The 67,484-nt window shown below is 34.0% G+C and overlaps 3 protein-coding genes and 1 non-coding gene across 4 annotated transcripts; 1 reads left to right on the forward strand and 3 right to left on the reverse strand.

Annotated features, from left to right (window-relative positions):
- The first annotated feature begins 13,912 nt into the window (after positions 1-13,912).
- LOC120074836 lies at positions 13,913-14,084 on the forward strand. Its single transcript, XR_005481115.1, has one exon. It is a non-coding gene; the product is annotated as a small nucleolar RNA snoR138 (small nucleolar RNA).
- Positions 14,085-15,442: 1,358 nt separating this feature from the next.
- Positions 15,443-17,039, reverse strand: LOC120073914. Its single transcript, XM_039026829.1, has 2 exons — positions 16,072-17,039; positions 15,443-15,931 (listed from the first exon to the last, which is right to left on the reverse strand). Exons 1-2 carry the CDS (start codon positions 16,819-16,821, stop codon positions 15,815-15,817), a joined length of 867 nt encoding a protein of 288 aa, XP_038882757.1. The 5' UTR covers positions 16,822-17,039; the 3' UTR covers positions 15,443-15,814.
- Positions 17,040-24,957: 7,918 nt separating this feature from the next.
- On the reverse strand, positions 24,958-33,872 carry LOC120073403 (5'-adenylylsulfate reductase-like 5). The gene is made up of 4 exons (XM_039026246.1): positions 33,113-33,872; positions 26,109-26,290; positions 25,690-25,814; positions 24,958-25,613 (listed from the first exon to the last, which is right to left on the reverse strand). Exons 1-4 carry the CDS (start codon positions 33,278-33,280, stop codon positions 25,192-25,194), a joined length of 897 nt encoding a protein of 298 aa, XP_038882174.1. The 5' UTR covers positions 33,281-33,872; the 3' UTR covers positions 24,958-25,191.
- A 15,456-nt stretch (positions 33,873-49,328) lies between these two features.
- LOC120074231 (superoxide dismutase [Cu-Zn] 2) lies at positions 49,329-54,287 on the reverse strand. The gene is made up of 7 exons (XM_039027284.1): positions 54,072-54,287; positions 53,811-53,912; positions 53,636-53,731; positions 52,902-52,933; positions 52,617-52,692; positions 52,289-52,342; positions 49,329-49,621 (listed from the first exon to the last, which is right to left on the reverse strand). The coding sequence occupies exons 1-7, from the start codon at positions 54,151-54,153 to the stop codon at positions 49,593-49,595; spliced, it is 471 nt and encodes a 156-aa protein (XP_038883212.1). The 5' UTR covers positions 54,154-54,287; the 3' UTR covers positions 49,329-49,592.
- Between the last annotated feature and the right edge of the window lie 13,197 nt (positions 54,288-67,484).

The following is a 67,484-nucleotide window of genomic DNA, read 5'->3' on the forward strand; positions in this document are numbered from 1 at the left end:
AGATGACATAACAAACCATACATAAAGACCAGATTTTTTTTTTTTGAAAGTCATTTTCCACTCATCTCCCACATGCATTCGAATTTGATGATAACCACTTTTAAGATCAATTTTTGAAAACAAGTTTGCCCCATGTAATTCATCTAGCATGTCATCCAATCTAGGAATAGGATGTCGATAGTTTATCTTATTTTGTTGATGGCTCAAAAATCAACACGCATCCTCCATGTTCCATCTTTCTTGGGTACTAAAATGACTGGAACCGAACAAGGACTCATGCTTTCTCGAACATAACCTTTATCCATGAGTTCTTCCACTTGCCTTTGAATTTTCTTGGCCTCGATTGGATTGGTCCTGTAGGCCGCTATATTTGGAAGCATTGCCCAGGGTGTGAAGTCAATTTTGTGCTCAATTCCTTTTAAAGGAGGTAGACCTGTAGGTGCATCTTCATGTAGAAACATGTCATTAAATTCCTGCAAAAGAGATTTCGAAGCACTAGGCAAATCATCATCAGAGTTAGGTTCAGTTACTAAACGCATTCCTTTACACATAAGTACAAAGTTTGGTGCTTCGAATGGCAACATATTCCTTTCTTCCCCTTTTCTCATAACCAAACTCACACTCTTTCTTTTTTTCCTCAAAATCACTCTTTTTTCTCTCTTGGTTTTCACTCACCTTTTGCCCCTCACTTTTCTCTTTTTTTCTACCCTTCACCTTTAACCTACTTTCTTCTCTCCTCTCTTGATTTTTAAGGGTTTTTTGGGAGCCCAACATGACATGGTATGTTCTCACATCCTATATCATCTCAGTGTTTGGAGGTTCATTATTCTATCTCACCGATTTTAATTGTTTGTGGGTCCATTTTCAGAATGTATTTCGTATCTCACCGTCATTTTCCTTCCACGTATCATATATCATCTCGGTGCTTGAACATACTCGATCATACTTAATCGTTCATACTTGATCACGCTTGAACATACTCGATCATACTTGAACATACTTAATCATGCTTGAACATACTCAATCGTTCATACTCGATCATGGTTGATCATACTCGATCATACTCAATCATACTCGCGCATTTTACACATTTTCAATATTATGCATTATTAATTACCTCATTTATTAAACTGTTCACCAACTTTAGTAATGACTGTTTTGATTGTTTGTTGACTTTATTAATGACTGTTCTGATTATTTGCTAATTTTATTCCACCACTCATTCAACCACTTCATTAATGACTCAACCAATTTATTAATTAGATTTAAGTTCATTCATGATGTAAACTTAATATTCAGAGGCTGGTCACACTTTTTTTTTAATATTTATTGGAGTTGTTATTAATGTTCAACAACCACCCCTCTCCCTTCACTTTTCCTATATAACAACATTGGTCCTTCTCTATTTGCTGAGAGCCTTCACTGTCCAAGATTTATTTTGTCAACCGGTGAGTTGTTTAACCTTCTTTATTTTTGGTTTCTCCTTTTCTACTTTCTAATGTTTGATTATGTTATTTTCATATTATTAAGTTTTTAACTTTTGGTTGTTTGGTGGGTGGTAGGGTGCCTCATTGTGTTTTGATCCAGCAACCCATGGACTCCATCCATATTGTACTTCATAGAAGTAACATAGGTACTTCTCTATTCGAACTAGTTCTCTTCCTACATTAGAAGTATTTCTAGATTTTTTTCTAACTTTTTTTTATTGTTTTGTTATGTTGCCCAAACTAATATGGAATATTCATTTAGTTTGAGGTTGGTGTGTTACTTTTTCTTGTATTTCCCTATATTCCATTTCAGTTGTATTTTTTGGTGTTATTAATCTTGGTGTGTTACTTATACAATGGATATATTACACTGACTGTTTGATATTTTTTAGCATTATTAATTCTTTAATTTTTTTTATGAGTATTTGCATTGTCTTTATATATTTATAATGTTTACATGTTTCTTAATATTTAAGTTACCTAAGTTACCTTGCAAAAGTGTGAGATTTTTATTTTTTGAAGATTGAACAATAAAAATATAGGTTAATTAATTAATAAATATAAATATATTACTTAGACTTAATAAATTTCAGTAATTAATATAATCATTTTTTAATTATTTAAATATAAATTATCAAGGTAGTCATTTTTAATTATTTTAATATAAAATTAATCTGTATACCATATCTTCAGATTGGAAAGAATAAAAAAATGCAATCAATGTCTTATACCAAATAGGATGGATACGATAATTGGATTATAAGATTTTTTTTTAAAAAAAAATACTGTTCATACAGGCAAATTATTATAGAGTATAAAAACTGAACCAGATAGCACTGATATAACAACTCTGCACATCCAAACACAGTCATATCAACTCAGATATAACAACTATGCACACCCAAACCCAGACATCAGAATTCCTCACATCCTATATCATCTCAGCGCCCCAAACCGCCCCTCAAATTCTTTTCTTTTCTTTTCTTTTCTGATTTCACTTGATTGCATTGTACTTCATATGGAGATAATGGAAGCAAAGTGAACTTCTTCCCATTCAAAGTAAATGTGTACTTGTTCAACAAACCATCATATGTGACTTCTCTATCATATTGCCAAGGTCGGACCAATGACATATCACCCTCATACATAGGTACTACATCGCAAAGAACCCCATCCTTAATTCTCCTTTGTTTGTTAATCATTTAAGTTTATATAGTTTTGGATGTGGACGAGTAGTGAGTTGAAGTCTTTTTACAAGAAAACTACTTATTACTTTTGTGCAACTTTCACTATCAATCACCAAGCTACATGAGGTTCCTTCAATCAAGCACCTTGTGTGAAACAAGTTCTCCCTTTGATCTTCAGCTTTCTCCTCCTTGATATGTACATTAAGTGCTCTTCTTGCAACTAAGGATATAGAGTTACATTCTTCAATGTATTCATCATTAAAGGCTTCAGATTCTTCCTCAAGTTGGCCACCTTGTTCATCACATTCATCTTCCGAATCAATAATTTCATTTCTTATGACCATGACTTTTTTATTGACACAATCTTTGCTTATGTGCCTAAATCCTTTGCACTTCCAACATTGAATAGAACTAGCTTTCTCTCTTTCCTCCTTTGAAGCTTCATTCTTTTTAGTATAGGTGCTCCCAGCTTCCACTCTTTTAGGAGCCACAAACTTCCCTTTTGCTTCACCCCTATTCACAAAACCATCCTTGTACCAAACATAAGAATTTGTAGAATTATACCTCTTGTTATATTCCTTTTCTTCTCTCAATTGTTCTTTAATTTTGATTGCATAATGATACATATCTTCCAAGTATAGTTGTAGGTATCTATCAACGAGATAAGCAATTTCTCGATTTAAACCTCCAAGGAATCTAGACATGGTGTCTTCTTCTTGTTCTCGAATATTTGCTCTTTCCATCAAAGTTTCCATCTCTTGATAATATTCAGCTACACTTTTTGTTCCTTGACTCAAAACTTGCAATTTAGTTCTCAAATCTCTTTCATAATGTTTTGGAATATACCTCTTTCTCATGGCTTCTTTAAGTTCTTCCCAAGTTTCAATGGATCCTCCCCTTTCCCCATTCTTTCAGATTTGAGATGTCAATACCAATTTCATACATGGTTAGTGAATTCGGCAATGGCAAGTCTCATCTTCTTATTCTCACTAAATGTGTTGCAATCAAACACATGTTCTATCTTCCTTTCCCATTCCAAGTATGCCTCTGCATTCAACGTTCCACAAAATGGTGGAATTTTGAGCTTGACTCCATTATCACTATCTTCATGGATTCTTTCTCCTCATTTAGGGTGCATATTATTTATTCCTCTTCCTCTCAGGTTTCCTCTTCCACCAATTTATCTTTCTTGTTCAACTAAGTAATACTCCATCTTCTTATAAGACTCTTTGTTGTTGTGCCCTCCTTTCTTGCCTATCTTTCCTCATCATTTCCATCATGCCTTGAATGGCTTGAAGAATAGCCATATTAGTATCTTGTACTTGTGGTACTCCTTCACCTTGTGACATTTTAAAGTTAGTAATAAAAAGACCTTACCACACTTTTCACCAATTTCACTTAAGAACACTCGTGTTTATCACTAAAGGGTAGGCTTTTGGTATTAGGTCAAAGATGTAAGGGTTGGCTTATATTTTTGGTGTAATCTCACTAAAAGATTGATAAAAAAAAATCAATTCAAAATGATCAACTCTTGCAAACTAAGACTAGAGTAACTAAAATTAGGCTAAAAAAATAAATCTAGAATTTCTTTTTTCTTTTTTTCAAATGAATGAAAAGAAACTTTCACGTGCCTTGGATCTTTGATTTCTTTTCTTCTTTTTTTTTTTTTTTTTTACTGTTTTTTCTTTTTTTTTTCTTGCTGAATTTTTTTTCCTTGATGATCCAAGAGCTGATTTGAAGAAGTTTTCAAGACAAGTTGTAGTATATCTTGTAGTACAAGATGTAAGCAATTGCTTTGGAGAAAAAAATTGAAATAAAAATAAATTGGAATAAAGTAAAGATAACACCTCTAAAGTCGGCCAAGAACGATGAACAAATGCTCTGATACCAAATGATAAGCACCTGCGATGCTTGTTGGATGTAAAGCTAGAGGTCCTTCTAGGATCCTTGCAAACACTCACAAAGAAAACTAACTTAGATCAAAATTAGAATCTATGATGGCCCTCTTAGATCCTAAGACAACTCACTCCAGAATTAGCTTGATGAAGATAAATCCAATTAATTGATTTAAACATCAAATCTAAAGCAAGATTTGAAAGAAAAAGACAACACCAAAGGGTTGAATAAGCACAAGCTTTTTTGCGATGGATAATCTTAGTTTTGAAAAGCATTACAAGTCATTTTATAGGTCAAATGATCATGGATAGACCAAGAAACTCAAAAGTCATTCAAATACAATTAATTGCAAATTGTAAAAAATACCACCTAGAAACGTGAAACTTAATTGCATATTAAATTTTAAGTCAAAATGCAAAACTAGAAATGTAGAAAGTCTTCAAATTGCCTTAAATATATCCTTTAGAAGGTGACAAAGTAGATGTGTACGTTTGACAGGTTTGACATCACATTTCTCCATGCAGTGCACATTTGACAGCATGTTCTTCACAAAATTTGCACACTTTTTTTTATCACCATGTCATCTTCCAAACTATAGGACTTTTCCTGTGCCATCTTCATGCCATTCTCTTCTTGACCCATTGAATAAAATTAAATGAAACTTTGGTCTCAAAATTATTTGTCGATTCTTGTGAATTTGCTAGTTTTTGAAGATATAGTGTGAATACCTCTCTTGAATCATCATTGCCTTGCTTCTTGTAATTGGTCCTTTAGGTACATGCAATAGTTTGATGGTTGAATTCACATCAAGAAGGTTGAGAGAGGAGAGTAGAGAGTATTCTGAGATGAGGGAATGAATGAGACAATTTGAAAGGCTAAAGGCCTTCACCTTTTATAGGTACAGAGAGCCAACGGGAAAAGACGCAAACAACTCTCGGTCACAGATCATGCAGGCCACAAAAAGCGTGGAGCCACTAAACGTGCGGCTGAAGGCTTGACTGCACTCATCGCGACATGTGGAGCGTTGAAAATAATAATTATTAATAATTTTTTTTCAAAAAATAATCACACACGCGCCTCGCCACGTTCGAACGTTTGTCCATCTGTCTGGTTGGTGGTGACGGCGACAGCGCGTGTAGGATTTCCATCATACCCATATTGGTCTATCTTGTCACTCCCTCTAAATATGGGTACCCCTAGAGGCCCAAACCCAAGGTCCAAGATAGGAGTATACGAAGGAGAATTCACTTCCCAACTTAACCGATGTGGGATTCTCAAAAGCCATTTTTTTATTAAAAAAAAAAATCAATTTTCACCAACAATCCCCCACTTGAACCTTTCGTAGTGTAGATGATTCAGAATATACTAGAGTAACCCTAGGGTTTGAACGCTATCTCTAACAACATCTCACATAGAGTATCATTAGGGTGTAGTTTGAAAGTCCGTGCTTTAAGGCCTAGCATGTGTATCCCGGTTTAGTAAACGTTCTAAAGAGTTTGCCTAAAAACTCCATAGGAAGTGGCCCCCACTTCCACATTCACAAAGGTGGGTCTTTCAAGAGTACTCCTATAGCTAGGTACCTTGCTTGACATCAAGTTAGATCTCATTAAGAACTGAGTTCAACTTCTCTTTCGCTTTAGGATATCATGCTCAGATTTCAAGTTATAGAAAGGGAACTCTGTGTTCGTTTTAGCATGATTCACTATATATAACTTATGATCAGTTATTACCCGATGAACCTATTTCGTGGGATCTCTAGTCTATAGGTTAAGTTTTAGCATGAATCATCCGAGAGGGAGTTCCAATCAGCATCCCTATCTTTCCAGGATAGCAGGAAACTTCTGATAATGTAATCTTAGGTTCTGGGTTTTTTTCAAGTACCTCATAGCCCTTTTTATATCATTCCAATGCTCTATACTAGGTCTGCTTGTAAACCTACAAAGTATCCACAGCATAAGCTATTTTAGGCCTAGTGCAGTTAGCAACGGATCTAAAACTGCCTATGATGCTCGCATACTCAGATTGATTAACACTGTCACCAGTATTCTTGAACAACTTAACACTAGAGTCATAAGGAATACATGTTGGTTTACATTCAAAATAGTTATATTTCTTTATAATCTTTTCTACATAGTGAGATTGGTCCAAAGAAATTCCCTTTTAAAATCTAGTCACTTTTATGCCTAAGATTACACTCGCTTCTCCTAAGTCTTTCATGTCGAAGTTTGCACTCAATGTAGATTTCACATCATTAATGACGTGCAAGTTCGATTCAAAAATTAACAAATCATCTACATACATACACAAGATGGTGCAAAGATTATTTTCAAATTTATAGTAGATGTATTTGTCACTTTCATTAACCTTGAAACCTTTAAATGGGATTAGGATATCAAACTTTTCATGTCATTGCTTAGGAGCTTGTTTTAGACCATAGAGAGATTTATCTAGTTTACAAACCTTATTTTCTTGACCATGGACTACAAAAACCTCAAGTTGTTCCATGTAAATCTCTTTTTCAAGTTCAGTGTTTAGGAAGGTGATCTTTACATCCATCTAATATACTACGAGGTTATAAAAGGCAACGAGAGAAAACAAAACATAGATTGAGATAATTATAGTGATGGGTGAAAAGGTGTCAAAGAAGCCTATGTTTTCTCTTTGTCTAAAGTTCTTTGCCACTAACATGGCTTTAAACTTGTCAACTGTTTCATCAGGTTTAAATTTCTTCCTTAAAATCCATTTGCACCCTATTGCCTTGCAACCTAGAGGTAGGTACACTAAGTGTTAAGTCCTACTTGACTCAAGAGAGTCTATCTCATCATTAATGGCTTCTTGCCATAAGTTGGCATCTATAGAGGACAAGGAAATCTTTAGGTCTTTAGGAACTTCTTCTATATTATAGGTCTGGAAGTCATCCCCAAAATCCTTAGCGGTTCTAGTTTTTTTGCTTCTTCTAGGTTATGGGTCGACTTTCTCTGTAGAGGTAGGGTTTCTAACAAGGGTTAAACTAAAGGAAATCGACACTCGAGATTTCCGTGAGAAGCGAAACAAGACTATTCCAAATTACAATCATGAATCAACAATACATTTACAGTCGACTTCAAAACAAACAGTTATACAATTATATAAAGAAATTACAGCATGAATAAACTCAAATGCATAGAAAGACGAACTTTACGCACATCAGCAGAAACGTCTCCATGCTCCAATGTGCACTCTGATCGAACAACAGCAATCACGAGCAATCAATCTACACGACCGCAACACCACACGAACACTTTGCGCTCGTCCTCAATGATCTCCTTGGTCACGAACTCCTTTGCAATAGTGAACCACCTCCACAACATCACAAACGGCCTCTAGAAAACCTCGACGATGTCGAGTTGAGTTTGACACCACTAACAAGACGATCTTGGTATTCTCGATGAGAAAATCTAGAGGGTGAGCTCTATTCGAACTTGGTATGAGGCAGACCAACGGAGGAAACAACGATCGCGTACACGACTGGGCAAGTGGGAGAAGTCGGAGACCTATCGTATAGGTCGATGCCCAATCGTTTAGATAAAACTATGTGATTGTCTAGTAAAGGCTATGCAATCGTTTAGCTTGGTCTGTGCCTACAGACTCTACACGATCGTTTATCTTGGGCTAGCGATCGTCTAGCAAAGCTATGCAATCGTTTAGTAAACATTGCACGATTGTTAAGCTCACACCTGCACGATCGTTTAGTTCGCCCAGCCGTCGTTTAGTAAATCTATATTTACTTGACGACTTCGTGATTTTCTTTTCGCTGAAGAGAAAACTCAAAATCTTTTCAAACTTTTGTAAAGCAAAAAAACTTCTTTTCAAAATAGGAAACCACTTTCTATACTTACGGTTACCATTATCTAATAACCACCCACTACTTTGGTTATTTAAAAGAAAAAATATTAATTATCTAATAATTATTATGATTATGAACATAAATGATAACCAACTTATCATGTTATATATATAACTTATAGTTTTAATATTTCATCTTATGAAACATATAAACCATAGTTCTTTTCCTATTCCATGGTACTTAATGTAAATCTCATTTACATCAATCCTCCATTAGATGTATCTTATACATCATACCGATTATATCATATATAATCAAAATACCTCTTGTCAATTTGAACATTTCAAATCAACACCAAGAACTGATCCTCAACAGAATCCAAGCTACTAAGGGGACCTCATGGACTTGTAGATCCGAAGCTCCAACGGTACGTGAATAACTGACTAAACTCCTTTGTCACGAGATCCACCATCAGTTAACTGACAGACACTCCACTAAAGATCGACAGTTGAACTCTCCTCACTACAGATATATTATGTGTCCATCTCAACCAATCAGTAGTGTGACAACCCTTCACAGATCACTCGTAAGTACAGCTAGGCCAATAACCGTTATGCCCCTGTAGTTACATCTGTCTCTTTAAGTACCACTGATCCCTTTAATGAACATAAGTCATAGTCTTACTATGACTGAGTCTTCTCTTCCAAAGAGAAGTTGTGGCCACTATGTTCAAGCCCCAAAATCAGTCCTTAAAGGAGCAATCTCTCTACTTATCCCTACTTCGGGAAAGGAGTGAATTCCATCTTGTGGATTGAGTTCCCAACTCCCAGATCATACAAGTCCACAAAAAGGTAGGCATGTTAAGTTGGCAATTTTGCCGCTCTCACCCATACTAATCAAAGAACCACCCTCAAATGTAGAAGTTCACAAAATACTCAGAATTGAGGTCATGTCACCTATGGTCGTTTAGGTGAGATGCAAGTCTCTAGTATCAACAGCGTTATATACAGAGTCTAGTCATTTCGTGGTCTAGATCTTATACAAACTCTTCATATAGGACACTCCCGCTCCACGTCTTCACATGAATGGTCAGGATCAACCATCTGTAGTAGTTTACAACACTTGCAAAGCTCTACAAAGCGGGTCGTATCCGTAGTGTCACCAAGATCAGGTATCCCACCTTAATCCTTATACTACAGACCAATTTAGGTTATCACTTAAGGCATGATCCACTTGTATATCACATATACATGCTTAAGTTCAAATAAGATAACTAAGGAGGTTTGTTTATTCGATATGAGTAAATGCCAGAATTAAATAACAGTTATTTTATTCATTGAACAATGTGTATCTTTACAAAACAACGAGACTCTAGGAGAATTAGGACACCAATCCCAACATAGACTACTGGATCCCGAGCCTCCACTATTTCTCGATATAAAAAGAAATCTATTCTCAAAGAAGTCAGCATCATTTAACTTAATGATCACTTGGTTTACTAGATCATAGAACCTATAGATTTTACTATTTATGGCATGACCTATAAAGAAGTATTCATAGGCTCTACTGGCTAGCTTTCTTTTTTTAAGGTCTAGAATCCTTACAAAGGCTAGACAACCCCATATTCTAAAATATGATAAGTTTGGTTTCTTATTTTTAAGGACTTCGTAAGGTAAAGTTGTGTTTTTAGACTTTGGTATTATATTGAGGACATAACAAACGGTAAGAATGATTTCACCCCACCAATAAGACGTGGCTCCTGAACTAAGTAAAATAGCAACTACCAACTCAGCTAAAGTTTTATTTTTCCTTTCAACTTTTTTGTTCATTTTAAGAGAGTAAGGTGCAGTCTTTTCGTGTATTATTCTATGAGAGTTAAAGAACTCATTAAAGTTGTCTGAGTCGTATTCAATTCTCCTATTACTACGAAGTCTTTTAACCTTTCTATTAAACTGATTTTCTACTTTAATTTCAAACAATTTGAAGGCATCAAAAGCATCACTTTTGTTTTTCAGCAAATATATAAAAGTAAAATCAAAGCAATCATCAATAAAAATAATAAAATATCTTTTACTGTTCCTAGTCAAGATGCCATCAAATTCACATAAATCAAAATGAATTATCTCTAAAGGCTCAAAAATCCCAAGTATAGAATTATGTGGAGTTTTAGTAATTTTAACCTGACTACAATACTCGTATTTATCAAATTCATTCATGGATAACTTAGGTATCATTTCCAGCCTAATCATGATTAATTTCTTATTAACATGACAAAGTCTAGCATGACAAACATTCGTAGATCACAACATATACACCTAAGATTTCATTTTATTAATGTCTAAATTTAATCTGAACATTCGCTCAATTGCATACCCTTTGCCTACGAATACATTGTTTTTAATAAGGGTATATAAATCTGCTCCTATGATTTAAGTAAATCCGACCTTGTTGAGGAGATAGCCTGAGACCAAGTTCTTTCTTATTTCCAGAGTGTGCAGGACATTCTTCAATGTGAGGGTCTTCTTGGAGATAAACTTCAGCTCCACCTCGTCGGTCCTAACAAATTTCGTAGAGTGGTGATCTCCCAACAAAATATTATTATCCTTTATTTCAATTTAAATTTTAAATAGACTAAGGTTGTGACAGACATGGTACGTGGCGTCATTGTCTATCCACCACCCCTCAGAACCACCAATCACATTTACTTATGTGATCATGACAAGTAACGATTCCTTTGTTAGGTTCGCCTGACCAGCAGGACGACACTTGTTTCCACAATTCCTAGCCATGCATCCAGGTTTATTACAGTTAAAGCAAAGGAACTGTACCATTTCTCTCGATGGGGTTTCTGTTTCTTTTGTTGGTTATGGTTGTCGGAACCATGGTTCTGACCTTTTATTTTTGTCCCTTTGGACTTTTGGTCAGACTTTATCACGACAGAGGCAGATCTCCCAGGTATGATGTTCACCTCCTCCCTCTAATTCTGCTTCTGGGCTTCCTCCTCAATCCTTAGCCAGGTGATAAGACTCTTCAAGGAAAACTCCTTGGTTTTATGCCTCAAGGTATTCTTAAAATCTTTCCACAAAGGGGGCAAATTGTTAATAATAACAACGACTTAGAATTGTTCGTTTAGAGGCATACCTTCAGTTATTATTTCAAGAGTTCCACAGATTTGTCATCCGTTATCTAAAACTTGAGGTAACAACTCACAGCATGTTTTTTTGACCCGACCTCCTCAGTGTCGTATTTCTTTTGCAGGGCATCCCAGACTTCCTTTGTTGTCTTCATTGTACTATACTAGTCATAAAGGTCATCAATCAAACCATTTAATATAAAATTTTTACATAAAAAATCTTTCTCTTCCCAATCAGTAGCTTCTTTTGTTTATTGTTTAGTTGGATCTTCTATCGGGATGGTTGGCTTATCTGTGGTACAAGCATCAACAACTTTCTTGACAGTTAGAAAAAATAACATCTTCTGCTTCCACTGTTTGAAGTTCGCTCCTTTGAACCAAAATGAACGATTGGGGTCGAATGTCATAATGTCATTGTTGTTTGTGAGGGCCATTACAAAATTGGCAGATCAAATATCTTAAAAATGTTAGAACCGACCACCATTTGATAGTGAAACTCGACAGTAGCGAACAGTCAGGAACTGGCGGTCATCATAAATGTGGAACCTGCAAAACAAAAACTCGTTACAGGCTGAGTCACGGATCTTGCTCTCTTTAAGACGTTTTATGGCTCTGCCTATGTGTGCAAGCAGGTCAACAGTATTGCCACGTCATCCTTAAGATAAAACAACCCCAAAGAAAGGTCTTGATCGAAAATGTACCGTCACCAACCGAAAACTCACACCGTTCAGACTGATTTGCTCGAAAAATGTAAAATTGGAAAATATGGTTGAGAGAGAAGAGTAGAGGTATTCTGAGATAAGGGAATAAATGAGATGATTTTAGTGGCTGGGGGCTTGTGCCTTTTATAGGTGCAAAGAGCCAATAGGAAAAGACGCAAAAACTATGGGCCACAGAACATGTAGAGCCATAAATTGCGTGGAGCCATTGAATGTGCGCGTTGAAGGCTTGACTGCACTCATTGCGATGCTCCAAAAATAATTATAATAATATTTTTTCTCAAAAAATAATCACACACATGTGCCTCATCTCGTCACGTCCGACCGGACGGACGGTGGCAACATGCGTGTGGGATTTCCACTGTACCCATATTGGTGGGTCTCTTTACTCCCACTAAAATATGGGTACTCTTGGGATCCAAACCCAAGGTCTAAGATGGGAGTATATAAAGCATTCACTTCCCAACTTAACCGATATAGAATTCTCAAAATCCATTTTTTTTAAAAAAAAAACACTCAATTCTCACCAACAGATATTGATGGAGGCAGAAATTTGAGGTATAGGCCCTAAACAGGAGGCCAGCGATGATTCGTGCCAGCTTTGGTACGTTCTTTCATCTGTTAGGTTTGATGGATTGAGTCGCAGAGGAGGCAGGAGGTTCGGGCAAAGGTGGTAAAAAGGGCATCCCAATTCAGCTGCAGATGCTCGATCTGGCCGTTTCTGGCATTTTCTTCCATTATCTCCTCTATCATTACCACTGTGAATTGGTACTTCCAATAACTCGCAGACATCCGAATAAACACATCCGTTTAACATCCTCCAGAACCAATTGCACCTATTTGACTTAAAACTTTATTGTCTTTAGAATGAACGTCTAGACTCGAAAAGGTGCATCCCTTCAACAAAAGGGTAATATAAGATTTTACTAAGAATCTAAGGGAAAAATGGGTATCTAAAAACTCTTATCTATATTGCCCCTTTTATAAATAATATATATATATATTATGGACTTTTCATAGAGTATTATTGGGTAATTACTCAAACTAACTTAAAATTTTTATTATTATTTTTTTCTTTTATAAAAATGACATGCTTCCTAAATTGTGGTTTTCCTCCAGAATGAAATTTTCTTCTTACCTTTAGGTTACAAAAACATCAAATGTTGACAAAATTCATCTGTCCTCTATCATCTCTATCTTTTTTTTCTTCTTCTCTCACCTCTATCTTTCTTCTTAGAGGAGAGAGAAAGAGAAGTAGAAGAAGAGAGAAAAAGAATTTTTTATTTTTCAGGTTAGTTTGAGTAATTTCCTAATGCTATTCAAAAAAGAAGGGCGATACTGTAATTTTACTGGTACGAACTTACGGATATAAGCCCAGCCCATTTAAGACGGGGCCCGATTCGGAAAAGCCCAAAACATAAACCCTACATAGAAACCCTAAATCAAATGTCGCTATTAAATTGTTCCCGCCTCCTTTCTTCAATCGTAGTGGACTCACTTAAAAAATTTCAAGCAATGAACCAATTTTCTCTGTTTTTCTCTCACTCTTTGTATTTTCATTGCAATTTCTTCAAGATCTTTCTTGTAATGTTGCTAATTCTTTTCGTTTGTTAGATTCGGGGGAAAAATTGAATCTGGAAATGGTTTTGACTTTTGATTCCTGCCTAGCCTTTCGAATAACCAGAAGGTGAACAGATTATTCTTCAACACCGTTTGGTTCAGACAAAGGCTTACATCAATTGATCGGTTTATTGAATATTATTCCATCGCCGAATCCGTTTGAGGGAGTCGAACGCTTTTTTCTTTCGTTCCCCTCCTAGATAGATTCGGACATTTCTCTTCCTACCCCAACATCTTTTGTATTCTATTCGCTTTTTAGCTCTTTTGATAAGGAATCTGAACTGGGTTTTGTTAACTTTCTCGAATATTGGGTGTTCTTTCTTTTTAGGTGAATCAGGGTGTGCTGGATGTAGATTTAGATTCTGTTGCGAGTGTTTAACACTGAATAATGATTAAACGAAGCTTTGTTGATTAGCGAAAATGATTTTCTGCTTGATCTAGGAATTTGATCATCTTTGGTAATCTGATTGTGAAAAATGGGGTTGATTACGTAAATGGGTTGCATTGTTTGATGTTCAAGGCAATGTATTGCGTAAATAATACAAATGGGGCGAAGCTACGGTGTTTTGTCAAGTTGTCAAGCCATGGTTTGATATTTTGTGAATAGTTCAAATCCCACCATTGATCTTTCACTTTCTGAAGTGGGTCATGACTCATGAATCTCTTTCCTTTTCATTAGGCTCTATATTTCTTCCCTTCTTAAGTTTTTCTCTACTGAATTATTTGATTTGATCAATTTCGTATTATTGTTTACTGTTCAAATCTAGAAAAAGGAATATAAAGAGAATTCTCTTGTAGATTTTGCTTGCTCCATTATTTAGTGGGTCACTCGCTCAATTCCATTTCATTATTTTGCTTGAACTTAGCTTCATCTTTGATGGTTTTGCCTTGTATGTAAGCGATTTTAATTAGCTTATAGGCCCTATATTTACCCCTAAATTTCATGTCGATTTGGTAATGATTTGTCTTTCGAATTTTTGTTTTTGAAAACTTAAGCTCATAAACTTTGCTTCCACCTTAAAATTTTTTCATTGTTATCTTTCTTTTACCAATGATTTAAAAAATTAAGTCTAATTTTGAAAATAAAAGAAAATAATTTTTTTTTGAAATTTAACTAAAAATTCAGCCATTGCATGAAAAATGGGGGGGAATAGACTTAATTTTCAAAAAAATTATTCAATCATTTAATAAAAATCATGATAGACCTTATTTATTCAAATCATGAAATTTTGGAGTAAATAGGTTTATTTTTCGAAAATAAAAAATAAAAAACAAAAAACAATATGGTTGGGGTTTAGTTTAGTAAATTTGATTTTCTTTCGCAAGGCAAGGACCTTTATGTTTAATCGAATCTCTGGTCCTGTAATTTATTTCTTTTTGGTTCTTAAAGATGGAAATTGCTCTTTGGATTGAGGTGTTTCCAGTCAGTCAGGAATCAAAGAAAAAGGATTTAGAAGGGTTTGAAGGTAAATTAGGATTCAAGTCATTCTTTAATGCTAAAGACCTATTAGTTGGTTACATTAATTGGAGTAGGACAAAAGCTATAATGTAGAGATCATGTCAGAGTAATTGTATACAGATTGAAATAGTGTTTTAACCATTAAATATTGAGGCTTCAACAAGTTTTGCTAAAATAATCTCTTTCATTTCCACTGTATATTGTGTAAATATTGTACTTCTCCAGACTGACCACTATGGAAGACCCAACAAAACCAAACAAGCCTTTTAAAATTCATGGTTGAACAACACTCAGTATTGGCATAAAATCCATCAAATATAATCCAAGCAGGATTCTTGAACCTATTTTTGTTCTTAAAGCTATAATTCTATGTACAGACATGGTAAACTTTGAATAAAGTGGTAGAACTGGGATTTGGCACATCCACCTCAATTCATTCTCTAGTGTTAGAGTTTGTCTTCAAGGCAGAGCCAACTTTTAGCTTTCCTTAGAGCCCATCATAGTGTCCACCAACGGTTATGTGAGCTCTTGTCTGTGGAAGTCCTCTTGCTGCTGAGATCGCTTCATTTAATCTACTAGCTTGCTGAACTGCTTCCTTTAATTTCTGCAACCAAATGCTATGAAATAAGCTTTGCTGCAGTTTATGGGTTATATGGACCGAACATTTTCACTTATTCCTAAAAAAATTTTGCTTAGTCATTACTGCTTTAGGGAAATATTACATAAAAGTTTTGAATTGCTGACCTTATCATGGGTATAGATCTGGATTCTCAGCTTTTGTTGGTTGCCTCCATAAAACAGAATACAAATAGTGGCAGCTGCAACACCAAAGGAGCAAATGGCTCCAATCCCATTTAAACTCCACTTTAATATGTTTAACCCACCCATGGATCCATCCCAATTCATCTCATCTTTGTTTGCACCACTCTCTTTGTTGCTTTTCTGGTTCATCAAATTCATTCTGGGTGAGTTTGCAATGTTCTCCTTTGCCTCACCCCCATCATCAAACTGATAATGCCCTACATCAATTTGAGGCTTTGTTCCTATGTTACTTGATCTGGGTGAGTCTATTTTCATGTCGACGAATTCATTTTCCTTCATTTTCTTGAAGAAAACTTGAGTAACAGTGTCTTGATCTGCTTCCACAGCTCCTTTCTGATCCTTCTCACTCAGGGCTGATGGCATAGCACTGATCGCCATGGACTCCTTATCTTTTTCTTTCAGTGCCAGTGAATCATCATCTGGGATTTTGACAATTGGTGAGTCCAATTGAAGATGAACAGGAATCGGTTGTTTAACCAATCTTGAAGAAGACCTTGGTGGTTGGCTGATGTGCTTGGAAGAATCCATTGATGGACACAGGAAGTAGTTCATATCAAACACAATCTTTGCATCAGAAGCTGAACTTCTCTTAGCTGAAACAATCTTCTTCTGATCATCTTTGTAATCAAGCAACCCATCATCAGAGAGGATTTCCCATTCATGGAGGTCCATTTTTTCTTGCTTTCTGGAGGAACTAGGAAGAAATAGAGGATGATGAATGATGAGAAAGAAAAGAAAGTCACAACAGAGGGACTTTATATGAAAGAAGACTCAAAATTTACAACTTTTTTTTAATGGGGTTTGCTGAAGTGCTTTGGCCAAAAGCCCTCTGGAGTCTGGTGTCTTGTAGCTCTTGGACAGGGGGCTGCTAAAAGCAAAAGGATTTGAAGTTGTTTTGAGTACTTATCCTTTTTATTTCTCTCAAACAGTAATGACAAAAGGGTGTCGATAGGGTCTGTAGGGACCCACCAAGAACTCAAATGATAAACCCTCTTGGAATCTATCTTTTTTCTTTGTGCTTCATTTATTGAATTTATTTTTCATCCAGTTCAGGGTGAAGAAAATCCTTTCTCAAGATGCTTTGTTTGGAGGGAAAAACTGAAAATCTTGAGATAAAAAGTTGAGAGGGTATGAATGATGATGATTTATTGATGATTTGTTGACTATGGTAGGTGATTTTTTTTGGGTGATTCTAACAAGTCACAGCCTCACAGGAATGGAACCAAAAAAACTATTAAAAAAGTGTGTCGGTTGCTTGCTGGGATTGTCTAGAAACGATAAGGAAAGGATAAGTGTATTTGTTTTTCCATTCTTTTTTTCTCTTTTAGAAGGAAGAGGAAAGTTAAAGGTTATATGTAAATGCAGCTGTCCATAGCTAAGAATCTTCTCATTGATATAACCTAGATAGGGTGGTCTTTTTCCTTTCCCTTTAATTAATGGAACTAGTAAGCCTAGTTTCATAATTTAATGATCTTTGTAGGTTAAGTTATAAGGTTTGGTCCTTGAATTTTGGAGTTTGTGCATAATTTGGATCATAGATGTTATATAATTTTATGATAAATTGCAAAAATCATTAATAATGTTGAATTTTTTTTTTTTTTTTTTGGATTTTTCAATAAATGTCTTTATGATTGATAACTCGTCTTCTACAAACATTTGATATCTAACTTACATTACAATATACTTTTATAACTTATCGCATATTGGGCCTTCAAACTTAAGTGTTAAAATGGGACCATTAGATTTACATAATTGTAGATATTGCCACAATTGTATCATTTGGGGTCTAATTTCTATAATTATTGTAAGTTTTAAGGGTTTAGTTTTTAACACTTGTATATGTTTGAAGGTTCAATTTTTTTAACACTATTTGAAGGTTCTATTTTTTTATGGTGCAATTGTAACTACCACTATATTTCATAATTTCACCCTAGATTTTTGAACCTTTAATTTAATATATTATAAGTTGTTATATACTTCATAATTTCACCTTAGTTTTTAATAAGTCTTCAAGCTTTTAATTTTACGTATAATAGATTTTTGAACCTTTAATTTTATGTATTATAAGTTATTAAGGTTTCATTTTGTAACTATTTTATTTTTTATTTTTTTTTTGAAAATTAAATCTATAGGTATTATTTTCATTTTCAAATTTTTGTTATCTACTTTTATTTTATCTCTAGATTTTGACAATTGTGAAATTAAAAAAAAATTAATTGATTTAGATGTAAATTTGAATTTTATGTTTAAAGAAGTATAATCATTTGGTCTTTGTACTTAAAAAAAGTATATAAAAGTTCAAGGATTTGATGTGTAACAATTTTGTTTTTTGTTTTTATTTTTTTAAAATAAAGTCTATGGAGACTACTTTCTTCTTTTGTTTTCATTTCTTCTTTTGTTCTCTATTCATCGATGATTTTTAAAAAATCAAGCCAAATTTTGAGAACTACAAAAATTAGTTTTCAAAAAGTTCTTTTGTCTTGAAATTTGGTTAAAAATTCAATTATTGTACTTAAAAAAAAATGATTATCAAAGGGGCCGAAGTGATTAATGAATAAATAGACCATCTTGAATTTTTTTGACTAAATTTGTATTCCAAACCTGCTTTTATTTTATCATTGGGTAAAAATATCAATGGTTACCCGAAATCCAAATATTGCAAGGTGTGTCAAATTTCAGAACTTTTAATTTTATTGAAATGAAACAAAGACTTTGACAATTTCCTATTTTGCCTTTTTATGTTATATTCACCCACTAGTTCTTTATTTTATTTAACTAAAAGACTAATGAAAATCTTTTAAAACATGCTGATTTCATTCAAAATTAATCGTTTCACACTATTATTATTGGTCGATATTATTTGACTTTTTTATTTTTTATTTTTTAAAACTAACATTATTTTTACATATAATTTTTTTTTTTTTTGTTGATATCCATTTTTCAAAAATCAAGTCAAATTTAGAAGAGAATAAGCATTTTAATATTTGTTTTTGTTTATATAATTTAACTAAAAATTCATGAATTTCTCGAAGAAGGTGGACCATAGCAAGAAATTTACGAGAAATATAAATTTCAAACTCATAATATTTAAAATCAAATTCATGTCGTAAATTTCTAGCCAATTTTGTTGTTAGGGGTGGCCATAAGTTCTTCATAGAAATTAGTTGTATTTGTTTCAAAACGAAATGGCAAATATCAATTTATATGGCGGAATTTGAGATCGTATCAATTTAAATTCTAAATTAATAATTGTATCGATTTGAACCCTAAACTTTGGAGTTGTATCAACTTAAAACTCTAAACTAATAGTTGTAGCAAATACAGTTAGTAGTTTAGGATTTAAATTGAACTTCCAAAAGGTATAATTGGTATTTATCCTAAAAAAATCAAATATACTCGAACCAATAATATATGAATGAAAAGCTTTAGTGTCTTGAACTTAGAAAAGTATTGATACCATTAACCTTTAAAAAAATGAAATAAAAGGATGACCTTATCGTTAGTATCTACTTAATATTTTCTTATTTTATTTTCTTTTTATTATACCTTCTTTCATCAATCTCTAAAACTACCTACTTCAATGAAGATATATAGACTATTACAAATAATAATAAAAATAAATAAAATAATGAAACCACAAAAAACCTTAGGACTTAAATATTTTAAGAAAGTTGTATGATTAGCGAAATCCAAATATTTTCAAGGTAGACGTGTTGTTCATTTTGTTGAGTTTTGATGGAAGATTTTGATTTTAAGACTTTATGAAATATATGATTTTGCTGAGATTTTAGGTCCTACTTAGTTGCTAAGAAAATTGATGTAATAATTGGACATGTGAGGAGAAAAATAAGAGATATATCTAAAGTAAAAAAAATGAGGGTAAATATACGTATGAGTTTTTTCAAATTGGTTTTTTCCTGACTCGAGATTATTTTAAAGAAATTGACTATATTTGGATATTGAATTTTTTATATTTATGTTCATATATGTTTATAAATGCGAGAGCTACTCTTCTTTATTAACTAAAACCCTCCAAGATCTAGGAGAAGTTTTCGAAATTGGTGAATGAAGGAAGGAGAGCAAGATGTATTAATGAAGGGAAAAAAAGATGGAATACGGGGTGTAGATAATCGATTTTCATCAATATATCAACAAGTAACAATTATTTTCTTTATTTGTAATCTTTTTTAGAAAATTGTTAAGGGTATTAATGTAAAATTTGAAAGTTTGGGGTTTTTTTGAAAAATAATCCTAAGAAATCAAGAAGTTCCCAAACTTAGACTATAATTAAGTGTTACATTGACAATATTTAGAGTTCTTCTTTTCTAAAAAAAAAAAAAAAAAAAAAAAAAAAAAAATAATCAACTTTTGATCCTTAGGTTTAAGTTTATTAGTATTTTGGATATTATGTTTCAAGTTCAACATTTTAATCTCTAAAGTTTGAGTTTGATGACATTTTAGTTCTGGTGAGTTTTTCATTAATACGGTTAGAAGTTCACATGACACATTTTTCTAAATATATATATATATATATTAATTTTTTTTAATTTTTAAAATAAAATATACTTTTAATCTAATTTTTCCCTCTGTCTGTATCCTCTTTGTCCCTCTTATTTTTCCTCGTCTCCCTCCATGGTGTCATGGAGTCAATTTGAAGGAGGAATTTTTTCCCCCTTCCCCCAGAGACCTACGGATACTCTCCTCAGTTTAAAATTTATTCTTTTCCAAAATGGTCCTTCATGTAGGTTAATTTTCGGAACAAAATAGTTTTACCAATGTCACCTCGGTCATGACTCTGGCACCGTGCCGCTCATAAGATCAATACTAACCAACATACAAGAAACTCACTCTCAACTTTTTTCAATTACAATATGAATATGTACAACCTAGTGGCACATGCCATGGCAGAACCATCCATCAAGAATCCACCTTCATGGATTACAACATGGCCCCAACTTGATTCTCCGAGCTTGCAAGAAAGAAATTCGCCCCAATCAATGTCTCCCAAGGAATTATGGAATTCTCCACCAAAGAAATACAAATACAAATGATCCCTAGCTTCCAAAAGGAATGCCTTCGACAACTGCCAAGGTCCTCCTTTTATAGGCAAGACTGAGGTGGTCGTTGGGGAGATTCATGGAAGTGGGCTAGTAGGATGTGCAACCATCTACGTCCCTATAATTAAGAGTTCGCTCTCTACTATGTTCTCAAATAATTATCTACTACTTTAAGTAACTGCCCATATCTTGAGCAACTACTCCACTTTTCACTATTTTAGGTAATTGCCCACATTTCGGACAACCACTAACTCACCACTAACTTAGGCAACTACCATCCCTATATGGATAACTACTCATGATCTTGGATAACTACCTAATATGATTAAACAATCCATTTATACGTCTTAAATGATTGTTCAGTCAACCAAGCCAACTGCCGCCAAAATTGCATCTCCCACGCACATCATGTGCATGTCATTTCTTGTCACCCATCACTTGGTGCGTGCCCAATGCCCCTCTCCTTCGAGTGTGCTGCCACTCGCCTAGGCCATGCCTAGGCATGCATGCCAATCAGCATTGCGCTTGTTGTGTTGCATGTCTCGTTTTTCATGTGTGTTGCCCACACACATGCCTTGGAAATTTTTGTTGCAAGGCTCTATCAACTGTGTCAATGTTCAAGAACTAAGGTTCTAAGACGTGGCCACTATCGCCCATCACTACCAATTATCTCGTTTTATATTTGAAAGGAGGGTTTCTTTTTTTCTTTTTTAATGTGGGAAAGGGGGAAGGGGGAAGGGGGAAAGGAGATCAAGAGGAAAGAGAAGAAAAATGAGAAGAAAGACAAAGGAAAAAGGAGTTGGCGATAGCATTTGGATATTGACTGGGATTTTTAATGAATCCGTTTTTACGGTACTATGCAATTCCTTTGTTTGTGGAATCATTTTCTCACGAGAGGTAATTTAAAAAAAATTATAAAATGAAGTTGTTACTAATACTTAGATTTGGTGGGATAAATGAAAATTTCATTGATAAGACCTTTTCAATTGTAGTCACTATCTTATTACAGATAATTTCAACTAGGGAAGAAGGGGGCATTCACCAGCAACAGAGGCCATGGATGGGACAAGAGAGAGAGGAAAAAAAAGAGAGAAAATTATAACTCTTAGCTTTAAAAAGAAAAACATTTTTTAATTTTATTTTTATTTTTTTTAAAACAAGTGAAACTTTAAGTTTCATTAATCACTATAACAAATACTCAAACTTCCGAAATTAAAATATCGAGTGTAAAAACTAATAGTAATGTCTTAGACCTAAATTCAAAATCCGGATTCAATCTGATGGTTCCACATTCTTTTGCATCTCTTGTAAATTGGCAATATCATTCTTATTTGGAAAAATTGTTCGGATGACCCTTTTTAGGGATGTAAATGAAAAATGGTCCATGAACGACGTGAGGGTCTGATGTCTCATTCCTTCCTCTCTTTCCCATGCAAAGTTTTTCTTTGATTTCTTTCCTCTCTTTTAAGTTAATTCCAACCTCTCCTTGCTTCTTTTTCTTCACTTCTTTCCCCGTTTCTTTCCTCGCTTCTTCTTCTCTCAAGACTTGCGTGAGAAAGAAAAAATCTTCTCTTTGATTTCTCAAGATCTACATGAAAAAAGAGTTTGTTTAAAAAAAAAAAAAAAGTCTGATCAAAATGTTGGACCTGGCTTGACAAGTTGGAAAAAAACAGAAGAAACAAAAATTGTATTGAAGAATGGAAAAGGAAGATGAACATAGTGGAAAAAATGGAGAAAAAAATTGGGAAAAAAACTCCATTGTTACCCCGTAGAAGATGAACCCTTGAAAACAAACATGAAAAAAAGATTGCTCATCACAAAGCAAGCGCAATTATCACCATTGCTACCTTGTAGAAGATGAACTTGTTAAAACAAAGATAAAAACGTCCATTATGATGTGAGAGAAAGAAGTTAGAGGAAGAATACAAATGAAGGGGAAAAAATCGAAAAAAAAGGTTCCAATTGTGCTGATGAGGAACGAGAATTTGTGAGTGTTAGGCCCTCGAGCGCATTTTCGGGTCAAATTGGTACTTTCACATGTAGATGATGTAAGCAAAGGACCATTTTTCGAGCATTTTTTTTAACGTTGGACTATTTTCATTTCCACCCCTAAAAAAGGGTCATCGATATAAATTCCCCTTCCGACTAGAGATGTCCAATTTTTCCACGGAGATGGGCCTCGTGGGGTCCCGCCTCAAACGGGACGGGGATTTCCCGATTAGGCGGGGAATGGGGGAAAAATTCCCCGTGAGCCAAATGGGGACGGGGACGGGGAATGCATTCCCCATCCTCGCCCTCGGCCCCAACCCTGCCCTGTTCCCCGTACCCGCCTCGATTAGCTTTTACATATTTATTTAGTATAGTTATCTAATGTTATATTATTATGATTATTATTATTATTATTATTATTATTATTATTATTATTATTATTATTATATAAATATTACATTTAAATTTCAAATTTGAATTATTGGGAAACATAATGAATATGTTTAAATTTAGATCATATATGTGAATAATTTGATTTATATTTATTTCTTTCTACTAAAAAATTAATTGGCTTTTTTAGGCCAAAATTTGAATAATTTATCTTTAAATTCAAATTGTCATATAAAACTAACTATAATAAACAATTTAGTGACAAAGTTAATTATTTAGGGAATGGCATCCCCGGCCCTGCCCCGTGCACATCTCTACTTCCGACTTGTCTTGGACTACTTTGAAAGTGAAACCTACCCCACAAAACTTGCAGGTCCTTTTATGATATTTTTTCCTCACTTGCATATTTTCTAAGAAAAATTTTTAGCAAGTTACTCCGTATAGAATTGCTCCAAGCCAAGAATATTTAACTTCGAAGTTTCCATTGAACCATGGAAAAGAAGATGCACTTTTTTTTATATAAGTAGTAATTATTAATTCTTTTAAGTCCTTATTGATCACACATTCATACTTTTATATCTTGATGATTACTCTCAATCAGATGTGAACTCTATTCAATATTTATTTATGTATCCCTTTTAAATTTGAGCGTTACACTCAATGACCAAAATCCTTTAGTAGCTAAGTTGAAATATTTTGATAACTGAATTTTTAAGGTGTACATGACATAATTTTTGATATTTTATTACATAAATTCTGTGTGATTCATTGGTTGTTTATGAAATAGTAGGGATGTCAAAAGTCTGTTTACTCCACTCTCCTTGAATCAAATAATCAGAAGTATCTACATAATTAAATATCTTTTTGCTTTTTTTCTGTTTCCTTCTAGAAACGTCAAAAGAAGAAAACCAATTAATAAAAAATAGAAAATAGAAACATTACCAAACCGACTCGTAATAGCCACGAAATTTCATGGCAGTGTTCACATGTCCAAACTCCCAAAAAATACAAACACTATTTGAATAAGCAAACTCCCCAAGTGTTTGGCATTTGGCCTCTTATACAGCACAAATATCTTCAGTCACATTCAATCACACAAGTCCCCTTTTTCTTCCTTACAAGCAATCTTTGAAAATAGTATGCACAAAACAAAACTCATTCTCAATCTGGTCCCTAAATCAATGCCCCACAAGCCTGCTGTTCTTATCTTTTCTGAAATAATTTTCTTTGATTTCCAACAATTACAACCCAAGTTCTAATTTCTAAACCTGGAAATGATGCAAAAATGTTACCTTTCCAACAAGTATAAAATCAAGTACTAACTACCGATTTTGATGACGCTATCGTTAAGATTACGATGAACCAACTCATCATTCAACAAACAAAACAGCCAGTTTGAATTTATACATGTTCTGATTGTGTGTAATATGTATATTATACAATATAAGAGGAACAATTTGTACATGCCTTCAGAAGAGGAAGCAAAAAAGGCTACTCTACTCTCTACTACCTCTAATTGCAAGAAAAGTACTTGTGTTTGATCAGAAAGTAGGATGGTTCTATCATCAAAAGTTCCGATTTCCATTTTTACAAGGTTTGGGTGAACCTAAGTCGATCTCGAGGATGAGGATTCACCCAACGAGACAGATGCCAAAGACGATGCCCAAACACGTGCGTTCCTTGCTCCCTTGTGGATGTTCTTTGTCTTGTATAGCCTTAGTTTGGCCCACGCCCTTCTGATATCGAGCATGTGAAGAACACGCCCCATTAGTTGTCGTGTTTCACCAAATATTTCCAAGTTTAGGTGGGGCATGTAAGATCTACAAAGATTGTTTAGCTGGTGCAGCATATGTGGTAATTTGAAGATTGCTATACGAAGACAAATGAATACAAAGGAGAATGTCAACAATGGTTCGCTCTTCAATATATTGTTTGTCGAGGAAAACTTTGGCAGTTGGATAACCGGCTTTCCAACACTCTCGATAGTAACTAACTCAGCGTCGCTATAGTACGGGATTGGTTTTAATCCTGACATAACCAGACACAACTCGTTTGAGCAAAACCACACACATCCACCATATGTGAAAACACAAGAGAACCTTACCTGTTATTCGGTTATAGAAACGAACAAGTGAAAGTATATCTTTTTGACCGCGATATCGAACACGTGATGTCCCATTGACCAGCAATATAGATGGGAAGCTGTGGACTCCATATTTTGAAAGTACACTGAATGATGAGAGGATAAATATATAAGTAAAGAGATAAACCCGCATGTCTATTCTACTTTCAATACCAAAGAAAAAAATTCTCTTTAGCACTTGAAAACAACAAATGGGTGATTGCTTCAATTTTCCATCTCATTAGTTGATCAAATATAAAGTACATAGAAAGGTTCATATTGCACAAACTTTGGGGTAGTTATCTTCGAATTTTCCTTGGAAACAATCCGAAAATGCATTCAGTACAGAAAAACAGAACACAAAACTAGAATTTACAATAAGAAAGTCAGGAACTACTTACTTAGGTAGTGTAGAAGATTGCTCAACCAACACGTGTTCAATTTGAGGAAACAAGAAACTGAGAGCTTCGAACGTGTGGCGTAAACGGAGAGAAAATGGGCACCACGAAGCGTAAAAGAGCACGGAGGTATAGCCGACCTCCTTATAATTAGTCAAAGTTCCATCGATGTAGTCCCCATCCACCTAAAAATCAGAAGAGGGAAAAGGAAATCAATATGAGAATAAGAAAGACCAACGTAATTAAGGTTGTAGCCCGAAGGAGGTCTTTGTAATTGGTAACAATTTTTTATAACAATCAGACTAACATACCACAGTGAAAGCTTGTAAAGATGCACCACTTACACTGGAGTCCAGCTAAACTAAATTTTAGCTTTCTACATTGAAACAAATATGGGCCAAAGGGGTTCAGATAGTTTTGCAAGGATAATTGTTTTCACAAGTGGCTCTATGAAAACTCAGGCAGAAGGGTCCGGAAAACATTGCTGTTATGTTTCATGTCTAAAATTTGATACCCCATCTTTGACAAGTAGAAAAATTACAAGGAAAATGAATCAGCTGTAGAAGAAACAACTGAAGTTAATTTTAAGAATCCTAAAAAAGTTTATCACACAACAGATACATTGACTTCTGTGCAAAATGTTAATCATATGGCACTCAGCACTAGCCCCCCTTTCTAAATAGATATTTCTTTAATATTTGCTACTACCACCAAAATCTGAACAAACACTACCAGAAATAATTTCAAAAGGGGAGAAACTACATGAAGAGTAGAATGATCTTTTGAGTTCAGAGTTGGGTGATTTGAACCTCTAACTAAGATTAGAGAGATATGCTTTAACCAGTTGATCGATGCTAGAATGATTGACATGAAGTAACTCCTATCACAATTCAGAAAATGTCAGAAACCAAGCTTCGTCATTCCAATGAAGTTTACTCAAAGTTGTACAACTAGGATGACAAGGATGCCATTAGTATTTCACCATCATGGTAAACAAAATGATGGGAAGGAAACATTGTGTAGATATAGAGACGAAGTGAAAATTAAGTATCTCATAGTAATGATTTTATATCATGTACAAATGGAAAATTAATCCCTCTAATTAGCATGCTTGTCATAAATTGCAGAAGAGTATTTTGCATTTCCAGTATCTCCTCCTACTTTTGCTTCTAAATCTGTTTTTCCTACAAAGGGCAAGATTCTTCAATCTATCAGAAGTTCTTTAGCTCCTAAGAAGAAAGGGCTTTGATTTGTGCACATTTAGGATTTCATCAAGTTAAAGAATTAATTTGAGATGAGTTTGAACATCCTCCAAAAACTGAATACAAATGTGAGAATGCAATCAAAATGTCAGAATTTAATGACATTTCCTTAATTGGTGCATCCTCTGTCCATGCACTGGAAAGACCCACATTTGACGTTGCTTCACTTTAGATATGCAAACTCTAACACTCAATGGAAAACCTTAGAAACAAATTTAGCATCTCTTGGAACCTTTCAACATCTGTACAAGATTTCATGGGGCAAGGTTTGGCTGGTCAAACCCTCAAAAGAAGAACAAGAATTCAATGGGGGAACAGTTGATGGAAGGAAAGAAAAAGCAGAGTTTTCAAATGAAGGATCATCAACGTTTTATCATAATGGGTGCCTATGAGAGAACTCTGCTATCCTTTTTTTCCCCATTTTTGCAACTATTCTACTTTGTAGCTTTATATGCATTTTTTTTCTTTCCATTTTTGCAACTATTCTACTTTATAGCTTTATATGCATTCAGCATTGCAATGCTTGCCTTTCCGAGAAGAGAAACAAATTTCATTGATGAAATGAAATAAAAGAGTAAAAACCCAAACACCTAACAGTGGATCACATGAAAGTTCGCCACTTAACAATTAAAGTAGAGAGGCTATAATCAATAAAAAGGTGTTCACATTTACACAATACAAAGCTTGAAAGAGTATCAAATCCATAAAATAATCAAAGAAAGAAGTATCCCTAAAAATGTGTGTTCTAGAAAGACTTGGTTGAGAGGAAGCCATATTAAGTTCTTCACACTTTGGAAAGGATGGACCACAAAAACAAAAGCCATAAGAGTAAAAATGTCATTAGGCAGAGTCAGAGACCAACCTAACAGCATCCAAAAGTCACCCCATATTTTGAAGCGACAAAGCAATGAGCAAAAGGTGTCCGAGAGATTTTGAATACGACGAACATATAATACACCAAGAAGAAGAAAGGTGGAAATAAGGCATTCTTATTTGCAGATGAAGCTGTAATGACTGCACCAAGACTAAACTCTGAAAGAAAAAATTCAATCTTCTTTGGATAGGTATCAATTCAAGTCATTGAGTAAACATTATTTAATGTTGGTGTAGAAGTACCAACAAGAAAACTCCTATAAGAGATTTAACTGTGAAACAAAGGATCAAGATGCCAAGACCAATGATCATCAAGGTTCCTTATAACGATCATGGAAAGAAGATGAGATAAGGTAGCTCGTTCATTGAATTCCAACGTGTTTAGGTTCTGTCCAAAACTCGAATCCCAAGCATCAAGAACAAAAATCCAAACTTCAGCAACAGTACTATTCGGCAAGTAGTAAGACGAAAAAGATGAGGGAAAACAATAGCAACGACTCCATAGCTCAGTCTGAATCAGGCCAAAAAGAGGTGGACCTTCTATTACCTGAGCAATGATGAGCATGAAAAGCAACAAGGCCCAATGTTCAAATATATCACAAAGGGGATCGGCTAGATCCACTACTAATCTGATGAGGCCATAACAAACAGGCTGCGATCAATAATACTTGGCAACAATTAATTGGCGTCGTAACACATTACCTTCAGTCAGAAATCTCCAAATCCACTTTGCCAATGGACTCAAATTGTGCTTCTGAAAATTGTCGATACCAATGCCATCTAAAAATTTAGGAAGTTGGGTTGTCTCCCAATTAATATTATTCATCTCTCCATCATCTCTAGTATCTTCCCAAAAGAAATCGCGAACAAGCTTTTCCAATGTATTGGAAACCTTTAATGGAAGTTTAAACAAAGACAAAAAGTAAGTCGGCATGCTAGAAAGGGTAGCTTGAATAAGAGTGTGTCAACCTCTTTTTGAGATGAAAGTATATTTCCAACTATGAAGTTTATGCTGAATTTTCTCAATAATAGGTGGCCAGAAACCTGTGGCTTTTGGATTTCCCACTAAAGGTGGGCCAAGATAAGTAGGGGGCCAAGTACCTCTCTGATAACCAAACTTTGTTATCGAAATGCTCAAATTATCATGAGCAATGTAAATCCCCAACAACTAACTCTTAGAAAGGTAGACGTTCAAACCAAAACCACATTCAAAAATTTTAACAACATCAAAAAGATTCTCCAAAACTTTTATGTCAAAAGTGGAGAACAAGAGTGTATCATTGACAAAATGAGAGTGAGCCAAACGAAACTGTGAATTTTCAATAGGATGAGTTGCAATTTTACCCAAATTAGCACTATGTTAAAAACCTATTTAAACAAGCCAAAACCAAAATGATGAGAAAAGAAGAGAGAGGATCACCTTGACATATGCCTTGAATTGGAAAGATTTTATCTCTAGGACAACATTAATAATAATCGAATATTTGACACTAGATATGCAACCATGAAACCATCTCCTCCAAGTGCTACTGAAACCTTTGGCATGAAGGCCTTTTCTAGGTCTAATTTAAGAACACCACCTTTCTTGTGAGAGGTGAGCCAATCATCAATCAACTCAATAACCAAAAGAGAGGCATCCATAATTTGTCCATTAGACTCAAATGCCAATTGGTTCTCAACTATGGTGGAAAGCAAAACCAATTTCAATCCGTTTTCAGGAACACGAGCAATAATCTTGTATGCATAGGGAATGAGACTAATTGACCAGTAGTCAGCAACATATTTAAAATTCAAACTCCTTGGAATAAAACAAATATAAGTTTCATTGAGGGCCAGATAACGGAAGTATAGAAATCATAGATCAATTGTATTTCAAGAGTATTTAAAAATTTTAGAGGTAAAACATCTGGCTCAAGAGACTTACTTATACCCAACGATTCCACGACTGGAAAACTTTGTAAATATAACTTCCAATCCAGTAGTCTGATCCACACTAGTAGGGCACCAATCAATATCAGTAGTAAGGAATCAAGAATTATCATCTTAGATGATAATTTTGGAAAGAAATCAATGAATTCGGCCTCAATATCTTCTCTGACTGTGAATAAACTAACTCCATTCACTAACATCATACCTAGAAATAATCTCATTAATCAAATTCTTCCTTTGGCGAGCAGCCAAAATACGATGAAATAACCTAGTATTTTCATCACCCTCCCTGAACCAATTCAATTTACAATGTTGATGCCAACAAGTTTGTTCCTGAGCAGTCTAATTTTCAATCTGTTCTCAAGACGTCGAGCCTCCTATTCGTTCAACTAATTCAATTGTGAAATAATTTCGGGAGTTGTGATGTAGCAAGACATTGGAACTTGTCCCAATTTCAAAGCTTGGATTTCTACCCTATCAATTTCATCACAAAACCATGACTAGGCCAACCCCAAATGTTGCTTTTTATTACACCAATTTTCCAAAACCTCCTTAAAAGAAGTATTTCACGACCAATCATTTTCAAATCGAAAAGGGAAAGGCCCCCAAGCAGTGTCACAGAAAGATAAGGCCCCCGAACTTAATTAGACAATGGTTCGTCACTAGGAAACAATCCAGTAACGAGAGATATTGAACATTACCAAAACTCTACCAAGTGTAACATTCATTTTGTGAAGGAATATAATATACTTTTAGTGGTTGAGTATATTCATTTTGAAAGTGATAGTTTGCAAACCAATCATTGAAAGATATACTTTTGGTGGTTGAGTGATCTCAATATGACTTCTCCCAAGACCAACATGTCACATCGAAATCCCCTCCAATAATCCATTGGTCACACCCTATACCAGCCACTTAGAGCTCTCACCAGAAATCATCATAAAAATCACTTCATATCGCCCATAGACAGTCCTAAGCCAAAAACAGAAACCATCAGCCTAAAAGGCATGAATAGAGAGAGAATAAAAACCTTTGATAACCTCCTTGATCCTAAAGACAAGCTCACTCCGTAGAATAAGAATGCCCCAGAAGTTCCAACCGAATCAAGAGAAGCCCATCCAATATGTGAAGGGCTCCATACAAGATTTGACAAGATTGGTGTCAATATTTGATAATTTCGTTTCTGTAAGAGAATAATACCCAATTTTGTTGTTGAAGAGTTTGTTTAATCAAAGCTCCTTTTTTTTTTCCCAAAAGCACATACCTCGTACATCCAAGAAATAAATTTCATTGATCAACATTGGTATTTCTTCCCATGAGTAGTACAAACTCATGTACTAGACTGGTAAGACTAGTAAGAAGATTATGTAACTCCCTCCTTAAATGCCAACATCACTGTATTGTCATAATAGACTAGTAAGAAGATTATGTAACTCCCTTTTCATTTTGGATTTCTTCTCATGGGTAGTACAAACTCTCTTTTGTGGTGGTTCTGGTAACAGGGTATAACCATGATACAAAGACCATCTTCACTAAGGATGGGAGCTAAGTGTTGAAGGTATTTTGTTAAGGAAAAAGGACATGGATAATTGGCTGGTGGGGTGATTACAGTCAGATGGTTGAGGTGAGATGGCCAACATGGAGCTCCTTCCATGGTTGTAGAGTAATTATCTGGAAGGAGGCGTGTCAATGATTGCCAGATGATTCTTGGGTTTAGAGGCATCTCTGCAATAAACAGGAAGGAAGTGGACTCTGGTGGTTGTCAGAGAACTTATGTTGAAGAGCATCTATGTAGCTAAACATCTGCGTGCTTGGTTTTTTCAGTGTACCTCCCCAGGGTAATAAGATATGAGGGAGATGAAAGAGAACCAACCTCGTGTTCTTCTCTGATGAGATAATTAGGAATTATTGACTGCCAGAGTGATGGAGCTAATTGACTTCCACATAAAATCTACATTTGTTACTCTGTTTTTCTAGCCAAAGCACATAATTTCATTTTTGAAGTTCTTGGAAGTTGGAACAACTTGAAGGTACAAGGTTCTTTCACAAGGGTATAAACAGAGAATACAATGGTCGGAGGAAACCAATGGCACGTTTTTGTGGAGAGAGGGGTGGGGGGAAAGGATGGATCCATGCTTGCCTTTTCTTTTCCTTTTCCCTGTTCTCTGTTGTTCTCGAGAATGATACATTTCAGCATTGTTTTATTGATAGAGTTAATTAAACACTATATATATTTTCTCTTGGATTTTATTAATATCAAATCAATGAGAACAACCTTTATAGTATTATATTTTGGGTTTTTGTTTATAAGCAAGACCAATGACCAACTCAATCCGACTTTAAATACATAATTTGAAATTGATACTTGAACCATTCAAATTCAATTAGGTTTTTGTATTGAAATCAAAACCCTACCCAACCCAACTTGACCCAACTTTACGTATGTAATGTTTGAATGAAAAAAACTCCAAGTCATTTCAATTGACTTTCTCGTCCACACAAAAATTGGGTTAAAAATGCATTAATCATCCCAGCTCAACCTGATTCAAGATCAATCCCTCCTACCTGATTTTCAGTTAACATTTGAAAATTTCAATAGCAAAAGAGAATAACAAATATGCATAAATTTCTTCACCTCCCCTCACCTGAATGTTCATCATGTACAGAACAATCAAAGAGCTCAACACAGCCAAAATTCAACCGTTAACATTCCTTCTAACAATCCTAGCAAATCTCTAAGATTTCCAAAACTAAAGGTACAGAACAACAAGGGAATTTATAAAAAAAATAAATAAATAAAAATAAAAAACCACACAAATATTATTAGCCTCCAACAAGTTGGAATTCAGACAAGGAAAAAAAAAACACTACAGAGAAAAGTGATAAGACCGCCTAAGCAAAAGGAAAATCAACACAAAACCAAGATGACAAAGAACATCATACCTGTAAAGGCGAGCTGGGAACCGCAGAGAAAGGGCATTGAGATCGAACGCCATAGAGAAAGAAATCAGATTCTTTAGGGCAAAATGAAGATCGGGAAAGAGATGTTGAAGACACAAACCCTAAAGAGCAAAGGGCAATAAAATAGACAAAAAGGGAAAAAGCAGCCATGTTTGAAGAAGAGATTAAACCACAAATGCGAGGAAGAAGAAGAAACAAAGGGGGTATTACCAGAGAAAACGATAAGCAAAACTAGGGATGAATCAGAAATGAAAAATCAAACAAAAAAAAGTGATAGAACAGACAAACACCCCAAAAAAATGGGGTTAATGATTTGTTTTGTTCCCTCAAGTTTCTAAAAAAAGGGGTATGTTTCGATCTTCTTAATCTAGATCAGACGGTGGCCGTTGGCGATGGCGGCGGCGGCAGCGGTGGAGGGTTTTGTTGAAAATCCAACCGGGAGAACTGATTCGATCCCCCTTTCGTGGGTAATTTTGGGTTTTCGGTTCTTCAAAAGTTCCAAATAAAGGCACGATTTTTCTAGCTCCAAAAAAGTCAAATCAAATTACCCATTACAGTATTTCCCCTAAACATCCATCCAGCTGAGACTTTGCTGATTAATCTTTAAAATATCCGAAAGGACATGAACCAAATGGAATTTATGCTCTGTAATATCTTTTTTTTTTTTTTTGGAAATCTGTAATATTTTCTGTTCTGTCTTCCTATGAAAGTGGAGTGATTGATTGCTGGAAAGAATTAGATAGGAAAATGAAGGACGAGTCATTTTGGATTTATGTTACATGGATTGTTATAGGAATTTTTATTTCTGTCAAAGATGGTTGAGGACTGATTCTACTTTGATAATCACCCTATTTTGAATTTCCCAAAGTTGCAATTTTTAATTTCTTATATGATCCTTCCTCCATACTTTCCTAATCTATAAAATTTAATTTTGAAATATCAATCCGAACATGACTTAGTGAATAAAATATTAATTATTATCATTCTAAAAGTTGATGGTTTAATCTCTCACCTCTTCAGTTGTTAAACTTAAACAAAGACATCTACTTAAAGAACGTTTTGCTGGATAATTACAAGTAATAGAGAAAATTGAAGTAAATATTTAGAAACAAACATGGAAATAATATGGTTGAGCACACGGGTATCTCGCTCTCTTTAAGAAGATTCAGGCCCTCTGTTATTTGTTATTGTATTTCTTTATATCAATCATCGATATTGTAGATATTATCTGGCTTATCACTTCTAAGATACAACAACTCCACCGATATTATAGATATTCTCTAGCTTATCAATTCTAAGATACAACTCCAACTGAATATCTGTGTAGCTCAAATCACTCTACACCAAAAACATTGAGCTCAAAGCTCCATGATGTGTTTATATTGATGCAAGAGGATTAAAATTAAACTATGTCTTTAAATTTATAAACGCATGACTTTATCTAATCAAACCCAAATGCAAGTTCAATCAAAGTCCTGGAGAGTCTGAGGTCGAACACAGGGATCACGCCTTATAATGCGGTGGAATGATTGCTTTGATTTACGTGAATTGTTCTCAAATATGCGATGAACTTGATTGTTTAATTTATCTTAATACCTACACTAGGGGTTAAGTGGTGGGTGTGAGTGATGGTGCGATGGATGTTGATGAACATACGATGATAATTATAACTCTAAATGAAGCAGCTTAGGGGGGAAAAGTATGAAATTTCAATAAACAAAGTAGGGTTGAGAAAAATATTCACTATCGTTTCATAAGTAATGCATAAGCCATGCGTCCATACTATTTACTCATAATGATAAACTACACCTCTCAGTGCGTTAAGCCACAATACCCTATTTCTAGGATGCATGTGATGAACAATTCATACAGAGAAGCTATCTTTATTTCTAAAGGTTTTTCTCCTCTTGTTTAATGAGATCTAAAATCCTTTACTTTTTCAAGCAGTGATTAATTCTATCTAGAACAATCTCTCGAGTTGATCCAAATAGTTCAGAAGCACGCATTAAACAAGATGAACGCTTACTTCTGAAGTACTTAGTACATGCCAGTTTTATCTTCCCCATTATAAATGTAGTTGCTCATGCTCGTTGGTAAAAACATGAATAGGTGAGAAAATGTAAGGGCATTCATACTGATAATGAAGGTTTTTCAATCTTACACAACAATACAAACACTATTAAACAAAAGTAAAATTAAAATTCAAGGATAGAAAGTCAAGTTGTAGGTTGCAATTTCTTGTGTCCTTTGGCTCTTCTGGAGATTGCTTCACGACAGTTGTGATGGTGGTGACGCCCTTCTTCTTCATCTTCAAAGAAAAACTTTGAGCTTTCATTAAAAAATTTCTCAAGGAAAAGCTTTGGAGAGAATGGTTATGGCGAATGAGGAATGAAAAATTCAGTAGAGCTTGGCCAGTTTCTTGGTTATGTCTCTTTTATCTTTATCTTTAATCTTGTAGGCTATTTATAGGCATTGAGGAGAGAGTGGTTATGGCAGATGAGGAATGGAAAATTTAGCAGAGCTTGGCCAGTTTCTTGGTTATGTCTCCTCTATCTTTATCTTTGACCTTGTGGGCTATTTATAGGCATCGAGAAAAAGGTTTTGCATCTCTTTCTAATGATTATACTGATGCCATGCATTAAATTCCATACCCTATCGCACCGTCTGCTTTGCGTCAGAAGTTCGTTGGCTCTGTCGCGAACCTTTCACATCAACTACCAACTTTATCTTTTTTTTTTTTTATTTGACTTTCACTGCCCACGCGTCTGCCGAATTAAGATCATGTTTCTTCTTATCGTGTGGAACTTATGTGATGCCAAGCTAGACATCAAGATTTTGTTATGCGCTCATGCGGCTGCGACTTGTTTCTTTTGTCGATTTTCCTCATTCTTTTTTACGGTCTTTAAAGATTGAAAGAACAAAATGCTAGCCCTATCTCAGGCATCGTATATTGACAAGATGCTTGTCAAATTTTCGATACAGAACTCCAAGAGAGGTTTACTCCCTTTCAGATATGGAGTTATATTGTTTAAGGAAAAGTGTCATAAGACACCTCAAGAGGTCGAAGAAATGAGACGGATTCCCTACATATCGGTTGTTGGCAGCCTGATGTATGTGATGTTATGTACTAGACTTGATATCTGCTATGCGGTGGGGATAGTCAGTAGATATCAATCTTCTAGGATTTGATCATTAGGCCATCGTTAAGAATATCCTTAAGTATCTATGAAAAACGAGGGACTACATGCTTGTGTATTTAGGATTTGATCCTTACATGATACACAAACTCTAATTTCCAGACTGATAAGAGTTCTAGGAAATTTACATCAGGATCAGTGTTCACTCTTAACGGAGGAGCACCAAGCAGGGGTACATTGCTAACTCCACCATGAAGGCTGAGTACATAGCAGCTTGTGAAGTTGCTAAAGAAGTTGTGTGGCTCAGGAAATTTCTGATTGACCTAGAAGTGGTTCCAGACATGTCAAAGCCCATCACCCTTTATTGGATAATGGTGGTGTTGTGGCTAATTATCGAGAGCCTCAGAGTCACAAGCGCGGGAAGTATATAGAGCGGAAGTATCATCTCATCTGAAAGTTTGTGCATCAGGGGACGTGATCGTCACGCAGATAGCTTCAGAGCACAACGTTGCCGATCCATTTACAAAGGCCCTCACTGCTAAGGTATTTAATGGTCACCTGCAGAGTATGGGTCATAGGACAGGCCACATTTAGTCTAGGACAAGTGAAAGATTTTGTATTGGGCGCGTTTTATGCTTATGAGATGTTTTATTTGACATTTAGTAGCATTAAACCCACAAACCAACAAACTAACATCCAAGGTTATCATCTGTAGCTTAACACATGTATGCAGAGACTTACAGGTAAATCATGTTTAAGTGATAATTAAATGGTCTATAGTAGATGGATTGTTGGTTTGTATGTCCTAAACTCACAGTTTATAATGTTAAATGTATTCTATTATCAATAAAGATGTTATTGACGTTTATTCAATAAAACTGTTATTGAATATGTGAATTGCACTATCCAATAAACTAAAGATCCATGGCTATTATTTGAATACATGAACTTTATGTGGAGACATAAGAGTTGATCAAGTTCAGTAAATAGCCAAAACGGTACTTAAGGTGCAGAAAGTAACTACAAGGGTAAAACGGTAATTTGACCCAACTGTAGTTATGAACAACCTGTGAATGATCGACTTACAGGAAATGACTAAAAGTCAATGGACACATAAATATTTTATCATTCATAAGAGTGCAACTATGGGTCTATAGTGGAATGCCTCATAGTTAATGAATGTTGATTAATTTAATTAAAAAGTTTAATTAATTAATCTCGTATCATTGGAGCTTATAATTGTAGATCCATTAGGTCTCTCTATTAGCTCATAATGGGATTAAACAAGGATTTAGGTGTTGTAAATTTGAAGTGTTCAAATTATTGTTTAAGGGAATTTATTGTATATAATGCAATTTAAATATAATGTATATAGATACATTATAATATATAGTTTATTTAAATTAGTTGAAGTTTAAAACGATGTAATATGAGAGAATAATAATTGACATTCAAATATTAAATAATACGAATTGGATCATATTAAACTTATACGATAAACTTAATGTAAATAAGATTCATATTAAAACTATATGTTATGAAATAGAGAAGTATATATGAATATGATTCAAATATTAAATTAATTAAATATTTGATATTTAATTTAAAAATAAATAAATGTTAATTTAATTATTTATTTATTTAATTTAAATTAGGTTTACTTTAATTTTAAGTTAAATTAAATAATTGGTCGCAGGGGAGTGGTTAGTGGGGTGAGAGGATTTAACTCCACTCACTTATTATTCTAAAACCCTAATAGACTAAATAGAAATTGCTCTTCCTCTCACAAAAAGGAAATACAAAGAAGAGTTCTTTGCAATTTTTGCTTTCCCCTTCACCAAGAACCAAAAGCTCCCACAAGCTTCCTCGTTCCTAAGAGGATAGCAAAGAAGACTGGTGATCGTGACTTGCTCATTTTTCGATCGTGCTGTCAATTACAGTGGATTAGGAGAAGATTCGTAGAAAGGGTTCTACAAAGATATTCCTCTTTTCTTTAATCTTGTAGAACTAATGTCTAGCCTAATTCTTTTGTTTATGTTCTACAATTTTTCTTGTAACACAATTGGGGCAAAGCGATAAATCACTTCCACACTGGGATTCAATCCCTTCAATATGTCGATGATATCCTACTCATTGGGAATGTTGTAGGTTTACTGACAGATATTAAGAAATGGCTAGTCGCCCAGTTCCAAATGAAAGATTTGTGTGAGTCGTAGTTTGTTCTAGGGATCTAGATCATTAGAAATCGTAAGAACAAAATGTTGACCTTGTCTCAAGCATCGTATATTGATAAGATGTTTGTCAGATATTCGATGCACAATTTCAAGAGGGGTTTATTACCTTTCAGGCATGGAATTATATTGTCGAATGAACAATTTCCTAAGACTCCTCGAGAGGTTGAGAAAGTGAGACGAATTTCCTATGCATCGGCTGTTGGCAACCTTATGTATGCAATGTTATGTACTAGATCTGACATTTTCTACGTAGTAGAGATTGTCAGTAGATATCAATCCAATCTAGGATTAGATCATGGATAGCGATCAAAACAATCCTCAAGTATTTGTGGAGAATGAGAGACTATATGCTCACTACAAGAAAAAAAAAGCTCCCCTGATGCCTAAATCTACGTCAGGAGCTCGATCATCGGGAGATAAGGTCTCTCCCAACGACGTAAAGGACCAAGGAACTCCTGGCGACATAAAGGCCCGTCAGGGGAACTCCTGACGATTAAATAATGGCATTGGAAGATAGGACCTATCTTCCGACGGTTGTCGATCGCCATCGGGAGATCCGATCTGGTATATACCAGATCGCCTCCCTTCCCCTTCCCTTTCTTCCCCATTAACCCAAACGGAAAACCCTAGCCGCCGCCCACTTGCCATCGTCGCGTCTTTTCTCTTCGCATCTCTGCCTTACCGTTGCCATCGCCTGTCCTGCCTGGCCTAACTTGTCGTTATAGGATCTAAAGGAAACATTAGAGGGGGGGTGAATAGGGTTGACTGCCAATTTTTAAAAAATAATTTTATCTTCAAACAATGCTCAATAAAGTTAACCCACTAATTTGATTAAAGAAAATTTATGCAAGACAAAACTTAAATTATGCAAGTTATGATAACTTCAAATTTAAAGACAATTTAATCAAAGATAAATTTAAATAACACACTAAAAATTAAATCATGCAATTAGGAAAGATTAAAAAAATAACTAAGACAAGAAGCAAAAAAATTGAAAACAAGAAATAAAAGAGAGAGAGGAAGAGAAAACACCGGGAATTATAGTGGTTCGGAAAATTGCCTACTCCACTCTCCAAGACTTCTTCTTGGGTATTTCATTAAGTGATCCTCTTGCAGGTGAGGACCAAACCAACACACGACCCTCTTTTTCTTAGGCTAAAGAGAAACCCAAGATCCTTTTTACTAGTTCAGGATCAAACCAATTTCCTTTTCTCACAATCCAAGGTGTACCCACACCTTAATACAATTCCCAAAAATTAAAAGAAAACCTCACAATATTACCTCTTGAAGGCTAAATACACAAGTTGACACTAAAAAAAAACTCACAAAAATAACTCTAGGCCAATTTAGGAGCAAGGAGGACAAGAATTTGAGAGTAGAGAGAATTGAGAGCTTAAAACTTGATAGTTTTTGGTGTGTCAATGAAGAGTAAAATCAAGTCAAATTTATAGGCGAGGGGGATAAATTTTGGCCATTGGATATGATTGCAAATGAAGGCTGGAGATTGAATAAAAATAGAAAAGGAAAGGATTTGTAATTAAGAGAGGAATTGAAAAGGAATTTTGAAAGATTGGAATTATTGAGATTTGGAGAATAAAAAGGATTTGAAGGATGACAATTTAGCAAGGAAATCAAATTTGAAAAGGCTGAAAAATCTTAAACCGCGCCATGTGTCGCCATACTATTGATCTGCGCATCAATTAACGATTTCTCCTCATTTTTCTTTTTTTTTTTAAATATCAGCTGCCACTTGTCATTATCTTATTCGTCCACGATCGCCACGTCACGGCCACATCATGTGCCACGTCATCCGCCACATCAGCTACCACGTCATCAAAATTGATCGTTTGTGTACCACGTCAGCAAGGTGCCACGTGTCACTACCACGTTGGATTTCCTCTCCAATCTTCTTTTACTTATAACTTTCTCGTTTAAACTCCGATTTGAGCGATTCAAATTGCGTTGGAATTGTCTTTCTGAACTCTACAAGTAGTGACTCTGAAACACTGAAGATGTTAGTACAAAAAATATCATCAAAATACTTGGTTTGATTGAAGCCCTAAAGCTAACAGTCGTGACCGCCTCCCTTACTGTTGCCCCATTAACCCCTTCTCTTCACGTCTCTTCTCCATTTCCTTCGTCATTCATTTCCTTGCCATCGTTGTTCCATTGCTTGTCATCTGCCGCTCTGATGTCCTTCACAAGCTTTCAACAGGTTCGTCCACATACCTTTCATTTACTTTCTCTTATTTTGCGAGTTCAAGCCATTGTTTCATTTCTCATGAATTTGAAATTCGATTACTCTTTGAAATTAGATTACTATTGTTGTGGTTTATTTTCATTTAGCATCTATCTCTCTTGTTGTTCTTTAAATTAAATCTAATGTTTCTAGCATGTGGTTTTTTTTTTCCTTCCTTGTTGCCCTAATTGAGATTGACCCATTTCATTACGTTACAATTTCTGCAATTTGGTGGATTGTGGATGTTATTGTGAATTGTGGATTGTGGATTTTGGATGTTACAATTTCTGTAATTTGGTGGATTGAATCTTTTTCTTTTTTTTTCCTTTTAATTCTTAAGGTTAGGGATTTGGTGTTTTGCTTGACTAAAACTAATTAAAAATATATTTCAAATTTACTATGATGTTTGTGTATATGACTAAAACTTCTATTAAAAATTCTATGAACATTTAATCATCATTCTTCTTAAAAGTTATGTCATGGTCTCTAATGATGAGCATGGATAGGAATCTAGTTTTAGAAATTGATGGTTTTCTTGAGTTTTCTTTTTGAAGCCTAAAATTTTCTTGAGTTCTAATAATTGTTTAAAGCAGTTCAGTCTGGCTAACCTGAATCAACTATTCAAGGCAGTACTTGTGAAAAACTTGTTCGTTCTCTCTTATATAATATGACAATAGTGTGTTCATTTGTTAAGAGAGTTTAAAGGGATTATTCTCAAAAGATAAACATGAAGAGGTGGATATTCAAATTGATAACGAGAGTAATAACTGACATATGTTATTTAGTTTGTGAGATGTTCGACATATGTATAAGTAAAATGATACATCACATAATGTTCATCTCTGTTAATTCAACTAACTTAACGAAGGAAAATTCAACTCTATACCCCTAAAAACAACTTTGGTTTTCAAACTAAATCAATAACATTAGGGGCAAAAAAAAGGGACCCATTTTACTTATTACTTAATTTTGGACTTAGTTTAATCTTTAGTCCTTTACAACTAGTACATCACAAAAATTCAAAACTGAAAAGTTTAAGTCCCATCTAATAATAATTGTACTTAAGAAAGAAGCAAATCATGGTAAGAAATATGGAAGAAATATGCTTCTAAAAAGTGAAAACATCAATCACATTCCTAAATGCTCATTATTTTTTAAATACAAATTATACTCCACGGATGTTGTGTATACACAAGTCAAATCACCTATTAGAGATTATTTAAATTTTTAAATTCTCCGAACAAACTTGGAATTGTTTATTAAATTAATCAAAATTCATGCTTAATAAAGACTTTGTACTTTGTCCTCTAATACAGGTTATTGTTTTAGATTACAAATTGGTCAGAAAAGATTTATTTTTAAGGATAAATAAAGAATGGATTAAACTAAGCACTCTAATTCACTAATTTTAAAATATAAAGCATACTCTTGCAGAAAACAAGTGAGTTTCAAGACATACCTCTTGTAGAACTTCTTCAAAGCTCCATCTCCAGCTTCTATCTTCTTCGAATCTTGTTGCAGACCACTTCAAGATCTTCCCCACTATTCTCTCGGTGCTCTAGATTGAGTTGTGGGACTCAAAACAAGCTTGAATCAAGGGATGAAGAAGAAAAGCTCAAGCAATAATCTTGGTGAAGGACCCTTTCTTCAACTCGAATTTTCTCTAAAATTCTCTATAGATTGCATGCCCGAATTTCACTCCAATCTCTTCACTATATTGCAGATCAACATGCAAAGGAGAGAGTTGCATGAGTTGCAGCTCATGCTTGGAGAAGACTAGGCAAAAAGAATGCTATTTATGTGGGTTACTTATGTGATGGATAATGGAAAATCTTATTTTTCCATTTTATGTGTTTTGCTTTTCTCTTTTTCAATTTTATCATAAAATCAAAAATGATTTTATAAAATCTATTTTGATTTTAAAACTGAAAAAATTAATTAATTTCATAAATTAATTATTAAATAATACTTAATTAATTTAATATCAAATATTAAATTAATTTTGACACATATCCATCTTTATATATTTAAATCATATTTAAATATATAAATTCTCCTATTCCATTTAATTCTCAAATTAAACATGTAATTATATCTCATATAATTGCTAATTCCCTTAATTCTAATTTGAACATTTCAAATTAACTTATCACACTATTCTAGAGCTAGTCCATTACGAGCTAGTAGGGAGATCTCGCAGACCTACAAATCATGGGCTCCAACGATCTAGGATTAATCGACTAAACTCATTAGACCAAACTAGTCCCCATTCGTTAACTAATGGGTCACTCCACTAAAGCCCATAGTTGCACTTCCCTGTAGATATATTATGTCCACATGATTTAATCATAATCAACAAGTCAACCCTTCACAGGTTGTTCGTAATAACAGTTGGGTCAAATATTTGTTTTCCCCCGAGATTACGTCTTATTCCTTAAGTCCCTACTGATTCTCTAATGAACAACTGGTTTGTGATCCAATCACTAAACCAAACTCTCTCAGCCCAGTGAGAGGGTGGGGCCCCTTATTCAAGACATGGATTCAGTACTTGAGAGAACAACCTTTCTTCTATCCCTAAATCGGGTAGGGGTGAACTCCGTCTTGCACCCTATGTCTCTAGCTATCTATCTGGTCTTACCCCTGAAATGAGAGTCTTATTGAGCCGGTGTTGTTGAGCCAATCCTCACCTATGCAAATCTAAGGGCAATCCCGAATAAACGGGAGTTCATAGTTAGCTCAAGATTAAGATTGAGTTACCTAGGTCAATTAGGTGAAATAGTCAGTCTTATACAGTAAACAACATTATAAAGTAAGAGTGACTTATTTCTTGGTCTTGATCTTATGCAAACTCATTGCATAGGATGCCCCTACTCCTCATGTCATAACATGTACGAATTAGGATCACATCGTATGTAGCACTTTACAACTTTTTATAACAACTACAGAGTAGACCGCATCCAATGGTGTTACCAGAATAAGGTACCCAAACTCATTCATGTACCATAGATCATTTTGACTATTTACTCGAACCTGATCCACTCTTATGTCTCCACATAAAGTTCAAATACTCATACAATAGTCATGAGTCTTAGTTTATTGGATTTAGACTTTCATATAATTTATGAAATCAATAATAAGTATATTGATTATAGAAAATGTTTATCATTTTACAAACTACGAGTTTTAGGACATAAAACCCAATACTCTTGTAGCTTCATTTCGTGCTTGATCTATCCGGTCAACGACTTAACCATTTTATAGAACATCAAATGCAAAACTCTTTCAAAGAATTTAGAGCAGATTTGCACAGACATTACAGGAAATGTGGTAATCCTCAGCAAGCATATGCCAATTGTCTAGCTGGCTTAAAAATAAACCAGGACATTGGTATTTTTTGTGTGATCGCTTCGAGAGTGAAACGTTTCAAGTAAGAATAATTTAGGGCATGTATCACTTACTGCGTTTACTATTAAAGAATATTTGTCTTTTTATTTTTTGTTTGAATGTAGGAAATGTCGGAGACAAAGAAGAAGAACAGAGAGAAATTATTGTTCGACCACGTAGGCGGATCGAAGTCGTTCCTAGAAATTCAAGCAGAGTTGCAGGTAAAAGAAGGTCGAGAGATAGGATGTGTTGACCTATTTAGGGAAACACACTCTAAAGGTGGCAAGTTCATAAACGAGGCAGCTAAAAATGCACATGTAACGTTTTTTGTTTTACTTTCGTGTTGTTTTTCATTTTTAACTTCAGTCGCTCGTACTTACACATTTAATTAATATGTATAGAATCAAATGTTAGAATTACAATCCAACCCCACTCCAGAAGGTTCTCAACCACTAACAGGGGATGAAATCTGTCAGACGATTTTGGATAGACGACCCGGATATTCAAAAGGCCTAGGTTGGGGCCCTAAACTTAAGTCAAGAAGGGGTAGCAGCTCATCGAGTTTGTCATCTACTCAAGGAACGGAGAAGGAGGTGAGGGAAATAAGAGCCAATATCGAATAGTCTCAGTCGAAGATTAAGGAACTTGAAGACGTTAAAAAATAAATGAAAGAGGATCATACAAGACAAATGAAAAAAATGAAAAAAATGATTAAAGACATGATACGATCACAGAGAGGAGGGCCATCAAATTAGGTATGATTACTTCATTATTTAGTTTTCTAATATGTTGCAATCCTGCAGTTATGGTAGCAAAGTAGTTATGTCTCAGTAGCTTTATGATAAAGAATTATTGGCTATCTTGCAGTTATGGTAGCCAAACAATTGGATTTTGATGTATTTTTTGTCGTTTTGTCATTGTTGTGTGTTTATGAATGTTTATGAAGTTCAAATGTGTTGTGAGGGATGGGTCGAGTTTGGTTTAGATTTTTGTGGGGAGAAAGTTTGAGTTTTATGTGTTCGTTCTTGTTCATAAAGTTTGAATATGTTGTAGGGGTGGGTAGAGTTTGGTTATAATCGTTTTGGAGTTGAATTTGTAGGTTTTTGTGTGTTTTTTTATGTTTATGAGAAGTTTCATGTTTGTCGTGGGGGGTGGGTAGAGTTTGATTATACTCGTTTTACTCATTTTTCGTTGAACGTGGAGTTTTTGTGTGTTTATGAATGTTTATGAAGTTTGAATGTGTTGTGGGGGGTGGGTCGAGTTCAGTTTAGATTGTTTTGAGGAGAAAATTTGAGTTTTATGTGTGTTTGTTCTTGTTTATGAAGTTTGAATATGTTGTGGGGTGGGTAGAGTTCGGTTATAATCGTTTTGGAGTTGAACTTGTAGGTTTTCATGTTTTTTTTTTTTAATGTTTATGAGTGTCGGGAATGTAATGGGGGGTGGGTAGAGTTTGATTGTACTCGTTTTGCTCGTTCTGTCGTTAAACTTGGAGTTTTTGTGTTTTTGTGTGTTTGTGGATGTTTATGAAGTTTGAACGTGTTGTATGGGGTGTGTTCGTTCAGTTATAATCGTTCGGAGATGAGGTTGGACGATTATGACATTTGTGGATGTTTTTGTTTATGAAGTTTGAACGTGTTGTGGATGTTTAAAGATGATGACATTTGAATGTTTTTGTTTTATTGTAGCATGTTGTTCAGAGATGAGGTTGGACGATTGTTAAAGATACTATGTTCCAGATGTTGTTTTCTTTTCTGTATTTATTAACGTTGTTTTCATTTTATTTCTTCCATGTAATTCTAAAAACAAATTTCTTTTATTTAGTATCGACTTTGTTTTATTGTAGGATCTTGTAACTTTTCATTTATTTGTTATAGTATGGACTTCGTTTTCTTTGTTTTATTTATTATGTGAATTTGTTTGAGTTGGTTAACGACGATGCTTTACAGGTTATTCAGATCAAATTTAAAAAAATTATAAATTATAAATTAAAAAAAATTAAAAACCAATATTCAACCAATGAAGGAACTCCCCACACATATTTTAGCGCGTCAAGAGTTCCCGTAACTCCCGACGAATAAAACAGGCCGTCGGGAGTTGTTCTAGAACTCCCGACACATAGAATAGGGCGTAGAACTCCCGACATCATATATTATACGTCGGGAGTTCTAGGAACTCTCGACGCCCTATTCTATGCGTCAGGAATTGATGACATGTTATCTCCCGACGGATTTTCTCTAACCAAACTCCCAACGATTCATCTGTCGTCGGGAGAGGATCTCCCGACGTAGTTTTCACCCTTTCCCGACGAGTTGGGGCATTGAGAGAAGTGCAATTTCTTGTAGTGGCTTGTGTATGGAACTAAGGATTTGATACTTACAGAACAGACTGATTGTCAGGCTAACAAGGATTCTAGGAAATCCATATCAGAATCAGTGTTCACTTTTAACGAATGAGCTATAGTGTGACGAAGCATCAAACAATGATACATTGCGAACTGAACAATGGAAGCTAAATACGAAGCTGCTTGTGAAGTTACTAAGGAAGTTGTTTGGCTGAGGAAGTTCATTATTGATTTGGAAGTCGTTCCAAACATGTCTTTGTCTCCCTTACTTTTGTGCTAATTTCTTCAACAACTCCCACCTTCCAAAATCTTTTGTTCATTTGAATTATTTATTTATTTATTTATTTTGGTTAATATCAATTTCTTCTTCTTTAAAAAAAAAACAATCTCAAATCTGTATATTTGACTTAAGCGCAGAAGCGCTTATTCTCAAGCAAACTTGGTTTGTTGATCTTGTACCTTGAAGCTTGACTTATTGATCTTGTATGTTGGATTGGTTGTTGTGCTTGTTGCCCTCGTATGATGGATTAGTCTTTGACTTGTTAATCTTGCAAGATGTATGTCAAGTCGTCTTTGGGCTTGTTGATCTTGTACGTTAGAATTACCTTTGACTTGTTGTTCTTGTACGCTTGATCGATCTTTGGAATTATTGATCTCTTATACACGTTCAATTCACTTGGAGAGTGTAAATGTCAGATCGTCTTTGAGCTTGTTGATCTTATACGCTGGAATTACCTTTTGATCGATCTTTAGGATTGTTAATTTCTTGACCATGTTCAGTTCACTTGGAGAGTGTAAATGTTCTTGAAATTGAAGTCTTTGGGCTTGTTGATCTCATCCACTTCAAGGGAGTCTTCTGATAGTTGGAAAATTCTCTCTAAGTTCTCTGAAGAATCTTCAATTTCTAGATCTTTCAAATGAAATAGAACTTAGAATTCTCATGGAGTTATGCGTGTGGACTTGGTTGGTCCATGGACTTAGCGATTGGGGTCAGCCATTGGACCCAACTCATTGGATTATGGGTTTGGTCGGCATTTGGGCTAAATTAAACTTGTTTTTTTGGCTTAATTGAATCTAGGCCCAAATATTGGACCAAATTAGTCTGTTCGATTGAATGGTCAAGATAAAGACACGACATCATCAAGATCTACTAGCTCTTGATAATTTGTAATTTTGTTATTAATTTAAGAAATAATGTGACGATTTGTGATTGGTCTAAAACTTCTCATTCTAATATATAAATCAAATTTGCCCAAATTATTCATAAGGGGGAAATTGGGAGAAGTTATTTGCGACAATGCATTTACACGTAGTTTTCCTAGTTACAAGTTATTGAGTTTCAAACTATCATATTCCTAGTCCACCTTTTGAAAATCAAAATCTTGGTTAAAGTTTACATTTTCATACAAATTTAAACTACGGGATTTTAGTTACTAGTTTTTAATAAAGTTTAGATCAGAATATTTTTCTCATTTTATTTTCTGGTTGAAATGTTTTTTATCTTTTATATGGAAACAAATTTAAATTAGGGTTTTGTTTTTGAATATATGAAAATGAACCAATTTATTTATAAATATAACAAAATGTTATTATCTATTGGTGTCTATTATCACTGACAAACTATGACATTTTATAAAATTAAAAAATATTTCACACATTTTTGCAAGTAAAATCATTACTCATTAAAATAATGTAATTTTATTTTCTGGTTTTGAAGAATTTTAGATTAACATATTTTTCTCAACTAGATTTTATGTTTTTTTTTTTTTTTTTTTAAATTAAAATGAGATTTTGGATTTCATTTTTTTTTTTATTTCTTTTATACTGTTCAAATTTTAAAATTCCATCGCATATGTTCAAATTTGTTAGTGGGAGTACTTTTGTCCTTTAAACAATTGCAAACCTTTCTCTTATCCATTTAGCTATTTGTTTACTTGCCCATAAATAATAACTTAAAGCAATCAAAATTAATCTAAACTTAATTAAAAATTAATTTATGAGAATTAGGGATGTTCATAGATTGGGTTGGGTTGAAAGACTTTTTAGACCCAATCCAATTGTTCAGGTTGTAAATTTTTTCAACCCAAATAATCTTTATTAAAAAATAAACTCAACTCAACGTAAATACATAAAAGTCTAATTTAATTATTTCCATATATTGAATTAAGATTAACAACTCAATTTCAATTTATATAATGAAAATTTTCTTTCTAAAATGTAAAAAAACTACTCCTAAGAGTTGTTGAAAAATAAATTATTCAAAAAAATATTGAAATTAAATAAAATTAAAATCAATATATATATAAATAATTGTGTTATAAGTAAGAAAAAATATATATTTTAAAGTAATAATAAATCGTTCGAATTGATTTGGATTATATTAGGTGAATCCATAAACCAACCCAACCCAACCTATAAAATTTTCATTTATCTGAATCCAACCCAACCCAACCCAACCCAAATGAGTTGATAACCGAACCCAAACCGCACGGGTTGAGTTGGGTTGATCGATTTTTTCGGGTCATCGGATTTTTTTAACACCCTTAATGATAATCTCTCACTTCACTCTTATCAATTTCTAAAAAATAAATATGTAGAAAAAGGAAGATAACACGATCCCATAGTTTTATGAAATATTTTTATCCTGAATAATGATAGCATACATATTGCGAGATATTTTTATCTTGAATAATGATAACATACACATTGCGAGTAAAACTTTAAAGGACGAGGATTCTTCAGTTCTTGGTTTACATTGATTATGTCTCGTGATGTTGTCATATAGTTGTTTGGACTTTTGTCCTTTTAGTTATTTTCAGTTCTTGTACTCAATATATACGTATATATACATTTTAAACAACCATGAAACAAGCAAAGAAATTTATATTCTTGCAAAAACCCATCTCAAAACTTGACAAATGGGGCCAGTGATCCTAGCTTTTTATGAATACAGTATCATAAAACATGTGCCATAGCTTCCAAAGCCATGAGTGATGTTTATTTGTAGCTTGGGATAATTATAACTGCAAATGCTACAAGACTAAACAAAGAAACAAATTGAGAGAGAGAGAGAATATAACACATTATCTTTCTGAACACTTGTTTGTTTTTCCAGCACAGCCAACCTTTAGACAGAGGATTGAATTCCAATAATGCCTGCCCAACAATCAAGGAAAGAAGAAAAAAAAATTATAACAAAATTACGAACGAAAAGAACAAGAGAGTAATGGGAAGATAGCTTTTCAATACCAATGAGAAAAGGCCTCACATGGGTCAGAGACTTTAAACCATAATAAGAATCATTATCATAATAATTAGCGCTTTTAAGAACCAGTCTCAAGATGAAAGAGAGGTGGATATAGAAAATGCTTATAATATATATATATATATGGGTTGGTTGGGATGATGAAATGAAACAAAAGGGTTGGACCCATCAAGAATGATTACAAAAAGATTCTCCAATTAGCCATAAGAGTAGTAGCTGTAATTGCAAAAAAAGGAGTCTTTCCCCCTTCTTTCTTCCTTTAGTGGGTGGAGGATTCAAACTTTCTGACAAAATGACCAAGAAACGGTTTTCTTTGGTTTTCTTGGTCTTAATTGATTATGGCATTCATTCCAAAGGCCCAAATAAAAGCTATGGCCCCGCATTTGGTAATCATTTGGTTTTTGGTTTTTTGTTTTTGAAAAATAAGCCTATAGATACTATTTCTACCTTCAAATTTCTTCCGTTATTAACTACTTTTTATCAATGGTTTTTAAACCAAGCCAAATTTTGAAAACTAAAAAAAGTAGCCTTTAAAAACTTGTTTTTGTTTTTGGAATTTGGTAAAGAATTCAGCCATTGTACTTAAGAAATATGCAAACTATCATACAAAATGAGGATGAAATAGGCTTAATTTTCAAAAAAACAAAAAACGAAATGATTATCAAACGAAGCCTAAGTTCATTTGCAACCACAAAACTTTTGAATCTTTGAAAGGATGATTCTTGAGCACTAAATTGAGGCAATCCGTCTCTAAGGAAGGGAAAGCTAAAGGCCAATTAAGGGAAAATTACATATTCACTATAATTGTGATCGATATCCAATGCCCTTGCAGTACTGCAAATTTTGTATTACATCCAATAGTCTAACTTGTAGTTATGTTTTTCTTTTGTCCTCTTTCATTCAGTGATTAGTGAATTTCCTTTTTCTTTAGATAGTACCTCCTGGATTAAGACTCAAGGGTTGCTTCAAATAGAGGTTACAAGTGAGATTTGATTGTCTTCCTCTCAGGAACTACATTGTATTTATGGTTCTTCCTGGTAACACCTACTAAAGAACTAAGTAGATCATTAGATAATATCGTTTTCCCCTTATCTGTACCTACTGCTGACGTTTCTCTTGATTTCTTGCTTTCAAGTTTCAACCTTCAAATGTTATTGGCTACTCTTAGACTTAGCTATCTGAATCTTTTGTTGACCATACCAAATTGAGCCCCCTTTGGAGTAGGAATGGCTTTGCCATCATGATTCATGAATCCTTCAATGAAAGCCTCATGGAGGTTAAGAATTTAAGATACCTAAGAAAGTGAAGTTTTTCACATGAAAAATTTTGCATGGGAGAGTTAACAGCCAAGATCATCCAGATGAATTTTTCCTTCGAGTTGTGGCTGCAATGGTGTGTCCTTTGCAGGCGTCATAAGGTCGATCTTGATCACCTACGTGAGGTTATTAGTTTGCTCACTTCATATGGAGTCTTTGCTTTAGTACATTTGGTGTTGATTTGGTGTGTAATGGGAACTAGGTCTATGGTTAAAGAGATCGTGATGAACTCTCCCTTTCACGATAAGGAAGAGTGTTGATGCAGGCTTGTATCTTCATTATTTTGTGGGACATATGGCTCAAGAGGAATAATATATTTAGAGACATCAAGAGGTCTTTGGATGAGGTATAGGAAGTGATGAGGTTTAATGCCTCTTTATGGGCTTTCGTGATTCAATTTTTGTATAATAATTAATTGGGTCTTTTTTTATTGGACCCGAGTCTGTTCTTATAAGTAGTTGGAACTCCTTTTGCAGGTTTTTTATATACCCTTGTACTTTATTTCAATTCGCTCAATGAAAGGTTAGTTTCTTAACAACATAACCACCAAGTCCACCACCAAAAAGGAAGGGGAAAAAATTATTTTCAATAGATGCACCCTTATCCTCGTCCGAGCATTTCTTTACTCGTTTTGTCCTTCCACTTGCTCCTCACAGTTTTTTTTTTTTTTCCCTTTTCTTTTTCTTATGCTAAGTGTCCAAGTGATGTGATATCTTTTATTTAAGACTGATCTTCTTCCCTTCCTTGTGGGTTGATCATCATAGATGTGACCTGAAGGAGCTTCGGGTACAAGAAATAGAAGGCTTTTTTTTCCAGGAGCTTAGCAGAGTTCTGGCCTGAAACTGGCGGACCTTTTTAACATTTACTGTTATTACAAATATACGAATCTTTTTTGTTTTAGTCAACTGGAGGGCTTTTGGATAAGCTCCTAATCCATTTGTTACATGGCTAATCTTCTCTTTTTGTAAGCATCTCCTTGTGTAAAGAAATTCGTTGTTTATCAAAAATAAACAAACCAAAGTTGTTTCTAAATTTAAGCAAACCTGAATCATTTCATTTCATTAGAGATGGACCATATCATCATCATATAACACTTCCTATTATAGCAGTAGAACAAATATTTTTTATTTTATTATATATTTTATTCGTGCCAAATCTACCTACCTCACCCCCACTGTTTTTCGAGGACTTATTATGTTGATAAACCAAAACCAAATATGTAGAGAGAATTAGAATACTAACTGCATCCAACTCTTGCACCAGCATTCCCAGTCGTCTTGCTTAGTTCATGCCCGCCTATTGCATTTAACACAATTAGCCATAAAGTCAACAATGTGAAAGGACGAAATAAGCTTGAATATCAATAATAAAATCATCATTCAAATACAATCTTTCCAACTGACGAAGTCACACTCTCATTCTATAATCAACAGAATAAAAAGTGTAAGGAGGTGTTTTGAGTGTGTGAAGAAACTGTATTACTTTGAATACGATTTCCACTTCACAATGTTAGGATAGAATAAACTTAAGCCCAAGAAACAAGATAAGATATTCGAAAATGAACTCTTACCTTTGCCAAGATCATCAGGATCAGCGTGCACGACAACTGCCCGACCTAGTATTGAATGAGGTCCCTTAAGTGAAATCTACACTTCAAAATAGAAGAGCAAAATGAAACCACAATCCACAACTTACATCATCGAAATGAATTGCATATGAAAAGGCCAACAGTGGCTCACATGAGCACAACAGGCAATTAACCAAATGAACAAGAAACAGGACTGATAGAACAACTCACTGAATAAGAAGCACTCTAAAAGGATCAGGAAATAAGCAATCCGTTTAACAGACTTACCAGCCTATCTGTAATGGAAACTTCAGCAACCCCTGAAACAAGCCACTGCTAAAATGTCATACGAGGAAGGGGAAAAGCTACTGCCTACGTTTCTCAAGAACATTCCAAAACTACTGATATGTTATTTGGAACTTGGAAGGATTCTTATTCGAAGAAGATCAAAATTTTTCTTTGGGTGCCACAAATACTGCAGACCGTCTACAGTGTCAGATGCCTTATATGTCTCTATCGCCTTCCCGGTGTCTTATGTGTTATCATCATTCCGAATCACCTACCATCTGTTTATGCATTGCCCTCTTGCGTCAAAGTTTTGGAATGTTATCTTGGAGGCTTTTGGTTGTTCTATGTCGTGTCCTAATTCCGTCATTGATCTTCTTGCTTGCTACATTGTTGGTGGATCATCCTTTTGATGGTACTAAGAAGATGATTTGGTTGGGCTTTCTCGGGCTATCATAAGGCGATAGAAACAGCGACTTTTTCGCGACTCTTTTTCCAATTTTGTTCGATGAGTTCTTTTTACTAATTTTTCTTGGTGCCAAATTAAGAATTCATTTAAACATTACACCTTACCTTCTTTCTTAGTTACCAATTGGCAATCTCTCCTGTAATCAACTATAGGTGTTTTGGGGTTTTCTCCAAATTTTATTTATCAATTTAATTGTTTCTTTATTAAAAAAGAACTTAAAAAAAAAAAAAAAAAAAATCAAAAGCCAAAATATAGAAACTTTACTAACCATCTGGACCTGCCCAGATATTCCCCAAATCCCCTACGTGACGTTCTGCATCCCTAGGACCTCCATGGTCCTTCTTCAACGGATTAAAATGAGGCCCTGACAGGAAAAAGGAAAAGAAAATCAACCAGCAAAACGAGGTGAAACTATGGAGGGGGGCGGGGGCCGGGGGGATTACCAGTGGAGTTACAGCCATTTGTGGTATCGCCAAGAGCATGAATATGGAAGCCATGGAGTCCAGGGGAGAGACCACTAATTCTTCCATTAACATGGGTCGCTCCTGTTCATATTCATCTTAACTTCAATCAACAATAAAAACCCACCTCGAGACTCAAAAATCCTTATAAGCAATTGGATCAAACGAAGCAAAAACACAAGCATCGCACAGAAAAACCTTCAAACAAGCATCGCAAACAAAAACCCACATACAAAAACAGACCATTTGAATCTTGGACGAACTGGATGGAGCCTCTAATGTTGCAATCTCCAGCGATGAGCGCCACAGCTTTCAGAGCACCCATTTCGCTAGTCTATCGCCTGACTGAAGATTTAGCGGTTGGATGGGTGAGCGAACGATGAACGGTTTGTATATTACTATTACCTGTTTATGTGGGGCTTAGTAAATTGGGTTCAAGATGGGTAAGTTTTGTTTTTATATTGACAAAAGATGGATGGAAAAAAAGAGGTCTTTTCCGCTTAAAATAATGTAAATATCATTGACATAGCTGAAAATGAACTTAGGTCAACGGTAGTGACCATTATCACCTTTCAGAGATTAAAAGTTTGATTTTCTATCCTTATTATTATACTAACGAAATTCTATATTATATATAAAAATGTATAATGTATATACTTTTGATTTGACATATTAACGATTGATATTCATTTCTTTCTCTCGAAGTATGGTATATCGATCAACTATGCTTTTCTTTCTCTTTAAATCTAGTATATCAATTGACTGGTGTACCAGACTTTATGGGAAAGAAAATTGATATACCAAACTTAGTAAGAAAGAAAAGCATTTCGACCATATTGTTGTACCAAATATATAGTATATAATTTAAAACGATATATTTAAAGAAACACTTGTATTTCAATTTTATAACAATACTAATTTAAAATGCATTAACTATATTATTTGTGTTTGAACGATATATTATCATTCGTTCAAAATGCAATACTGAAAATTCATTTTAAATTTAACAATGGTGTAACATTAAAATATTGGTAGTCATAGAAAATCAATTTCAAGTATATTTATTAGTGCGTCAATATCAATAGTATATCAATTACATGATTCTAAATTAAATTTCAAGTATAATATTGGTGTATTAGTAGTATATCTACGTCAATTCAAAATTCATTAGATTGACATATCATTAGTATTTCAATATTTCTTAAAAATACAATTGTTCTAATATACCATTAGTAGATTACTACTCGCCCAAAATTCAATTCGTATAACATTGATGTGTCAATAATTTATCAATATACATTTATAATGGTTACCAACAAGTTGAATTGGACCAGTTGACGATGATGTACTATAAAATAATACTCTGAAACAACTAAAAACGGATTCAAATTAAGTCCATAATAATTACAAATGCATGAATACTTGTTGAATGATAATTTTAGTATAGTGAATGGTAAATTATTGGTATATCAATATTATAACTAACTAATATATCAAATATAAAGAATATCAATAGATTGATATATCAAATATAAAGTATATCAACTAATTGATACATAAAAATTAAATGTATGAGATATACTACCAATATACATGTACCAAGAGGATAAATTGGAAGAATAAAAACAAAAACAAGACATAATATTTGTTGTTATATTTGTAAAGTTGAAAAAAGCATCGATAAATTTAAAATTGTTTATTGTTTTGCTATTCTTGCAACTACCCAAAAAATAATAAAAATGAAAATGAAGTTTCTTTAATCAACCAAACTTTCTAAGACTCGTTTAATAACTATTTAGTTCTTTGTTTTTGCAGTTATGCATATAAACACCACTTGCACTTTCACCTATAAATTTATATGTATTATTATTAACTTCATACTCAAGTTTTCAAAAATCAAATCAAAATATCATTTTCAAAATTTTGTTTTCGTGTTTTAAAATTGATTAGAAATTGAAGTATTTTCTTATAATAAATGAAAATTGAAAACCATAATAGAGAAGAAAACAACTATAAATTTCAAAAACGAAAAATTAAAAATTAAAAATTAAATTCTTATCAAATTACGCATAAGACCTAGTTTGGTAACCATTTGATTTTTTGTTTTTAGTTTAAAAAACTAAGCCTATAAATATCAATTTTATCTTTAAATTTATTGTTTTATAATCTACCTTCTACCAATGTTTTAAAAAACCAAACAAAGTTTGGAAAATTAATGTCCTGTTTGGTAACCATTTTGTTTTTTGTTTGTGATTTTTTAAAATTAAGCTCATTTTCTTCTCATTTCTTACTATAATTTACATATTTCTCAAATACAATAGTTGAATTCTTAGCCAAATTCAAAAAACAAAAACAAGTTTTTGAAAACTACTTTTTTAGTTTTCAAAATTTGGATTAGTTTTTTAAACCATTGATAAAAAGTTGATAACAAAGGAAGTAATTTAGATGAGAAGTAGTGTCTATAGATTTAATTTTCAAAAACAAAAACACAAAAATGAAATCATTGCCAAACGAGGTCTAAAAAAATAGTTTTTTAAAAAATAATTTTTGGAATTTGAAATTTGGAATTTGGCTTAGAATTCAACTCTTTTACTTAAAGATAAATGAAAACCATTGTAAAAAAACTGAGATGATATTGACTTAATTTTCAAAAACAAAATAGTTACAACCAAAATTATTCATTTTTAACCTACCCTTTCGAGTTTTTTTAGCCATGTTTTAGTAGTACTGTATCTTTCCAGATCATTTTAACTAAGAAAAAAGGTCGAACTATTTTTAAAGGGATTGTCTCTAATTCCAATGTTTGATTCAACTTCTTGATCCATTAGTTAGCATATTATGATAAGATTCGTTGTAAAAGAGCTGGGGGATAAAACATTCGTAAATCGAATGGTTCGACATCAATATTAATTATTAATCGATATCTCCAATATCTTTTATTAATAATCGATAAATATTGTATGTTTTTACCATTTATTTTATTACTTTTTCTAGTAACAAGATATTTTATATGATATTTTGACTTAGAGATGTCCTAAATTGGATTAAATGGCTAAATACGAGTTTTTTTCGCTAGTTAAAGTGTATTTTAGTGATTTGGGATGATTATATATGAGCTCTTATACGGACCTTTAATATTAATATTATTGTTTTCAAAATTTATTAGAGAAATATTGTTGTTTTGAAACTTATTAGAGAAATATTGTTGTTTTGGGAGTTCGAGGCTAGAGGTTGAACGTTGAGAACTCGACTAATGTGGATGTCGAACGTTGAGAACTCGACGAACAAAGAAAAACTTAGAAACAATACATAGGCCGAAACTTCAACCCTTGACAAGGGAAATCTCGCTTAGGATGTCGAAGGTTGAAGTTTCGACACACATCCACCCTCGAGATTGCAGGTTTATTACTTTTCTTTTTCCCTCATAGAGGAAATAAAGTAATGAGATGGTATACTATATGTATCTGTGTACTCGAGCTGCTTCTAACAACCTATGCATTTTGTTATCATTTCGAATTAGACGGAGGCTTGTGGGATTGACATGAGGGGGTGGGGATGGCTATATTTCTGGGAGCGAACTCCAGGCGAATATGAAACGCATGGATACAAGTTATGCCTTGGAATGAAAGACAATTCTGAATTAGCTTTGTCTACAAACAAAATTTTGTATATTAGATTGTCGAAGGTTACACACATGTCGAAACTTCAAAGCGATTAAGGAGATAAGTGGGCTGAAGCAGATTAAGGAGAGAGCGAGATTCAAAGCGAGATTTTAGGAGAGAGCGAGATTCAAAGCGAGAATGTTGAAGAGAACAAGATTTAGTTTATATTGACTAATCTGACTAACATTGAATTTGGTAAAATGAAATGGTTGAATAATTGAAAAATGAGATTATTCAGGAATACACATTGAATGCTAAGATTACGCATTGAGTTTCTGTTAGTAGATCCATAATCAAAAATGTGTTTGTGATTGTTCCAAAAGAAATGAAAGCTAGTAATCATTAATGAAAAAATAACAATAATAACAAAGAGAGCGAGAAAGAGATCTTAGGAGAGAGCGAGAGCGAGATCTTAGGAGAGAGCGAGATTGAGTGAGTGAGATCTTAGGAGAGAGTGAGACTAAAAAAGTGAGATCTTAGGAGAGAGCGAGAGTCTTCACTTTATTTGAACTTTCCATAGAAATATATATAAAAAAAAGAGAAAAAATATCTAATAATCATACTATAATTGAATAATCATTACACTATAATTGAATATATTAGATTATTATACTATAATTGAATAATCATTAACGAACAAATTGAATATATTAGATTATTATACTATAATTGAATAATCCATTAGACAATAAATTGAAAGTATATTAGATTAATTATACTATAATTGAATAATCATTAGACAACAAATTGAATATATTATATATATTATATATAAATTGAATATATTAGATTATATAATGTAAAAATTTGATTACAAAAAAAAAAAATGAATATACAGTATTATATAAAAATTGAATATACATAAATTATAAAAAAAATTGAATATACAATAAAATAAATATATAATAAAAAATTATTTATTATTCAACTCCTAACTATCTGGAGCCCGTCTAGTAACGAATGACACTTCCTTCGATTATGTCCTAACTGGTTCAAAATCCACATCGTTGTCGAGTGGCTGGTTCTGTCCAATCCATCTCGTTGTGATAACGTGAATTTTTCGGTTTACCAGGTCTTCTCAACAACGATGGATCAGGATGTAAGACGGGCATATTAGGGTGCGTGATCCAGTAATCTTCATGCGGTACAGGTTGAAATTAAGAGAGTAACATTCAGCATACGTTGACAATTTGTAGTAGTCCTCAAATAAAATCTTTCGTAGTTCATGTTAAAATGTGAATAAACGGCCATAAAATGCGAGCATGGAATGTCGAAATACTTGCCACTTGTTACATGAATAGTACCGCTCGGTATGATGGCTTGTTCGAGATCACTAAATATGAAACACCTGAGAGAAATTGTAACACACGAAGAGATGTGTTTAATTTCAGATCGACATGCTGGTATAATTGCAGCAATGAACAACCCAACAAATGGTTAGACGGGACCAAAATGTCATCATCGTTTCTGCTTACAACATATCGTCAGCAACTTCAATAAAAAGTATAAATTTAATTCATTGAAAAATTATGTTTATCGTGTCGGGTGTCAGTTTCAAATTCAAAAGTTCGATAAAGCAATTGAAGATATCAAAGGAATAAATCGGAGCTGTCTAAATTTTTTTTGACAACATTAGTTTAGAGCAATAGACTCAAGCACATGATGGAGGATCAGATATGGGTGGAGGACGACAAATCTATTAGATTGCATAAATGGAGTCCTCAAAGGAGCTCGAATGTTGACTATAAATGCTCTTGCTCAGATAACATTCTTCAAATGCGTGAACTATTTCGAGAAAAGAAGAGCAGAAATAAAGGATGCATTGGAGCGTCAAGATAAACCTAGGACTTGTTGATCCCGATGTTTTGTACGACCAGTCCATTCATCGATCATATGTTGTATGGCGAGATCGTACTACTAGAGAAATATTTTGCAGACGTCGAGAGGCAGGATTTATTCAGTTGGACTGGCATCTGATCACAGCCTTAGTCGAGAGATGGAGGCCCGAGACGTATACATTCCATATGTCTATTGGAGAGTGCACTATCACTCTACAAGACATAGAAGTGTTGTTGGTGTTACCTGTTGACAGTAAGCCGGGCACCGGAGTGATGTATGATGACTGGTTAGAAGTTTATCAACTATACTTCGGTGTGACCCCACCTGCCGACAAGATTAAAGGATCAAGGTTAAGTTCAATATGGTTAGGAACACAATTTCGTAAGCTCACAGATGATGCAAACGAGGAAACCGTCATTAGATATACGCGAGCATATATCTACAAATGATGGGTGGAAGTCTATTTTTAGATAAATCAAGTCATTTTGTTCACTTGATGTTCCTGCCACTGTTAGCTAACCTCCATGATGCGAGGCGGTATTCGTGGGGTGGAGCATGCTTGGCATGGTTGTATAGACAACTATGCAAAGCAACAAGACCTGAGGTTCGAGAGATAGTTGGGCCTCTCATACTTTTGCAACTATGGGCTTGGGAGCGATTTCCAACAATGGCTCCATAGCTACATCATGTTAATGATGCTCAGTTAGTTGGACGAGCCTACGGTTCTCGGTATGTTGTTTTAATTCAATTTAATTTTTATATCATTGATCCAGTTAATTTAAATTCTAAATTATCAATTTAAAAATTTAGGTGGAAAGACAAATTTTATGTGACTAGGACAACCACACATGTAGTCAATCAGTATAGATACATGTTTGATCTGCTTCAACCTGAACAGGTATATTACACTAAACCTAATTGATTGTTTTATTCACATTTTTATTGTAATTGTCTTTAATATTCTCTAATATAATATTTTGTGTTTTAAGTTATTTGGGAGCCATACAAAATTATCGTGCATACTTTGCCTAATTTTTGTATGAATGATCAAAACATATAGCGGACGATGAGTCCTCTCATATGTTTTCACATTGGTGAGTGACATCTTCCTGACAGGGTGATGACACAATGTCGGTTCAGCAGGAAGGTCCCATCGCCTTGTAATATGAACCCGTACTGCATGATATTGACCTAGGACTGGAGATTGGTCCGAAAAAGTTGCACATTTGGTAGTGCGATGGCACTATTGTGCAAGGTTTATTGCAGTGGGGTTTTCTCTTGAACAGTTTTAACATAGATGTCACTCATAATATATTCATTGTATAATAATATCACAAGGCGCTACGTCACTCGTCCAGGAGCAGCTGTGGGTCATCTGGTAAATGAATGAATATTATCTAATTTTTTTAATTTAAATTTTATTTTAAATATTGTCTAATTGTTTAATAATTCACAGAGATCGAACAACAGTAGACTCCATGAGGTTTGCGAATGATCCAAACCAGGTTCTTGCTATATGTAGTGACAACCAAAGCTATATGGAGAAAATTCATTATATGTACGATATACCTATTGTTCCTCCACCAGCTCCTAGACGTAGAGGACCTGTTCGGGAAAAGGATGAGTTTGATGAGGTTGCACATAATTGTGGAAGAGTTGCCCCCTATGATGCAGACGCAGAGTTAAACTAATTATGTTAGTCCGATGATGATGATGCCAACATTGGTTCAGGACATTATGACTCAAAGACTGGTCCTTCGTCTTCATACGTGCATGGACATGGTCGGGGTCGTGGAGAGCATAATGAATATTTATATTATGAAGCGCCTGCAGAGGTACTAGAGCAACATCAAGAAGAATCCGAGCAACCTCAAGTTCGAAGTCGACGACGACAACCAGCTTGAAATCGACGACGTCCGCCTTGGTGGACACATTGATTTTTGTAATTATTTTATATTAAATGAGATATTTAATTTACATTTTTTTAAATTTTTATGAGTTATTATTTTTTTAATTTATTCTTTTTAGAGTTTAAATAAAATAATAAAATATTTTTAGAAATTGTTTTTATAAAATGGAAATTAAAAAAAAAAGGATTAGAAAGAAGAAGGTGGAATGTGTAATAATTAAAAAGAAAAAAAAAAATTTATACGGTATTCTCGCTCTCTATCAAAAGCCGTATCTCGCTCTTGCTCTCTCGAACTCTCGCTCTCTCAAAATCTCGCTCTCTCTCATAATCTCGCTCTCGAATTTGATTGGGAAGTTCAGTGGCAAAAAGAAGGAGATTCATTAGCTCGTTATTTAGTCAGACTTGTTGAGATGATAGAATCCGTAAAAATTATTCAACAAGCTTTGGAAGGAATTCCAGAGGGGTCTTATGAAAATTTAGAAATACGATCTTTTGATAGAGGAAGGTCTCCGGAATGATAATTAAACAGACTCAATAATAATGTTAGGAAGGGCAAGGTCGAGGGTTCAAAGTTCGACGTACAAGTGAAAGAAAGGTCAAGGATTCAAAATTCGACCTATGTAGGTCGAATTTTCAAACCTCGACTTATTTTTAAAAAAAACAACAATATTATCACATATCTTTGAATTGTCTAAAGTGTGTTTTTAAGGATTTATAAGTTGATTATATGAGATTTTTTTTTTTTTTTTTTTACTATTTTGCAGATTTTAACTTCAATGTGCCCGCATCACTTGCCTCTAACCCAGAAAAATGGGATTTTCTGCCGCAGTGAGTTTTTGCTCCCATATCGTTCTTTGACCCCGAAATCAACTAGGGTTTCAATGAGCATGAATTTCGGCCATTACCCAACCATATAGACTCTATATAAAGTGCTTGAATCATCAAAATGAGAATGAATCACTCCTTTAAAGAAAACCAATAAAAATAAATCATAAACTCTTCAAGAACGAAAATTCCTCTGAAGAGTAGACTTCGTTAGGTCAACCCTGCCCATGAAAACATACTGTAGAGTGGGATTCACCTTGAGAAAGGATCAAATCCATCCTAAAGGGCACCTTAGTTTATTGGGTTGATTCAAAGTCACTCTTAACTATTTTTCCAGATTTCTTCATTTAGTTCTTTATTGTATTTATTTCCATTTTCAATTTTTCCATCATTTTCCTACATTGTAAACCATGACATAGATTTAATGAAGTCTATTCATTCTTATCTAAGTGTGAGCTAAAGTTTTAAGGGATTCAATCATGTGGATACCCTAAGATCTTATGGCTTGAGTTTATGCCAGTGCATCATATTGTCACGACCTTTACATTTTTTTTGTTGAGTTTATTGTTATCTTGTTATATTAAATTGTTCATTAAAATTTAATATGCTAGTGGAATCTTAATATTGAGAAGGTTAAGTTAAAATTGATTTCACAAAGAAATATGAAACTAAGATTTTATAAATAGAACTGTCACATAGCCTTAGAAATAAGATACACTATAGGATAAAGAAATTGCATAAAATTAATCACAGCTAACCATAGAAATATAGATATTAGCAGCTTATAGATCCTAAAGGAACTTGACACAAGATCGAATAGGAGAAGTTTTCTATCCATGTTTAGTCATTGTCCAAATATGACGTGGCCACATAGCTCAAATCATACTTCTCTCTTTTGGTTGAAACTTGATTGTAAATCCATACTTCTGTCTTCCATCTTCTGTTTATTTTAATATTCTGCACATTATCCAAAATCACTCATTTTATTGATTACCACATGGTTTTGCATCGAAAAGCTCTTGCTTAAAAAAATTGAATTGCATAAATAATCTCTTTAGATATGATACTTGGAATACTCACAAAGTTCATTACTTTTTGAAATTGTATGCTTGCACTAGATCATTTCTATCTATATTTTTAGCATGTATATACATTTGGTCAATAAGTAATCATTATTAAGTCATAATATTCTGCCAAGTTCACTGTGTTGAATATCATCATGTATTTAGCATTTATTGATAGTGATTTTACTTCATCTGACATTCCTTAAATCTTGTGGTTAGGTATTTGCAATCTTCTCATTTATTTCTTTCTTTTCACCTCACCTATGTAATGGTGAATAAGTTATGTATATTGATTTCCAAGGAAATACATATTATTTTCTCTCATCACAAAACCCAAAGTCCCATTCTAGTATCAAAGCTAAATGGTCAATGCCTCAAACGAAACCCAAACCACCAATCTTTAAAAGCTTCCTTCTAACACCTAAACCCAAAGGAGAAAGAAGTAAGTGTTAACCATCGCAAACAACACTTACTATGTTAGATCTGGTCTTTCCCCTGTTGATACTTCACCCTTCATTAACGTGTTGAATTAGGTAACTACAATAAAACTCGATCGCAATAACTTTCTTCTAAAAAGCTACAAACTTGAAGGTCATCTTTTTGGAAAAACTCCAGCACTTCAAATGTCCATTATTATTTCACTGTTGGACGAAGAACCTGAAGACTGGCTAATGCCAAATCCAAAGTATGACACTTGGATAGCTGCAGATCAATTGTTGGTAGGATGACTTTGTAACTCCATGACATAAGTGAAGGGATCGAATCTCATAGCAGAAGCGTTTGTATGTGAGAACGTCTTGCATCCCACAATTCAATTTTTATATAAACAAATCCAGTATACTAAAATAGAATATAAACATGTTATATAACATGCTTTAGGGAAAAAAAATAGAACCATTCTTACCTTTGTAGATTCTCAAGCTTCATGAACAATCCTTTTTAAGTTCCAACGAACGACTCCTCCAACGATCTTGATCACAAATGATTTCTTGAACAATCTCAAATACTACCACTGGAGTAACCTCATTATTCTTTAGGATTCTATTAGAGTGATAGGCGGTATCCAACTATTAAGAGAGGGAGGGGAGAAAAGGGTTTTGGAGAGTAGAGAGAATTCTCTTTGTGGCTTAGGAAAATTTTGTACAATAGAGAGTCTTTATATAGAGAAATGCCAAACCCTTTTCCTAATCATTTTTCTATTCCCTTTTCCAAAATTAATTAATTAAATAATACTTATTTAATTAATTAGCACAATTAAATAATACTCATTTAATTTAATTTACATATTAATTAAATAACTATTAAATCTAATTTAATTTTTATATATTTAATTATCATAAACATCGTATGTATATGTGCAATATCTCTCTATTAATTAATTATTTGTGAATCTAATTCACTTGAATTAATTAATTGAATCTTATTCAAATATTACTTTCCAATTTAATTTGAATTATAAATCATATCTATAATCAATTATATATTAATCACATTAATATATGGTTTCCTCAAATTAATTTGAACAATTCAAATCATCCCTCTTAAATATCCTCTAGTGAGCTAACAAGGGGACTTGGTGGACCTGTAGATCAGAAGCTCCGACGATATGAGATTAATTGACTAAACTCATTAACCGAGTCAATTAATATTTGTTAATTGTGGGTACACTCCACTAAAAGCTCACAGCTGCACTCTTTTCACTACATATATATTTCTGTCCACGGATATAGATCAATAAAAACAAGTTAGTCCTTCACAAGTGTTCGTAACTTCAACTAAGTCAAATTACCGTTTTCCCCTTGGGTTACCTTTGATTCCTTAAGTACTAGTGCTCCTTTAATAAACAACATTTTTATAGTCCAACCAATAAACAGAAACCCCTCTCGGGCCAATGAGATGGTAGGATCTTTTGTTCAAGTCTTAGAGACACCACTTATGGGAACACTCATCTACTTACCCTTAAAACGAGAAGGAGTGAATTTCATCTTGTATTATTATGTTTCTAACTCCCCACTCGGTCTTGTCCCCAAAATGGTAGGCATAATGGGTCGGCGAACTGGTCACCCCCCACCCATACAAATCAAAGGACAATCGTTCATGAATAAGAGTTCATAACATACTCAGGATTAAGACTAAGTTGCCTAGGTCATCCTATTGAAATAGGAACTTAACTAGTTAACGGTGTTACATCTAACAGTTACTATTTTGCAGTCTAGTCTTATGCAAACTCATTGCATAGGATATCCACACTCGCATGTCAACTATACGAATGTGTTGGATCATTGTGTTTGTATCAAATACAAAGTGGCTCGTATCTATAGTGTTACCAGGATAAGGTACCCAATCTATCCTTATACTGTAGACCCTTCAGGCTGTATCTTGAACATTGATTCCTATATGTCTCCACATACGGTTCAAGACTCATAACGTAGCTTTGGATGTTAGTTTATCGGATTTAGGGTTATTAAGACAAAATAGACAAACAACACAAACAATAACATTTTTTGAATTAACATCTATAACTCTTTATTGATGACGGTCAATTAATAACATTTACTATCTACGAGTTTTAGGGTATAACACCCAACAATAAGAAGTTGTTGGCCAAGTGATTGGCTATGATAAAGCAAACCTCTATGGGATGCAATCCGAGAATATTATGGAGTTCAATCACGAACCCAAGAAGATTTCAACCACCTGATGTTGCAGGAAACAAGAAATGGCACAATAAAAATGCATGAACATCCAGACACTATGAAAATGTGCACAATAAAAATGCACGAACATCTAAACACTATGAAAATGTACTTCGATAATCTTGCTATTGTTGGTTTTCCCATGGATATAAGGCTTTTGGTCTCTCATGTTACAATAGGTCTTGATGAGGAGTACAACGTTGTTGTGTGTGTAATGTGAAGCGAAGACCTTTCATGGAGTCAAATTTAACTTGAGTTAATCGCTTCTAAACAATGATATAAACAACTTGAGAAGTTCAAAGGTATTATCTCTATTATTCAAATCACTACAAACTTTGCTAAAGTTGAACCTCAAATGACAAACATCAATTAGGGAGGTTCTCATCCAAGTTAAACCAATAGAGGGTATTAACCATCCAATAAGGGAGGAAGAAACAGAGGAAGAGGTATGCACTCACCCTATCCCTAAAATAACCGACCATCTGTCAAGTATGTGGAAAAATGGGCCACACAACCATGATTTGTTATCCTAGAATGACATACTAGGAACACAATCTTCAACCAACACAGGTGAAAACTCTTCTCAACAACCAACCAACTCTGAAACATGATCTTTTACAGCAATAATGGCTTTTCCTGAAATGCTACAAGATCCATGATAGTACAGTAAACAACCATGTCATAATTGAACTGGGCAAACTCTCATTGAAAGGTAAGATTTCTTTTTTTTTTTTTTTTTTGGGAAAAATATTATAGTTGGCATGGTATCTAAGTTACCTATCATTGAAGTTGCCACTACTTATGTACAAACTTCGAATGGTAAGTTATTTCGTAAGGATGTTATTATCGTCTCTTAATGAAAAAGAAGCTACTTATCTCTCAAAATTAATTGAAAACAATGCAATATGTTAATAGAGTTTCATGATCTTTTTTCTTATGTAAAGGAAATGAAGTCCAAGGAAGTCTGCCTAGTAGGCCAACGTGAACATAGTCTTTACCATTTGCTGGCAGTAAATGAAACCTCAGTCCTCAAGCCCCAAAATAAAAAGTTCAAGGTCAAGTCTACATGGCAGTAACCTCTACTATGAATACTTCAAACAAAAATAGAAAAGAAATTTTGATTTCTTTTCTAAGTTTCGTTTTGCTAACGTGTACTTTGGATATTTGGCACCAAAGATTAGGCTATCCATCACTTAGAATAGTAAATCAAATCTTACACAAGAATAATGCTTTTGTTGAAAGTAATGATCCTTTATTTTTTTTTATGAGGCTTGTAAATTTGGAAAGTTCCACAAGTTTCCATTCAATTTATCTAACTCAAGAGTTGTAAAATCATTAGATCTTATTCATACTAACTTATGGGGTCTAACCACAATTCAATCTACATATTGATATAGTTACTACGTTACTTTTCTAGATGCTAATACTAGATATACATGGATTTATCCCCTAAAGTCCAAAGGAGAAGCATTTGTGATATTCAAGCCTTCCTACAGCATGACAAAGAACATGGTATTGAAATTCAAATATCACGTCTATATACTTCAGTCCAAAACAGTTGAATTGAGTGTTGACATCGTCATGTGGTTGAAATCGAGCTTGCTCTTCTTGCCCAAGAAAAAATGACATTATATTATTGGTGGGAAACATTCCATATAACT

The sequence above is a fragment of the Benincasa hispida genome, chromosome 3 (assembly GCF_009727055.1).
Source record: "Benincasa hispida cultivar B227 chromosome 3, ASM972705v1, whole genome shotgun sequence".
Lineage (NCBI taxonomy): Eukaryota > Viridiplantae > Streptophyta > Magnoliopsida > Cucurbitales > Cucurbitaceae > Benincasa > Benincasa hispida.

What these genes read in the sequence shown, in the direction of transcription:
- LOC120073914 (XM_039026829.1), bottom strand. Translation starts at nt 16,821, where the DNA reads ATGGACCTCCATGAATGGGAAATCCTCTCTGATGATGGGTTGCTTGAT. An exon ending in AGATCTATACCCATGATAAG is followed by an intron (nt 15,932 to 16,071) that starts GTCAGCAATTCA and finishes ATTTGGTTGCAG; the next exon opens with AAATTAAAGGAAGCAGTTCA.
- LOC120073403 (XM_039026246.1), bottom strand. Translation starts at nt 33,280, where the DNA reads ATGGCTGCTTTTTCCCTTTTTGTCTATTTTATTGCCCTTTGCTCTTTA. An exon ending in CAATCTTCTACACTACCTAA is followed by an intron (nt 25,815 to 26,108) that starts GTAAGTAGTTCC and finishes CTCATCATTCAG; the next exon opens with TGTACTTTCAAAATATGGAG. An exon ending in TTTCTATAACCGAATAACAG is followed by an intron (nt 25,614 to 25,689) that starts GTAAGGTTCTCT and finishes TGGTTATGTCAG; the next exon opens with GATTAAAACCAATCCCGTAC.
- LOC120074231 (XM_039027284.1), bottom strand. Translation starts at nt 54,153, where the DNA reads ATGGGTGCTCTGAAAGCTGTGGCGCTCATCGCTGGAGATTGCAACATT. An exon ending in GTTCGTCCAAGATTCAAATG is followed by an intron (nt 53,913 to 54,071) that starts GTCTGTTTTTGT and finishes GAATATGAACAG; the next exon opens with GAGCGACCCATGTTAATGGA. An exon ending in TCCTGATGATCTTGGCAAAG is followed by an intron (nt 52,343 to 52,616) that starts GTAAGAGTTCAT and finishes TAAATGCAATAG; the next exon opens with GCGGGCATGAACTAAGCAAG.